The 71,471-nt window shown below is 42.6% G+C and overlaps 4 protein-coding genes across 8 annotated transcripts in view; 3 read left to right on the top strand and 1 right to left on the bottom strand.

The window, feature by feature from the left end:
• LOC119723684 (ubiquitin-like-conjugating enzyme ATG3) overlaps positions 1-911 on the bottom strand; it is a 7,813-nt gene extending 6,902 nt beyond the window's left edge. For both annotated transcript variants that reach the window (XM_038194476.1, XM_038194474.1), the window contains exon 1: positions 686-911. In XM_038194476.1, coding sequence (XP_038050404.1) covers positions 686-757 — 72 coding nt within the window. In that variant the 5' untranslated portion in view covers positions 758-911. The remainder of the gene's footprint in view (positions 1-685) is intronic.
• A 59-nt stretch (positions 912-970) lies between these two features.
• On the top strand, positions 971-8,691 carry LOC119723683 (serine/arginine-rich splicing factor 4-like). 3 transcript variants are annotated; one of them, XM_038194471.1, is made up of 10 exons: positions 971-1,057; positions 2,800-2,900; positions 3,055-3,195; positions 3,417-3,512; positions 4,318-4,474; positions 5,548-5,599; positions 5,793-5,849; positions 5,953-6,053; positions 6,859-7,017; positions 7,763-8,691. In XM_038194471.1, the coding sequence occupies exons 2-10, from the start codon at positions 2,827-2,829 to the stop codon at positions 7,898-7,900; spliced, it is 975 nt and encodes a 324-aa protein (XP_038050399.1). In that variant the 5' UTR covers positions 971-1,057; positions 2,800-2,826; the 3' UTR covers positions 7,901-8,691. The 3 variants fall into 3 exon arrangements, with proteins under 3 accessions (XP_038050399.1, XP_038050400.1, XP_038050401.1); XM_038194472.1 differs by having other exon boundaries at positions 995-1,062; XM_038194473.1 differs by lacking the exon at positions 971-1,057 and adding an exon at positions 2,037-2,055.
• Positions 8,692-13,685: 4,994 nt separating this feature from the next.
• LOC119723681 (sodium/potassium/calcium exchanger 2-like) lies at positions 13,686-32,276 on the top strand. Of its 2 annotated transcripts, none has more exons than XM_038194470.1 (12): positions 13,686-13,910; positions 19,013-19,231; positions 23,771-23,917; positions 25,816-26,057; positions 26,356-26,540; positions 26,961-27,099; positions 27,438-27,554; positions 28,557-28,664; positions 28,980-29,185; positions 29,468-29,621; positions 29,760-29,927; positions 30,829-32,276. In XM_038194470.1, the coding sequence occupies exons 2-12, from the start codon at positions 19,015-19,017 to the stop codon at positions 31,033-31,035; spliced, it is 1,890 nt and encodes a 629-aa protein (XP_038050398.1). In that variant the 5' UTR covers positions 13,686-13,910; positions 19,013-19,014; the 3' UTR covers positions 31,036-32,276. The 2 variants fall into 2 exon arrangements, with proteins under 2 accessions (XP_038050398.1, XP_038050397.1); XM_038194469.1 differs by lacking the exon at positions 13,686-13,910 and adding an exon at positions 16,910-17,107.
• A 2,370-nt stretch (positions 32,277-34,646) lies between these two features.
• On the top strand, positions 34,647-45,211 carry LOC119724002 (short stature homeobox protein 2-like). The gene is made up of 4 exons (XM_038194924.1): positions 34,647-35,046; positions 35,428-35,855; positions 36,829-36,886; positions 44,722-45,211. Exons 1-4 carry the CDS (start codon positions 34,647-34,649, stop codon positions 45,066-45,068), a joined length of 1,233 nt encoding a protein of 410 aa, XP_038050852.1. The 3' UTR covers positions 45,069-45,211.
• The last annotated feature ends 26,260 nt before the right edge of the window (positions 45,212-71,471 follow it).

The following is a 71,471-nucleotide window of genomic DNA, read 5'->3' as shown; positions in this document are numbered from 1 at the left end:
CAACTACATGTAACATGAGCTTATCTGAAGAAAAAGAGACTGCTTTACTAGCCTGCAAAAGTCACTTTGGTACTGGACAGTCATCTGCAAAAGTCAGTTTTGAACAGAACTCGTAAAAATAGAGGTGTCCTAAAGATAATGATTATCCAGTCATGACAGTGCAGTTGTCATTCCCTGAGTAGGCGTATTTCAGTAAACTATTTAACGAGCATGATCAATGATGGGTGTTTTAAATTAAAGTAAAGCGATGAAGTTTCACTTTAAGTTGAACTACACAATTTATTTGAGCAATGTTTCCCCGGAAAAAAATGTTGCATCCTGACGGAGTGACGCCACTCTTTTTTCATCATTCATATATTACTCAGAAGTTCAGAACAGATGAAGGTCAGTCTGCAGTCACTGCAAAAATGTTGGAAAAAAAAACATGATTCTGGGACTGACAAGTGACATGACTCATTGACTGAAAAGTGAAAAAAAACATGTCCAATTTTGTTTAAAAAAATACTTTGAAATGAAAATGCACTCAACTCTCCAATGATTTTGTACACAACCAAAGAAGTGGCGTCAAGATACAAAATAATTTCCCTAAAACTCCATAACTTAAGTCACTAAGTGCAAACGTACATGTGTATGCTAAAAAAACATGCATTTGTAGACGGTCATTTTTCATTTTTGTTTGGCCTACCTTCAAAACTGGCGTCAGAAACTCTGCAACATTCAGCGCAGTGCCCTTCACACTGTTCACCAAACTCTGCATCTTGAAATGAAGAATCAACTCAGCAATTCTCCTTATCAGAGGCAAAAAATCATGCTGCTATGGGGGCACAAATGTCGAGAAAACCTGATTATCGTCTGCAAAAAAAGATTGAGATTTTGAGAAGTTGGTCACACGGCCACCCGGAAGTCAAGTGTTGAAGTTCATTCGCTGGTACCCGTACCCGTAATATTATACAGTGTGCCATGCAACAAGGTTCAGTACCAGCTGCTTTGACTTGCCGAATGAGGGCGCTATTATTTACACCTCAAAATTGTGTGCACGCTTAAGCGCGCGAGAGTCGTAAGTTAAGAAAGGCCCTATAATTTCAGGAAAAAATTCCATACTCGGACGTCACTTTTTTCAATTAATTTTCTAGCGCCAAAAGTTACATCTTTTATGGTTATTCCTCCACTTTCCCTCCTCTACTCTCACCCTCTCCTTTCCTTAATTTCTATTTATTAATCAGTCAGTTACTTCATCGGGATTCGAACCTCTGACGCTTGCTTGACACACGAGACTCTTAACCGCTAGGCCGCGCACGATCGCTGTTGCAATAATCAATCTTTGGACGTATTTGAAGTATCCATTGAAATAAACTAAATATTCATGAGAAAATAAATATTCATAATGACGTATTGCACTATCATTGGCAGGCTCATGCGACGTCATGGTTGTTGATGTCACGTGTATAACGTACCGCTGTCTTTCAGCCACTACAATCAGTTTTGACCGGCTGCTTCAAGTTAGTTCTGCACGACGTATGCATCCAAAATGTGCTCTAAAAACACATTTTGAGTAAATTTTTTTCACCTTAACACAGCTTCCTGGATTTCTCTTGGTTCAAATGACAAGGTGAGGTGACAATTAATATGTTTGGCAGCAGATAAATTGGCATCCGAGTATGGAACTTTTCCCTTAGGGCTTTATTACAATGTATACTGTTCCCTGAATGATTATATGCGAACATATTGCTGACACTAGTGACAGTGTGATTGTGACATACAGTTCAGTCTGTCAGTCAGTTGTCATCTGTTTCCATCTGTATCTGTATCAGTTGCGCCAGCTAAACGGTAGAATCCGCATCCCGCTAGAGTTAACTAGTTGGGCCGGCTGTGCTGGAGCTAGTTGACTTGGGTTTTGGTTCCCTCCCCGATGACGTGGTCTACTAAGGCTTGTTTAAACTGGTTTAAGTCGGGTATGGTGATGATAGTGTTTGGCAGGTCGTTCCAGATGGGGATCGTTGACGGGTAGAAACTGGTGCTGTTGGATTTAGCGTTGGGTCGGTGGTATGAAAACTGGTGCGACTGCGAGCTCCTAAGGCTTTTTGTTTTGGGCCTAAGGTCGTGTTTGACTTCAACGAGGTTGCGAGAGATCTTGTAGTTGTACATCATGATTAGTCTAGCAATGGAGCGACGTGTTTCTAGTAGAGGCCAACCAAGCTGGTTGATTAATGTGAAATCATACGCAGTAGCTATCGTTACGGCAGCCGTAACGCGATTGTCAACTGCTATTGTTACGGAACCGTCTGGTTCCCTGATCTAATAGGATTAAACGTCAGGATCATTGGCTGTTGGAACCAGACTAGTATCAATCATTCAACCGAAGGGTTCTCAGACTTGATTGCCCTTATTATAAAAAGAAATCATCCAAAGCCACGGATTACGAAGAAGAAAATGAAATTTACTTAAATAAAAAAAAAAAAAATGATTTGATTAAAAACATGAAAGTGAAGAAAACTAATTATTTCGAACCCGCATCCCCGGCACAGTAATCTCAGGTCATGAACGTGTAACCAATCATTCAAGCTACCAAAACGTTCTGTTGGGACGGGTAGTTATAAATGAGATATAGATTCGCATAGTGATTTTGTAATTACCGTTATACATGTTATAACGAAAGCAGTTGAAAATCGCGTTACGACTGCCGTAACGATATCCACAATGTTATGTTTATGTCTATATGATGCTGGATTGTTTTTTACTGGAGGGGATTATATTTATAATGGTTCATGTAGGCTTTTGCTTTATGTTTTCCCCACACAGGTTCAGTAGCCATTTACTTCAGTACAGATGGGAAGCCACAGCAAGAAACACAAGAAAAGTCGGCACAGGTCAAGATCGCGGAGTGTAAGCAGCGAACGCAGGTATAAATATGAAACAAAGAGAACAAACACCCAAAAATGTCAAAGTTTTTGAAAAAAAAAGCCGATGACTTGCAGAGAACTACTGTACAGGAGATGAGCGTTTCAATCCAACCGTGATAACTGTGCCATTTTAACTGTTTACTTTTGGAATCAGACACCGCAAAGCTCGACGGAGGTCTCGCTCTCGATCTGTCAGCAGGAGTAGCAGCGATTCCAGCCGTAGCGACCGGAGGACAAAATCAAAGAAACAACGTCACCGATCGCGATCCAGATCACGGAGTCGCTCCAGGAGTAGGTATGTTCGAAAAAGATCAAAAACATACTTCAAAAATGTACAGATGGCAAAAGTACGATTCAATATCAAATATTTGCCAAGTTTTTACCCTTTTTGTCTGTTTCTGACCTTATATTTCTGGGTAGATAGTAAAATATTCCCCATGTGTAATAAATTCATCATTAGATATGAAATGATTATCCATGTCACATGTTTTATATGTCGCCATTTGATCGGTACAGAAGCCGGAAGTCGCGAAGCCGTTCAAGAGATCGTGATAGACACTCCAAACGCAGACGACGGTCACGATCACGCAGTGCGAGCAAGCCAAAAAGAAGGTCAATATATCAGTGTGAACAGCATCTCACTCTCTTATAAACTCGGACTGAGACCTTGAGTGCAGACAAACATGCAAAACAAGATCAGACCAACTTTACTCACTCTTTAGCCCGCAAAATTCGTCAAAATTTTCATTGGGGCAAAGACAAGGTCCTCAGTATTTCACCAGCCAAGTCTGAGATCTTAATTTCATTTTTAAAGGAGACTTTTCTTCAATATGTTGCACCTGAGAGCGAAGCCAAGTGATTTCAATTTGAAGCCTAAGACTAGACTCGTACATGTCCAACTTTTTGCAAAGATTGAACCTTAGTAGTCTGGTGGCAAGACCATGGAGAATGTGTAGGAATAGAGCTAGGTACCAGACGTTTCTTTTGAAAGGTTGATTAATGCAATACTAAGGGGTGTTGGACTGGCTGTTTCATGTGCCAGTCTATTTTCTTGTATTGCATGTTTTCAAACCTTAAGTTTTGGGACTCTCATACACAGCATTGAGAGTCCCAAATTTTCGGACCATTATGGAGTACCGAAGTGAATATGTCACGCGAACAAAATGTGTGTAAAAGACATTAGCACGTGATTCAGCCCGAGAACCAACACATTCGCGTACTCCATTTGTTTGCACTACACTTTCTGGTTCTAAATGACGTCACACTTCGGTACTCCATAAACCCATGACTCGGTTTGTTAAAGCCTTGCCTTCTCATATGCTTGAAAACTCACCAGGAGGTTTGAAGGAGCTTGCAGGATTAAGGAAGATAGATCAAATCAACTTGTTCTTTACTAATGGGATAATCTATCCCCCAGGTCTCGGACGCGCTCAAGAACACCTAGCAAAAGTCGTAGACGGAGCAGATCTCGCAGCCAATCAGTGGACAGGTCTTCCCACGGTGGCAGTCGGTCACGGCACGACTCGCGGGAAAAAACTAAGGACACCCAGGGAGACAAACACTCACTGAATGTGGTGAGTTTGAATCCATGCGTTTTGAAGTTCCGCTTGACATCAGGTGTTTCATAATGAACTAATTTAATTCTCATCTTAATCCCTATAGATTGAGGGTCAATAGAGACTTTTGTTTTTCATTTACCATTGTTTTTAGTTTACCACTATGGCCCGGGTTCGATTCCTGCCCGGACTACATTGCGATTGGGTTTTCAGTCCCTACTTTATTCCATGGGTTTTTCCTCAGAATATTCTCCTGGGGTTTTTCCTCCTAAATCGAAAACTGTAATTTCTTCTCATTGTCTTCTCTCTACAGGCTTGCAACCTATGGTGCCTAGGTCATTTTCAAATTGACCAATCAAACATTTAGTCCTGATTTGGGAATGAAATGAAGTCATGATTTTATAGTAAAGTCGACTCCGATTGGCTGAGGTGCGGGATCGCATAAATCTGCATGCTTAGATATATCAGACGTTAGACCGGAGACGGGGGTCCGTGGACAACGGGTAATACAGTGGAACACCGCTATACCGAACACCGCTTTACCGCACATTCGGCTATACCGAATATCATCCTTGGCTCCCGGTTTTAATGCACGAACCATCTGAACATCGTTGTTGAAAAAAGTCAAAAGATTAACAAAAAAACATTCTGGTTGTACATATATTAAACACTGTTTGGGCCACTTTTAAATCCCGAACATCAAACAACCCATAGTTTCATCATGTTTGAATGTTGCAGAGCGATAGATGGCTATTATTTCCCCAAGGAATAAAAGGGAAACCATCCGTTTCTGAGTTTCTTGACGACTCTTCGTGCGGCCACGGGATGTGAGAAATGCCAGTTCAGTGACTTCACTATTGGTCAAAAGAGGGTACTGGCGGTTCAAAATCGCTATACCGAACGATCGTTATTACGAACACTTTCTGTGGATCCAACGATGTTCGTAATAGTGGCGTTCCACTGTACTGTGAGACTACCTGAAGAGTAGTCTTCAAATAACATTTTAAAGAACATGCAGAGGGTTTACTGTTGAAGGTTGAGACAGAGACAGTAACGGAATTTCTACTCTCTGTATTTTTACTCTGTATTAGACACCTGCTGAGTCTGTCAAACAGAAGATGCAGAGAGCATTGGAGGCAGCAGGTATGTAGATATTCCATGGCATGTTGCAAATGAAAATGTATGATAACACCTCATGAATATTAATGAGCCAAGTGTTCTGCTCTCATTGGTCAGTGTATCCACATGTCAAGGAAGTATACGTATGTAACTGACAGGCTTGAATAATTGGGCTTTTTAAATTTCAGGAATTACTTTCTTCTTTTTTTGTCCCCAGCCTCTGCTAATGATAAACTGAAGGAAAAGGGCGTTATTGCTGCAACCGTCAAACAAGGTAAACACATTGTCTTTTATTTTTGAAAATGAATTTGGTGGAACAAAGTCAATTTGGCTAAGCAGTTGATCGCTTTATGCTTACTTGATCACTTTATACTCAGAGCCACTGAGTCTGGCGGAGGAGCGAGAAAAGCAGAAGGCGATAGCCGAGATTGAAGAGGACTCATTCAAGCCAAGCACATTCCTATCTGGGCAAAGCATGGTAAGTACAATTACATATAGAGTGCGTTAGATTACTTCCTCGCGCTTACTCCTGCAAGCGCGACAGCATTCGATTTACCTCTCACGTGACTTCTCGTGCTTACATGAGTCTGGCCCAAGTAAACAACCCGCAGAGCTGGTTTCTTGGGTAAGTATCCCACAAGGCCATGCAATAAGCATGGCTGCCAACGTGACGTCCAGCAAGCGCCTCAGGCCGTGTCCGAAACGGGCTTTGAGAGCTACGGCTACGTCTATCGTCAGCGCGTCCTCGTGTATTGATTCGAATGCAGCCTCAGTGTCAAGTTCAACTTTCCAGCTCTTGCACGAAACTTTACCCGAAACTGTTCGTATATTTAGCCCCACTGCGCATGTCTGTCATCACGCGAGGAGCCAGGTGCGAATAAGCTGGGGGAGGTAATCGAACACACTCATAATGAAAGAAAGCCCTCCTTTATATTTCTTTTGTAAGCACAACATTTTGAAGTAAGTATGCGATAGGCTTGTGTGCATCACCCAGAGCTAGCTGCGAGTCTGCTAGTACTGTGGGAACCCGTCAAGGGAACTAGGAGCAGGAGGAGACTCTCGTACATCGAACAGCTGAAGAAGGATGCAGCGCAACAAGATACCGCTGAGCTGAGGACGCTGATGCTTGACCGTGATGCGTGGAAGGCGACCATCAGAGGCTCCCAAAAAGGCATTGGCTGAAGACAACCTCTCACATCACATCGCATGCACTTAGCAACAAAATCTTTCATTCACTCAAAATGTGTACCATAGTCGGTTTTTTGTTTTGCTTCATTCTTCAGGCGCGGTCTAAAGTCAAACTGAGCAAAGAGCAGAACCACGACAATGCCATATTTGGCAGCTCGGCCGTCGCTGTGGCTGGTCTGAACCAGGCCTCCTTCAAGCGGAACCAGACCATTTTCTACAAGACTGTCAACAGGGGAGAACTGGCCAGTTCATTGGTAAGCTGAAAGGGACTCGAACCCATAACCAGCTGTTAAACACATGTAGTGCAGACAGGCTTAAAGATATAGTCCATCATTTGTAATTTGTGCATTTTGTTCGTTTGAAGCAACAAACGTGCTAAAAATCTAAAGAAGGGTACTGAACAACTAACCTGATGAAGTTTCAGCTCAGCTTCAGCTGTATATTCTGAGAAAAACAGCATTCTAGGATCTCAATTTCAAATCAAAATTTGCTGAATCATGTTTTGAATTGGGCCTGAATTCAGCGTCTGAGACACGTTCTCACTGAGCCGATTGCAGCTACACAATGTCGCGCACTGATCTGACGAATTATAGCAACCGCGTGCACCTGTGCGTCGTGCCAATGCTTGCGCGCGCTGCGCCGAATAACAAAACGAACTACTAATTTAAATTTTCCTACGGTGCGTCTTAAGACGCACCATTGGAAAGGCCTTCTTTCGTTTATTACTTCAACATGATAGCTTGCCAGAAAGATTCAATTCACAGGGAGTTTAGTCCACTTACTATCTTTCAACCAAGTATTACTTTTCGGATAGCTCCAAATGATGGACTATAGCTTTAACTACTGATTTAGTTCTCATCAACAAGAAATCACAAGTCATTCACAAGTCATTACAAGAACTCACAAATCACAAGTCAATCATATTTTATCCTTATCTGATTATCCGTTTTTGTCTGTCTGTCTCTCTCTCGGGCTGACTGTCTGTCTGTCTCCGAGTAGTTGGCCAAGACCTCCGAGGAGAAGATGGATGCATGGATCGCCAAGCTGGCGAGGATGCGAGAAGAAAAGATCCAGGCCAACCCAGAGTACTTCAAGAAACTACTGACCATCGGAACAGACGACTCTTGGGACAAATAGACTGGTCTATGGACTTCATTTGGAGATGGTACATTGCGCTGTGTGACCTACTCATCACAGCTCCAGTGTGTGGGACACAAGTATGGAGTACGCACAACCAATTTACATCTGAAAGTATCCAAATTCATGGCTGGGCGTGTACTTCGATGCAAAACATATGGCAGCAGTGTTGTCTAAAGGAAATACTATTCTTAATCCTAACTCCCTAGGCTTTTTTGCTAGGACGCAACCTTGATCCTGCAAAATCCTCCAACTGCCTCCACGTAAAACTTGCATACAGCCTCAATCCTGCAAAATCCTCCGTTATTTCTTGAATGTGGTCCTTGGAGGGGTGACCACTGCCTGAATCCTGCAAAATCCTCCAGCAATCACTAGAGAATGTTGAGGCAGAGTCAGTGACATCCTGGAGCAGTGAGAGAATTTCAAGTATAATCTAGGCCTAAATTTATGCACGGCTGAGCAGAAACAACACAAGGTCCGGCCCAAGACCTTGACACAGTGGGTCCTCCAAAATCAACCACACACATTTGCCATGTTGCATCAATCCTGCAAAATCCTTCATTTTGCAAAGAGTTTTTTGGAGGATTTGGAAAGGTTGGTGTTAAAGTATAGACATGACCTGATGGAGTGCCTGTATGTGCAGTTTCTTTGCAAACGTTGCATGTTTAGAGCTGGAAAATCAAACATCGTTTAAAGAAATAGAGATCATTCCTGTTGTACAGATTATTCTTTGTCACCGTCTTATTACAAGTGAAATAAAATAAATCTCTACATGTACTGGAGCCAATTAAGTGATGTTCAATTCAAAGTTATTTCTTGGCACTTTTACTTAAGGTGCAGTAGTTCTGTTAAGAGATCAAGGAATGATAAAGCCCCCCAAAACTCTGCCTATAAAGCGTAGGCTCCAGAATGATAAAACCTTCCCCTTCAATTTTAAGAAACCTTGGTAAATTAGTGGAATTCCTTTTTCCCCCGTAATTTGCTACCCTTCGTTCCCACTCAGACTGAGTTTTTTTCCCCTTAATGTAGCATCGACATAGCTCTCAATAGCATTGAATATTACCCATTATGTCAAAACATGTCACTTTTTCCTATGCGTGACATCCTCTCAGATGTTATATTCGTCTTGGCATGTGAAGGACAGGGTAATGTCATTTTGGTCATTAGTGGTTGGTGACCATGATGCACTCGACAGTTGAGCACACCTGCGCTGCACACCGAGTAGTTATCTTGCTTGTATCGGCTTTCATCAGCCGGCTCTCGATCGTTGAGAGGAAGTCTCTGAATGGACACCTCTTCCTAACGCGCGCGTCATATGCAAACGTAACGCACGCACGTCAGACTTTAAATTTGTCCGATCATTCATCACGGCTGTGATTGGTAAAAACATCACATGGGGTGGGTCTATTATGGTCACCGAATTTTGAGGGGGTTGGGTTGTACCTCATTTGACGCTGGGGCACCTTTTGAACCCTTTCGGTTTTTTTCAAGTAATATTTTACGAATGGAGTGAGAGAGAATGAGTGGCTGACTAGCATAGATTTTTTTTAAGTCTTCACTCCTGGGGCCAATTTCATAGAGCTGCTTAAGCACAAAATTTGCTTAAGCACAAAAACGTCTTGCTTAATAAAATCAGGTTACCGGCCAAAACTCCATGCGATTGTTATGCTTAGTAAACAACAGCTAAATACCAGTCACAAGCAATGTACATCACATGGAGTTTTGGCCGGTAACCTCATTTTACTAAGCAATGTTTTTTCGTGCTTAAGCAAATTTTCTGCTTAAGCAGCTCTATGAAATTGGGCCCTGGACACCTGTTTAATTTGTTGCAATGAGTTATTATTATTATTTATTGATTATAAAAATCAGACACTTGTTTGGAGCGGTAGGGCATGGCTCCCATTGGTCCCCCCCCCCCCACTCCCGGCGGTCCCCCCACTCCCCCCCCCCCCCAAAAAAAAACCAGACTTTGCTGACTTGGGACATTGACTGGTGAGAGGCGAAGCAAAGAGGCGAATTGAGCAGAGACTACTATAGTGCAGGCCAAGTGACCGCAAAAAAAGTGTTATTTTGTAACATACGTAATGAGCTTTTCACCGAGGCATTGCACACAAAGTGACCCACGATCACTCGCGGATGAAATCAGCGTGAGTGTTTCGTTCTTCCGTGCTTCCGACCGGCACTTCGTACATAACACATGTGAAGCATATACATTTTACATGAGTGGGTCCAAAAAAACATGACGGCAAGCGGGTCCCGAACATTTTTTTTTTATTATTCTAGATGCTCTGTGGTGCGATCTGAGGTAATTTCTGACCACTTTGACCAATTTCGGTTTTGAGGATAAGTTGGTGGCGTACGCAGTGCCTGCCTTTATTGCAACACGTCATTTAAAAAAAAGTGTTCATTTTTTGGGGGGGGGGGGGGGCGGGGGAAATGGCCCAAGTTGGCCCTCCCCCAGATCCGCCCTTGTAGGAAAATCGCTTGGAACAATTAAGCAAAATACGGATGAATAATATAAAGCAATACTGTTATTTATTGACACAGACATCCCTCATATTAAATTCCTAAGCCACGCCCCTTTTTTTCTCAAGGCCGCTGAAAAGTCGGCCACCTTTTCTTTTGCATATTAATGCTTCAGCGATAACAAAATCGTTCCGTGGCCTACCGAATAAATTACAATGTATCCACTTTTATATGCATAGACCTTTTAGACAATATCTTCTAGTTCACTAGGTATACGAACGCACAAAGGGCCCAAATCTTCAAAGTCATGGGCCTTCATTCAATAAAGCGCGTGTGAGATATACTGATGTATACATTTCCACTCGCCGGGCCGTGTATATACCACTAATTATTAAACCTGAGCCGGCCGCGCGGTGCTTTAATCAGGCGTGTTATAACACGGTATATACAGCCGCAGATTGCTAATCTGTCCATGACATCGGTATAATGTTTCCTTGCCTGGCTTCTCGGCCACAATTTGGGTCGTTTATTTACCGTTTCAACAGCGCAGCGTGAACACAGCTACAAAATGAATCGTGTGATGCACAGTGTAGATTATATTTACTACCGTACTACTAGCAATGTTATAGTTATCACGGCAGTGTGAACGTGCAGGATTATGACAGCATCACCGATGCCTTGGTAACCCTGGCCAACCCTTCATGCCAACGGGATAGCTTCATCGTCACTCACACCATCTCAAACGCAGACACGATTTGTACCATGCATAGAGCATGGAACCACGACTGCAAATATAGGCCTACACAGAATCATTTTTTTGTGCAACATTTTTTTACCAGTGAGTGTTTGACTATAGATGGATAATGCTTTTATTCTTCCATGAGTGTACGTCTACATTTCGTGAGGCTGTGAGCATCATCATCATCATTAATGATTGGTAATTGTTTGATAACACCAGTATAATTGTTGCCAGACTTTGATTCGCTGATGGAGAGAGTCCCTTCATTATTACTCCGTGGTCGAACCAACTACGCACACAGGTAAGACAATTAATACACAAGAACATGATGTCTGTTGTATCAAATCACTGGCGATTAAACTGTTAGATAAACACCGCATTCTTTCAGCTGCATGTACACAAATCAAGATTTGGCAATTTTGAAAAAAATGTCACATTCTTATTCAGCATGGTATGACAATAAAGCAACTTGTCTAAAAACCTATGGTATAACAAGCATTGTCTTGAAACATTGAAGTCGAACACAAATTGTGCCTTTGTCATGGGCGTCGCGGGGGGGAAAGAGGGGGCAATTGCCCCTCCTGGAAAAGCAAAAAAAAAAAAAAAAAAAAAAGAGGCGCGAAGACAAAGTGGTGTAAATTTAATGAGTGGGGGGGGGGGGGGATGTCCCTGCCCCCCTCTAAAACTAAATCGATAATGTGCTGAGAAATACAAGCATTTTTTGGCAAAAACAAAATTGCCCCCCTGTAGAAAAAGTCCTGGCGACGCCCATGGCATTTGTCGTGTTCTTTAAATTGTCCAATGAAGAATCGCTGTACTGACCGGACATAATTATCCTCGTCATAATTAGGAAGTTAAAGTAGAAGGCGAGAATACTGAATTATTTTAAAAGGACATGTCAGAAATAACCCGTTCCGCCCGTCAAGAGGAAATTGCCACGTCAGTTTTGTGAATATAATTGACCCTGAAGATTTTTTTTCCAGAAAATTCTAAGGCAAGGTAAAACTGGGAAAAAAAATAAAGAAAAACATTTTTTATGCACCGTATAGACAGGGATCAATCTATAAAATCCTCTCTGAAAGATAAGCGAAGTACGTCTACCTGACTGTGACAGCAGCAAGTATACGGAGAAAGTGATTGGTGTCCTTGAGCTATCCACTCTACCTCAATTACTTCCCCTCGAGGCAGATGGGATTGAATGCTGTGTGTAGCTTGGGAAACGGAACACTCTTAAATCAACACGGTACTAAAGTCTAACTGGTTTTTTTCTATAGTTCTAGAAGAACGGAATTTTAGTCGACACGGAAAGCCAACACCTATCACTCTTATAATTTGCTTAGGTCATACAATTTTGTTATACCTCTGTCTTGAATACTGTATTTTCATTGGCCTAGAACGATCACGTGTTCAGTTTATAAAAAAGGTCATGGCACACACCCTGTGAAATATCACGTAGGCCTACGTGATATCCCACAGGGAGTGTGCTATGACTATATGCGTATGGTGCGTAGTACGCATACGTACGCGTACGTACGCATTTCACACGTAAAACGCAGCGAATTTACAGACGATCCCGATCAGCTGTTTCGATTGAGCACGCGACATGCATGTGAGTTGACGTTCGATTCTCATGATTGCTGTGTTTACTGCTGTTTGTTTTCGTGATTTTTACATCAAAATCCAAAGGATCCAAGACATAGGTATAACAAAACAATTGTTGACTGGTGTGATGTGGGATATGACGTTTTGAACACCCTCGGGGCGCATAGCGCCCGGCCCTCGGGTGTTCAAAACGTCATTGTTAAATGTCATTCGCCGATTTTTTTTAGGCAACAATCATGACTGAAAATATACTGATTTGATTTTGCACCTCGCTGAATGTAGGCTGCTCAAGATGGACCGATTATTTAGCAAAATCTGCCTGACTTCAGTATTTTTGTTTAAAGAGAATTGCACTACTTATAATAATTGTATCAATTAATAAATATTGATTTATTCCGAAATATGTTGAGGTTGCAAAATACCGTCACTGTTTGTAATGTGTCGGATGGATGCATTTTATGAGGTGCATGAATAATTATGATATTCAAAATCATAGTAATTGTTGTATCAAATAATGTAGCATCGCTACTTAATTGCTTTCTATTGAAATTTGAAATTTCACAGTGAATTAGAAGGCAAGAAGAAAGAAGTCAAGTTTTCTCGGCAACAGAAAATTTTCGATTCCCATTGAAAGAACAAACCACGCGAGGTCAGTTTGCGCGCGTTATTGAATCTTGAAAACCACTTAATCTTGTCTCCACTTTTTCTATTCGTGCCAGACAATGATTTTTTTCCATTAGAAGGTTAGGTATGAAATCGAAAATGTATTTTCATCTCTGAATAAGCGACGCTGTACTGATAAAGAACTCACTCTAGAGCGTGCAACGCATGAACCGCTATGTTATTGCTTTGCCGTGCGCCTTGGGTGTGCGCGCGCATGCGCCCGGGGGCCTTGGCAACGGGCCCCATTGTACATGATTTTTCTTATCCCTGAGAACAATGTGAGCAAGAAGACAACGCTAATCACGTCTCAAAGGGAAGACAGTGTTGTGTACACGACGTGTTTGGACGGTGTTTTGTAACGCTACCGTGCGAACGGAGTAATAAGTCGGCAAACTGTAGGCCGGCCGCTACTTAATGATTGTGCGCGGATGAGGTTTGCTGCTAATGTTCAAGACGGAAAACTTGAGCTTTTAAGACGTGCGTGCTAACACAAAAACTGGATGGAGGAGAACTTGCGTTTTTCCTGCCGATAAAGAAAAGGTAGGGTTTGTTTCAATGTGTGTACACGTTCATCATCATCTTTACCGATAACAAGGCAGTCGGGACACATGTGAGATTGGTATGAGATATAGGAAAGATACATTCATTAATATCCAGTATGGAGGAAGATGTCGCAAAAAAAATGGCGGGATGATCGTAATCGCATGACTTTAAAGAAAGAAAAAGAAACAAAATGTAGGAAATGAATGTATGTTTGTGTTGTTTAAATTGACGTGAATTCTTGAGCATGTGTCATTTCTAAAAAGCAAGGAATCCCCTACATTGAGCTGGCCAAGTTGTGCGTGCTCAAACGAAACCCATGCCCAGTTTCATGATTTTGGGGGAAAAAACTATACTGCACCATGCAAAATTGATCATTCGGAAATATGATTTGCGATGAATAAATCAGTGCTCGAACATTGTAATGAAATAAGCCACCCACTGCTCACTATAGGCTATAATTGTGCAAAGGTGCGGGGTAATATATAGCAACTGCAATAAGTGATGCGTTCTGGCAATATGAGACAGAACGGGCAGAGGTCGAAATGAGGGTTTGCAAATATTAGAAAAAAGAATAAAAATCGTCTTACAATACTGTTTGATGTACTTAACAAGCGGACATTCCGTTGACAAGTTACGACTGATTAAAGTTTTCACTTATCGACATGTCAAAAAAGTAAAATACATAGAAAATTAAGGGCCATACATTTCGAGTTTTGTATTCGTGAGAATGAAAGATGCCGATTGCTTTTCCTTAACACTTTTATAGTAGACATGTCATACTATACAAATACATCTATGCCTCAATCTGAATATCGGGGTTAAATCACCCCTTTCAAATTTTTTTGAGCATTTTTCTCCACTTCGGCCTGTGCCCAGAGTTCCGTCTCATTTTACCAGAAAGCTTTACATTATTTTGTGGGAATGTCATGTTGGCTGTCATTAGATTCGTAACGGAAAATAATGAAAGGCCATTCTTTAGAGTAGGGAAAACACAATTTTATACGTGTATTTCAAAATACAAAATTGCTTCATCGACGTTTCTTTCCTAACGTTTGATGTGGGCGGAACTACGAAGCTAATCAGGCTGCTATATAGTCGAGTCTAAACTTAAAAAAATTGAAAAATGAATGTGTAATGCACTCGGTGACTTCCATGTCCTGTCGTTACATTACGAATTTAATCGAATGTGTATCAGAGACAAAAGAATTGCGGTTTTGTTCCCTGTGAATCTTATTCTTAAAAAACGCCTGAATTTTGTCCATATCTCGCAAGGTTTCTTTCTGACCCATTACTATAGGGCCTAATAGCCAGTTATCTCCGTGCATTGAAAACAAATCAAATGGAAATCGTACTGCTGTGCACTGCAAAACATGTTTACCTTTTTTATGCGGAATAAGATCGGAATGATTTCGTAAAGAACTTGCAAACTTGAAATTGTCTTTTGACACGATTCGACTGAAATGTGAAATTGAAATGTATCTTCGACTATACTCCAAGGAGTGTCGAAGTTAAATATTTACCAGATAGTACGTTATATTTATCAGGTACAGCCTATTTTTTTAAATTATACAGTCCGATAAAATCGAAGTGAATTTGTATATTCAGATTGTGATTGTATTTTCGACTCAAAAAATATTTTGACTGAAAGAGAACAAAATAAGTACAGTTTATAGCTAGGCTGAATCGTTTACAGGATTTGTTGAGTCAACCCCTGAAGTAAAAAGTTTGCGTTTAACGTGACTCCACAAAGAAACGGGAAATTTTATATTCATAATGAACTTGTCGTTGTGATATTAGATCTAATGGACCTTTCTACCCTCGAGCTTGTGGGCACTCTAAAAGACTGCCCATCATGCACTAACAGTTAAAATGGACGTGGCTGATATGACGTTGCCATTACAGTAGATCGCTTGAAACCATTAGCAAGCAACGACCCGCCGAGGAGGAATTGAAAAGAAAAAGACAATTATACAGATGACAGGAAAAGCCTTATGTAACGGCCAATGCTACTGTAGCTGTATATGCGTTCACTCTATGATCGCTCACCATAATGAATGCAAACTGATGAACAAATGGTTTTGAGGGTTTTTTTAATAGATATTTTACATTCTCATCGTGTGTATTAATTAACCAAAAGTAAAGAACGTATTAGGCCTATTTGACATTTTGAAATTAAAGAAACTCAGACATTTGCAGTTATTTACACAATTTCATTAAAATTAAGACTGATACTAAACAAGAGCTGGGAATAAACTGGAAAAATTTGAATGTTTTTAGGCAAGGTAAAATTGAAGACGATGTCTTGTTTTATAAACAAAAGGACTTTTAGTTTTACAGTAATTCCCTATATTTTTCCTTAACTTTTTTGTGCAATGAGTAATTCACATCAGGTTGTTAGGCATCAATGTGTTCTCCTTCTTCGTTTATTCAAGTAAACAACCCCGAAAATACCTCTTGCCGTTGTAATTGTCTCCAAATGACCGTACTACAAGAGTTAAAACTACAAAATTGACTCATTAAAAATTTAGGTTGAATTCAGAAGCAACGGCTTCTGTTTTATGTTCGTATTAGCACGAAGTCACGCGACCATAGAAATGTCATGGGATATGCGGCGTGTAGTCGATTTTTTTCTTGCGGCTGAACGACACGTTAATATTAATTGGCGTATTAAAGTCCGAACAAAGGTGGAATGATGAATTTAACTACAAAAAAAGGAAGAAATTTTAAACAAATAGCCTGCTGAGTGCAAAAGACTAAATAACTATTTCTGAATAATGATATTTGTGTATCTGGCCCATGATCACCGTGTACCGATAAATAATGCGTAAAGAGAGACCCGCGCGGCGCAGTGCGCGAAGTAAAACGTGCGCACTTGTGACGTCACTATGTGCCAAAGACTCACTGCGAATGGTGTAACACGGATTCGTTGACGCGCCTGCGCTCTGCGTAAGATAAGAATGAACGTTTTCAAAATACGCGTATCGCGCACGCAGTATACATTGCCGGCTTGGTAACAGAACGCAAACGGGACGCACAGGAACACTCTCTTATGCGCCGGCTGAACAAAAAAGTATCGTAGGAAAAGAATTTGAAACATTTTTCCGGGGATAGGTTGACAGAATGACGACTTAACACCACCACCACTTCGCCAGGTTGAAGTGGTGATATGTAGAGGTAACAAGCGAATGGATAAGGTAGGAATAGACGCCGATTTTCACCACTTTTGTATTTGAATCATTAGCAAAGTCAAAATTGTTGTGTCTGAAATTGTTGTTTATTTGCGCCGTTGGCGTTCCATTATTGTGAAGGCGAATTAAGTCCCGCCAAAGTCCTTCGCTAATTGGCAGATATTTCACATTGAAGAAGCCTAGCCGAACAAAGACACCATTAAGAAGTTAACATTACATGCATATTTTTTTTTGGCATATTTCAAATGGAATTGTCAAGAAAACATCTGATACGTAGGCTAATGTAATTAACAGCGCAGGTCCCTAGGCATGGGCTGATACTCTAGCCGGTAAACATGCATGCCCCGCTCGTCGCTACGCGATGCACTCCGACACTTTCGTTAGTTGAGTGAAAACAGCATTTTATCATCAACTTCAAATAAACGGATTTAAAAAAAAAAACATATATAAATTAGTGACATGTCCTCTTTTTTTTTGTGCATATGTGATTGGACATATTTTGATTGTTTTATTCACTCGTTGAATTTTGTGTCCATGGGGCCAAGATACTTCAATTGCGATATAGGGGCCTACAACCATTTCATTTATGAAACTCATCTTTGTAGATAAACGAAGGCGCACAACCATATGCCTAAAGCTACAATAAATTATTATAATAATAGTAGCAATTTTAGTCCGCGAAACCTGACCCCAATTTGACTCAACTCAAAATGCCGTCTTCTGACAGCGTAATGCATTTTTTTTTCTAAACTGTCGCCCACAATAACTGGTTTTGTAAATTGTGCCTGGATCACAGATGGATGACAATCTATTGCGGGTGCCATGATAACGAAATGGCGTGTGACGCTTAAGAGCACCGTAAATAAAAATGGGCATAACGTCAGCGCAATAAACAAATCATTGTCGGTTCGTTGTTATGGTGATGTCATACATTTTCCATACCGGTATAACGTTACATAAGGTTACAGACTAAAGTACATTGAGTGAGTAAAATACATGTAATGTTTGTCACGAACGAAAAAGTACATTGAGTGAGTAAAATACATGTAATGTTTGTCACGAACGAAAAAGGTAAAAGTGAAATGAAATACACACTAAATATGTGGTAAAATTTGTTTCGATACAAATAAGCATGCTGTCGGAGGATAAATATCAATTTAAAATTGTTAAAACTGGACGAGAAATTCGTACAGAAAAAAAGTCCCAAAGTTTATGGCAGAACATTGTAATTATTATTTAGTTTTGTAAATGATGTAAATTCATCTTGTTCATACACACGCAGTACGCAGTTTTATTGTTAAAAATTCCTAAAGTTTGCTTTTTTGTGACATTTTAATGAACTTTACCATTTTTATCGACCTGTCTAAAGTTTGCCTGTAACATGTTTAATGAAGTTAAAGCTTTTGTAGTAATGTTATTATATATTGCAAGTATTTTTTTCCGTTGTGTGTCCAACCTGCATGTGTTTTGGTTTTAAAGCCGTGTCCTGGGTTCTGTGTACATTCTCTTATTTTTAATGAAATAAAGCATGATTTATAATAAAATTGTTGTGTGTTTTTTACTCGCAGATGTACCATTTCAGAAAATGTGCAAGAGAAATGTTAAACAATAGAAGTGCGTAGGCCTATACTGCGCGTAGACGTAGTCATGAATAAGACAAATTTACATCATTTACACACGGACAAATTACAATGTTGAGGAATATACTTTGGGACTCTTTTCTGTACGAAGGCTCATCCAGTTTTTTAACCCTTTTTTTTATCCTCTTAGAGCATGCTGATTGCCTTTTCCCATGAAGATTCAACTCCGCTGCTTCTCGGAGAATTTATCGACGAAAAATACCCACAAGGAAATAATCATATTGGTTTCTTGTTTATTTCTCTCTCTCTCTCTCTCTCTCTTGGCCCACAGTAATGGAAACTAAAGGGCTATACCCGTCACTAGCATCATCGGCGCAGGCGCCCGGGGGCTGCCGCAGGGCGGGACCCATAGCCATGGGTGCCAGACGGCATCGGAGGAGGCCCAGCGCACGCTGGATGATCCGCACGGGCGTACTTCTCGGGATATTTGCGATCTCCACGCTCTACTTTGCTGCACTCGGCCGAGGAACAAGCTATGATAATGCTGCAGGTGAGATTGTTTTGACTGGGATTATGTGAAAACTACAACATGAGTAAGGCCCGCCTATATAATCCAGTGTTGTAGGACTCGAGTCCAGGACTCGGACTCGAGTCACATTTTTCTGACTCGGACTCGACTCGAATCACATTGGAAAATAACTCGGACTCGGACTCGGACTCGACCATGGTGACTCGGACTCGAGCTTGGTGACTCGTGACTCGAGACACGCATTTTCATCAAAAGAAAAAACATAAAGTAGGGATGGGAAAGGATCATTGAGGAATAATGTTTGGATGATAGAACATGGAGGGAAGGGATGGAGGAGGTTTTTTAGCGATTGGAATTTAAAGGAAAACACATTTTGGGTCTAAACATGTACACACACAAGGTAAACTTTATACATGTACACTGGGATTTACTTAAAAGACAGAATGGATATTGAAAAAATAATAAAAAAAACTTTGATAAATTTGTTGAACAACTAAGAACAAGTGATTCGTGACTCGGACTCCAGGCTTTTGACTCGAGACTCGGGGTCGGACTCGAGGCTTGTGACTCGAGACTCGGACTCGGACTCGACGTTGGTGACCCGGCTACAACGTTGGTGACTCGGCTATAACACTGATATAAGCACACTGACAAACCACTGGGTAAAGAGTGTGAAGGGGATTGGTCAAAATGGTTGTGTGGTCCTAACATGGCAAGGCAAAACACGTGTTTGTTTTCTTCAGTCTTAATGCACTAATTAATATATTGTTTTATCCATACCCCTTTGAGTACTTAGGGGGCATTAACCAAGGGCAACGTTCGGGTTGATTTATTTATTTTCGGGAAGAGTTTCGGTTGTACAGTGCAATGACACCCGTTTGGCCAAAAGTATTTCTGTATTTTTATATTTCATTTAGAGGACTGCGATTTACCGAGCCTGTCGCGAAACATAATCGGATTGTGATTTGTGCGGCTTTGTAACGCGACTGTATGTTATCGTTGCTATGGCAACATATCATTAAGAATCACAGCGGGTAATGCAGCATGATCAACTGTTCATTTTGATTTTCTTTTCTTTTAACCGGAAAAGCATAAACTGAAAAAAATTACATCTTCAATTTGAAAACGCGAGATAGTTATGAGGATGCGCGTAACCGAAGTAAAGCTGGCAATAAGTCACACGTCACTCATGTGGAACAAATTACTCATCGTACATTACAGGGTGTCCCCCCAAAAGTTGGGCTAGCAGATATCCTTTAATTTCTCAAAAACTACTTAACATAAGTATTTCATCTTGGTGGAGCTTATTGGTGGAGCTTATTAATTATACTCTTGTGTATAATCAGTGAAAATGCCATGGAAATCTGTTCATGCAAACCAGAGATCTAACAGATTGTAAAAGGCTATGTTTTTTTTTTCACCTGTTCCAATGGGATTTACACAGTTAGTGATATTACTGCATATCAGATTGTCACTGGTCTTTTCACACCGATGTAAATTAAGTTTAACTGTGAAAATCCTATCCCATTGGAATCGGGGTGAAAAATCCATTGCCTTTTATAATCTGTTGGATCTCTGGTTTGCATGAATGGATTTCCATGGCATTTTTACTGAATATACACAAGAGTATTTGCTCTATCAAGATGAAGTACTCATGTTCAGTAGTTTTTGAGAAAGTAAAAGGATATCTGCTTGCACAACTTCTTTTGTGGGACACCATTGAGAAATAATCCTACAAGATCTTCGTTTCAAACATTTCAGTTTTTTATTGGAACGATGAACTGTGAATTTCAAACGGAAAGCTGAACTCAGGATGAGTAAAATTGACTCTCTTGGGAGTTTCAAGCAAAGTCACTATAGCAACTAAGAACAACAAACACAGCCAACGTGATGATAAGTTTCCATGCTTGCTTGTTTGCCGATTGTATCTAACAGTTTTGCACGTCCCGTTTCACGGTCGGCTTAACTTATAAGACCGCTATAGTTGCGCTTCTCCCTTTTCTTCGCCCATAATCGGATCGATTCAAGCTCGTCCTCTCAATAGTCGTCCTTTTTAATCCTCCAAGACCAGATCATCTGATACACAACCCTGCAGTGTTGGCATATATCCTTAGTGTAATCTGCACCGCTGGGAGATATTATACGAGAAGCGACTTTATATTCATAAGCAATTCAGGTGTATCGATCGCCAAGGGTTTAAGGACCCAGTCTAGCTGTAAAGTCGTCAAACTATCGCGACTGTTTCCGTACGCAGTCCCGTTTGGAAAAAAAAAACACGGGAAATTGCGAAGCTACGGAGCACAACTTAATGAAGTAACACCCAATTTCACGGGCCTGCGTAACCGATTATTTCAGCCTCGTTTCCATGGGTACGATCTTGCTGCGCCATGTTGTTTCCCATCATGCCTTGCGCGAAGGAACGCGCACGCGCAAAAAGGGCCTAATTATTCACGAGTCTGCAAAAATTGAGAGGATAAGGTAAACTCCTCATTTTTGGAACTTGTGTAGAGAAATTAAAGCAATACAGTTACAAATTAATACCAGTCTGCTCTGATGAATAATTTAAAATTTGTAATTAAACATACTCTAATGTTTTAAGCCACATTTAAATAAAAAATGAAAGTGAGGCTATAGTGAATAAATACACATGTAATCTGGCACCATCCCATTCAACAGTTCACAATTTATGAAGTACATTCAGGGAACACGACAAAAACGGCCAACTTGTGCATAAGGCCCATGGAGTTGGGCTGCAGTTATTCAAACAGCGGGTCGGGCAAAGAGCTATATTTAATTAATATAGCTCTATGGGGTCGGGTCGGTCTGTGGGCTTTACCCTCGACACTTGGTGGCGCCGTAGGTAGCGAAAACTTGAATGATAATTTATACACGTTAATTTTTTTTCACACGTATACGCTTTGCGTCCCTTTGGAAGCCTTTTCCGCATTTGCCAACTATAGAACGCGACGAATGGAAGGGGAGTATTTACCTAGTACCTCCGCTCACGTGATTTTATTTCGATACAGTCATGAAACGGTCGTTGTCGATCCGAAGTCAGCTTTGTTCGAGATCATGTCGCTCACTGATCCTCTTTCTTGAGTGGATATTCCTGAGCCGAGGATGACAACGAGAAATCGATTGGGAACGGCCTTCGTCGAACACTTGAAGAAGGACTTTTTTGTCCACTCCAATATAACGGTACAGGAAGAGGATTACAAAACTACCGATAGCTTTGTTAAACAACTTCAGGTAATGAAGTGCAGCTACCTGCGGCAAGGTTATTGATACAACTTGCAAGACTTTCTTTAGGTCTTGTCAGTCGGTTGGGCCGGGAACATCAGAGTATAGGTTGGGTTTGGAAACGCGAAAATGATGTTTATTTTTCCTTCTATTATACTTCATTTCTTTTGTATTGATTGTGTCATCGGGACAAAGTTTAGATGTGGTTTATCAGAAACTGGCGTTTCCCGCGTAAACCGTCATTCAAAAAAAAAAAAATTAGGGGTTGGTTTGTGTAGAGAATTTTTGACATTTTGTTTGCCACCAGCTGAAAATTTAAAATTCAAATGGAGCATCACGGTAATTTTCGTATACAATTACAACTTTGTAGTTGTTTGGCCTTGGTTTAAATGAGACTTTTACCATACTGTTGTAATGCAACGTTTGGTATACTGTGTCCGCTGCAGTGATTATCGAAAGCTGTCATGCAATTTAATTGCAATACGCGGCTGCTGCCCACCGATGCAATGCTTTATACGCCCGTCTAGCTGTGCTGTTAGATGCTACACGACGTTCCAAGGCCAATAACGATCAATGCATCGTACAAGTACGTGCGCAGCAGCTGCTGCTCCGACTAGAAGCAGCTACTAAAAAAATAAAAGACATGACGAGTGCGATTTGTTTAAGACCTTAATGGAAAGCCAATTCCCAGTGCGTAGAGTTGCCACACAGTGAGATGGAAAAAGGATAGGATTACCACAAGCCTGAGAGCATCTTAGGCCTACATGGAAAAAAAACTCACCACAGCGCACTTAATAACACTTACAATTACATGTATTACCAGGATGAACATGTCAAAATTAAGTTTTCTGTCTTGTCTTTCTATATGTTTACTTATCTCATTATAATGTAAAGATGCACAAAAGTTACCACGGTATATAAGTGGCAGTTGTAATTTCCATCATGTGCGATTCTTGCAAATTGCAATGAGCCATTATGATTTATAAAGAACCTTTCCAAAGAAATAACAAACAAGTCGACCCAAACCCTCCTACATTTACCACGAAAACGTTTCCGATAATCACAACCCCATCTTCATGACGTACGTAAAATGACATTGGCGTGAAAATATACTTCATAGATGTGTGACCATGTAGTAACGACGCCATTGCAGCCATGTCTGACAGTGAATCGCTCTCGTGTAACAAGCGAATGTAAATCACCCGCTGAAGGTGAATCCTCGCAGAGTCCCGAGCGTTCTCGTTGTAAACTTTCTCAAATCTCGTTGTTGTTTTTCTTTTGAACAATATGTATTTATTTTACACTGTATTGAACCCGCAGGACACAGTGCATACCGGTCCAGACACCTGCTCGCATCTAACGCAACTGGGGGGCTCAGTGCCATCGAGTCATGTGACTTTGAGATGCAGCACGTGACCGGACTGTTCGTCGTCGTTTACGTCATTTTCATCCTCATTTTCTTCATCTGTAAGTATTTGAGACGATTAATGGCACGCAGCAAACACACCGGTCCTTTTCAATTGTCTACGGCATGTTTAAAGTATACTATATGTGGACCACTTTGTCAATAATTTGTGCTTTCGTTCGTTTGAAGCAGCAAAAGTGCTCAAAATCATATGCGTACATAATTCATATTACATAATTCGTTTTCTTACATAATTATATGCGTAATTAGATACTACACAGGCAAGTTTGAAGGAGTTCTTACGCCATAGCTAGTAACCTCCATATACAGGGCGGTCCCCCCAAAAAACCGAACCGGCATACTTCCACTACCTTGAGACTCAAACCACCTGTACCAATTCCTCTAATCAATCCCTCTATCAATTACAATGTAAGTAAAATTCCCGGGCGCAGTTTAGTAATTCATCGGGACAAAAATGACCCCCACCTTGCTTCACAAAATAGGCTGTAGAACAAAAACTACTGGACCGAATCGGGCGATCTTGGTTTCATTTTTCTTCTAAAAAGATTCTCCATGCATTGGTATTAGTGGTTTGAGTCTCAGGGTAGTGGAAATATACTTTTTGGTTTTTTTAGCCATCCTGTATATTTACGACGCCAAAGAGTCTTCGTTTTGCATGAATGCAGCTTAGCCTCACTTATACATGTATATGGCGTTTTGATTAAAAAAAAATCATAAAACCGTCTTGAGCTGTAAACAGCGTTAATAGAATGTATCAGTGAAAACGGCCTTGAACATGGCGGGAACATCTACTAAGATGTTAAAATACAGGCACGACAAGCGAAGTGATTCCTTTGTGAGCTAGAGAATGGAAAGACGGAAAGAGAAAAGCTTCCTTCATGGCCAAGTCGTGTTACAGCACAATGGAGTAGGCCCTACATTAAATACGTATAGGTAGCTATTAACGGTGGAAATTCATGTTCTTTTGTTGTAAGCACGACGGTTACCCACGGTCACAAACTGTCTAAGAAGAAAAGCACCACTTCCCGGGATGGCTGCCTCGCTGGAATTCCTTTATGTCTCCGAGTGGCCGTGACATTTACAGACGAATATTTTATTCATTAATTTTGTTGTGAAGTGGAAGCAACTCGCGCCATACAACCAAGAGAAAGAGAGATGGAACGGATGATTCAATAATGAACTCTGCGACATCAGCTGTCTCGGCAGTGTATTGTAATTAACGCGCTGTCGGAAATGTAACCTTTACACACGCCATCAACTTAACGACGGTGATGTGTCACCGGTATTGCTCAAGGCAATCAACGGGGGTTGTCTGCATTTTACGCTGCATTAATTACATGGTGATTTTGCATTGTTTTTGAAAACCTGAAAACTGTCGCAGAGACTGTGCATGATTAATAATAACCATCGCTTTAAAATCAGCTGGACAAGAAATAAACAGGAGTGAGGTCCTTTGGGAAAAAAAAGTGAGATCAGATCTGACTTAGAAAAACCAGCCCAATTCTACCCCTGATTGACGCTAATAGGCATGGTCGGTATATTTTCTTGTCGGGAATGTTGACTTAATGATAAAGCTACTCTTAATGGAAACTTATAGTTAAAAGCTGAAAAAAGACGGGCACGTGTGTTTCCACAACGACTGGATTTCCAGTCCTCTCGTATTGTCCAGAGAAAACCGATCAGTATTCTTACTAGATGTTGAGACGTATAATCTGTGGTTGGGAGCAAACGTCATTAACATGCATGGATATTGACCTTTTCCCATAATGCGCTACGAAAACTGGCCCCTCTTTCTACCTCTTGGTGGCGTGCCGTCAAGCGCCCGAATGAAATATAGAGCGCAAAATAATCAAACAGTCGAACCTTGTAAATAAATTATTGTAAAGTTCATTGATCCCAGTATCTAGAATAGTTTTTGCGTTAATACTGTTCTCTCCAGCGTTGGCCATTATCTGCGATGATTTCTTTGTGCCATCCTTGGAGGTCATCTCGGAGCGACTGGAGTTATCTGAGGACGTGGCGGGCGCTACATTCATGGCCGCCGGCTCCTCGGCCCCGGAGCTGTTTACCTCACTCGCTGGCGTGACCGTTGAGAGTGACGTGGGCGTGGGAACGATCGTGGGCTCGGCGCTGTTCAACATCCTCATCATCATCGCTCTGTCAGCTGCACTTGCTGGTCAGGTACGTTGACTACCTTTTTTTCCATGGATACGATCTTGATAATTATGCCATCTTGTTTATCAGCATGCCTTGTTGGTCTGGAACGCACAATACTTTTAGAGATTTACCAAATAGACATATAGGCTTTGTCTCCGGCTTCGGCTTAGAGTACCCAAGTCATGACAAGTAATGACTGTTGTTGAAACTACAATCCATCGGACTGTGAGGCAATCCTGTCGCATCATGCCTCCGGTGTTGATGAAGACAACATTTGTCCACCTTTTCACGGATGTGATGTACATTCTGTATTGTTCTTCAGGTGCTCCAGTTAGACTGGCGTCCACTCCTCCGTGACAGCATCTGCTACGGTGTGTCCATAATCTGTTTCATCATCTTCTCCTGGGACGGCATATTTGAGATCTACGAGGCCATTGTGCTATTGGCGCTGTACGTCGTCTACATAGCCATCATGAAGTTCAACAGTTCAATCATGGACTTGAATTGGTGAGCTTCCGTTAAATGCCTCATTTGAAGTGTTGAATTCGAGTCGAGTCCACCGCAAGTCCCGAACAGGTCCATCACAAGTCGTCCACCAGTGCCAATTCACAAGCAATTGGAATGGACTGTGACAATAGCAATTCCTTCTATTCATTCAAAGTTAGTTGTGACTTGACTTGTGAGTAACTTGTGTTGGACTTCACAGCAGCACGGCTATTTTGCCATTAAAGGTATTTTGTAATTCCGCTGGAACATTAGATTGTGCTAATAATACCAACGAGAACCAGTGAATTACGATATTGGTTTATGTGCGAATGGTAACTTATTATGCATGACCAACTTGCCCTCTGCTCGGTGGGAGGGGTAAAACAACACACTGCCTTTGCTCGATTGTGACACATTCCATACTTTTGTTTCATTTAACAGCAAAAGGTGCCGAAAGGGTAAAGTGGAGCCCCTCGAGTCCGAGAACAGCCAGGCAGAGCTTGGGGAAGTCGACAAGGTCGCACCGACTGATCAGGCGTTCACGCCCGCTGCGGCTACTCATCAGAAGCAGACACCTCATGTAAGTTGAGATCTCGGTTCAAGTGCCCCTTCAAGGGTGAGAAAGAAAGGGGAAGCATGTTAGTGGGCATGCCCCCCTCCACAGTGACACTGAAACAACCTATCTATATCAGCATGCACGAGTAAAGATGGTGCCCACTGGTCCGTCAACTTTGGCGTGCCTTCTCATAGTCGCCGTTGAGGGGGTACTCGAGCACATAGCTGGAGTCTTTGTATCCTAGGTTGGGTGTCTTAATTTAGCTTTCATACCAAATGTGCATAAACTATCATTCTAATCGAACTGTAAGATTTCGCAAACCTGAAAAAATACTATTTAGTTTTTCTTCTCTCTACCTACAGACGGATCGCAAGCTATCCATCATATCTACAGCGTCTGGGGGCGTTTTGCCAAGGTCTTCTTCCTCTCACAAGCACATATTCCACCATGTCAAGCACGGAGAACTCGCAGCCAACTTCGTAAGTCATCAGAATGTGGACGTTTTCATTCCACACCTCAGCCTCATCGTGAAACTACCTCAGGAGATATTTAGGCCTCGATTTGGAAAACCCTAGTTCAATATTGATCTAGTTGAGGAACATCAAATACTATCATTATGAGGCCAGTGGCTTTTTTACTTGTTTGAACCTTGAAGGCGTCTTAATGATTCTAAACCCAGAAGAGGTGTAGGTGGATACAGTGACATTGTGATTTCAAAAAGAAATTATCACTTTTTATTGAACATATTGATAAAAACGTACTGCTTTTTTTCTTTTTCAACCAATCCTCTTCCACTGTTGTTTGCTGCCTCCATGTTTTCCTTTTGTTCATTGTTATTCCTCACTTGCACTTTCATTGTTCGTATCACAACCCTTACAACGTCCTCTGACCGCACTACCCTCGCCCGATCCGTCACCCAAATCCATAATCGATCCACGCTCTGCCCGTTTCGCGATCCGCGCCCAATCCCGAATTACTCGGTCTTAAAAAAACGCGCGCAGACGTCGTCTCAGATCGACGTGAGGCGGCCGGGCGATGCCGATTCGCAATGCGGCTCGCACCAGGGCGGCCAGTTTGGCAGCAGGATCGGCAGCTTAGCCGGCAGCGTCATCATGGAGAAAGGCGACGAGGCGGCCTACGGGTCGCCCTCGCACGACACGGCTATCATCGAAAATGAGGCCGCCGCTGGCGGCGGCCGCGTGGTCGTGACCGACTCTAGTCAGGAGTTGGAACTGCCCTCCTCGCCCACCGTCCGCGAGATCCGATTCGCAGTGGGCAGCGAGGGGGAGCCAGACGCCAACAGCCTGGGCGGCCTGTCGGGCGAGTTCGGTAGCCGGTCCCGCCTCCTCGTGCCCGTCTCTGGGTTCAACGATGCCGACTCGGGCATCCATAGCGCCCAGGGTCTCACCCCTGTCATCCCTGACCCCTCTGATGACCCTCCTCCCTTTGTCCACTCTGATCCTGACCCCTCTGATCTCAAGGCCAGCAAGAGGCACTCCATCACCGTGATCCACCACGAGCATCCAGTTCTGCCCGCCGTGCCGGCAAAGGCTGACGATGACAAACCAGCCAAGCAAGAAATGATCGAGGTATTACTTGTTTTAAAAAAGAAGCTCACTCACGATAAACAAGACCACCTTGTACCAATAATTAGCCTGAACGAAGAAATTGACTGCAACAGGATTTGCACCGTTTATCGACGCCAGTATTGAGCTGCAGAGGTCACAGGTTTGATGGAAATCCTGCTGAACCTTTGAGAAGGAACTGCTACAACACCGATACGGTGTTCGAATAAAGTTGCTCCGAGCTCTTTCAAACGTCAAATTTTAACTCAAGTCTTAGGAATAATTTGTTGTTTTCTTCGTGTCACTCTTGATGATGACATTCCATTCTATTAATAACAGGAGGATGAAATCATCGATGAGGAGTTGACACTTCGGCCCATCCCGTGTCTGCCAGCTATCAGCATGTACTACCCGGACCGTGAGGTCATGCAGTCGCGGTGCGGCTGCCTGCGGTACGCCCTCAAGTGGCTCATGTTCGTCATCAGCTTTCCCTTCATGTGCGCTTTCACCTGGACTATACCAAACTGCAGCAATCCCAAATACAAGTGAGTAAACCGGAATGGACCGGTATTCTTGTACTGTTAGCCAACTGCAACCACTGACTTTGCATCAGACCAGTCATAAACCGAACCTTTAATAAACTCGACCGTGTAATTGGGACGCCATGTTTGTGTTTCCTTCTCTTCCCATAGGCTATAGTTCAATGCGGTGTTCCACACAGTTTTGCATAGTCTCACATTCAACAATGGCTCACTTTTAGTTGATTGACAAAATGTTGCCTGTTTCGCTGAAATCATCGATCTCTTGTTTGTTTGTATTTTCTTCAGGCGATTCTACGTTCTCTCCTTCACACTATCCATCGTCTGGATCGCCGTCTTGAGTTTCGCTATGGTTACCTTGGTAATCAAGGTGGGCTGCATCCTCAATATTGATCATTACGCCATGGGCATCGTGTTCGTGGCGATTGGTACCAGCGTTCCGGTAGGTGGCGCCCTCTTCCTAACTTAGTTGCATTCCTAATAAGTCAATGTAGCAATATCAAGTCATTTTTTTACATCATGAACTTGAAGAGTATCATTTTATCGGTGATGATGATGCCTTTTATGTTCTATTTTCTAGGATGCACTGAGCTCCGTATTGGTTGCCCGAGACGGCTTCGGTGATATGGCGGTGTCTAACGCCATAGGATCCAACGTGTTTGACATCAACCTAGGCCTTGGTCTACCCTTCCTCATTAGCATCCTCATCTACAAAAGACCACTCAGTCTTCTCACTGATTATGAATTCGTAAGTATTATCCTCCTTACCTACTTGGACTGATTGGGTTGTACGATCCGTATTGCTAGATTCAAACTCAAAGCTGTTTTACCTAGATAAAAGGTTCGTCATGCACAAACTACATACTTGCCAGGAGTATCGTTTGACTGTGTACAATCGCAAGTTTTGTATGAAATAATAGTGCAAAAGTCATGTCCCAAGATGCGGTGCGCTGAATACCTTTCAATTTACTAAAAATATAAGCTATAAACGCAGATTTTAAGTCAAGTCCAGACACAAGTACAATGTAAAGTACGGTCAACTGACAAAGTAAAATACATGTACACGTTATTACTGTGAACCCTTTAAAGGGGCTGTGACAATTCTACTCCTTTGTCATCGTTCCTCCCTTGCCATGTGACTTGTGGCCTTACTTAATTAAGAGGGGAAATCTGGGATGTTGTTGTTATTTGTTTGTTGTTGTTATTATTATTATTATTTAATTTTGGTAATGAAACCAATGATTCCTCAAAAGTGCCCTAGGCATTGTCGCAAACCTTAAGAAACCTGTACAGAGAAGACAATGAGAAGCAATAATTGTAGAGGTGGGAGGAAAACCCCAGAAGAATATTCTGGAGAAAACCCACGGAATCAGGCAGGGACTGAAAACCCAATCAACGTGTTGGACCAGGCGGGATTCGAACCCGGGTCACAGCGGTGGAAGGCGAGGAAAGTACCGCTAAACAACCTGACTCCTCATTTACTTGTGGCCTTTAGGGAATCTAGTGATTGACTTGTGATTTCAGTTGTGATGGACTGGACTATGACTCTGGCAGGATGCACCAGAGAACGATATTCTTATATGAAGGTCGCACTGATATAATAATTATTACAATCTTGCTCTCTCTATCTCTCTCTCTCTCTCTCTCAGGGGCTGCTTGCCAGCGGCGAGCTGCTGATGACGCCACATGCAAAGTTTGGCTTCATCCTCCTGGGCATCCTTCTCTTAACTCTGTTCGTCTTCACGCTGGTCCGCTTCAAACTCAACAAGGTGGTCGGCGTCACCTTTGTCTGCATCTACGTTCTCTTCTTGATCTACGCGTTCTTGCAGGAGGTTGTCTGCAAGTATGTCTGCTAACCCTGCCTCTATTCACTATAGGCCTCTTGGAGTTTAAGTGTCCGACTCCCCGCGGATTATTGGGTGTTTTCAAAACGGCGGCTTCGTCTCCGGCCTCGGCGTCATCGTTGGTTTCAGAATCATTAAAGAAAGAAACCAAAAATGGAAATACTCCTAACCTTGACTTCCTGTTGCAGGATCGAGTGTTCAGGAATGCACACCGAACCAATATCAAGCCGGTGTTCTGCAACTTATGGATCTAGACCTAAAACCTTCTGACGCCAAAGCTGGAGACGAAGACGAGATTTCGAAAACCCCTTTTAAAACGATGAAGTTGCAGCAAACGTGGACACTTGGTGGCAACAGAGAACCCCATTTTCCAAATCAGGGCTCCGGCTCACACCTCGGCTACTACGCTATATTTATTTGGGAAGCCTAGACGTTTGAAATGAGTTGAACATAAAGCCTTCGATTCTGGAGCGTAATATAATGGTGTTAAAAAGACAAAATCGGCGGCTGTTTTTAGTTCAACATATCACGACGCTGAATGTCTGCAGCTGAAGCGATGTTTGGCAAATGGCGTTACCAATGTGGATTTTCATAATACATTTCCAAAATTCAGACAGAAAAAAGTAAGGTTTTGAAGCACTGCTTAAACATTTTGTCAACAGTGTTAAATCAAGAGGCTTTAAGGACCGTTCAGTTGTTTTTCATAAATTTCAAAAGATTAGTTTGAGGTCGATTCACCATGCGTTGTATTTCCAACACTCATTTGAATAATTACGATCAGTTTGAAAAAAAAAATAATAAAGTTGTGAGAATGTAAATAGCAATACATGTACAGAGATAGCGTAATTTATGATTGTACAGCTGTTGTTGTATAAAACAAATCTCGGAGATATTTTGTGCGGGGTTGAAACTGTTTCTGACGAAAGAATTGTCAATGAACAAAGCAATATATAAAACGGGCAATTCTAGAACACACAGAACAAAGAGAGCCGAAGATCAAACAGTTATATATTTTCTTTGGATTAGACTTAAAAGTTTTTTCCTTTTTAAGCCAACACTGGCACGTGTCAAATCGTTGTAAAGAACAGTCAAAGATATTTTCCAACAGTTAGCTTTTCAAAGCAAGGTTTTGTAAGGTATACATGTTCTTGTAAATAGATATAATTATTTTGCACTTCCCAGACATCTATCTATTTTTCACGTGTACAGACAATAAAAGTTTCTCGGCGTTGAAAAAAAAATAGGCTCGTTTATTTGTGACTCCTGTGTCTTGATTTTTTTTATAAATTTGTCCGTGTTTTGAAAATTGACGACGAGACACCTGCAAGGGTATTTGCATTGGAGGGAAAGAATTCTATACCTGGCCATCACTAATTTTCCCCTGCAATGGCCTATCAGCCATCAGAAAGCGATAGCATGTCCTATAAAAAGTCAAAATTAGCAGGGGAAATATTGAAGCATTTACTGAGAAAACACTTGGATTTTTTTCAGGTGATGCCAAGGTATGGATTTCTTTCCCATTGGAGTGCAACCTCGTTCCCTGATATACATGAATACATCTTGCTGCGCCATGTTTATTTCTCACGATGCCTTGCGCGAAATCACTCGTATCAAAACCGATTTAATACATGTAGACACTTTTTAAAGTAAAAAAATCTAGTTCTAGTTTTTTCCTGGTCGTGTTCTGGTTTAACGCGCAGAGCTGAAAGGGCCCATGCAATGTATTTTTTTAATGCAATCCTTGAAAATACACCTTTGTGTCCCATAAAACCTCATTTTCAATTTCCGTTTTGCCATTTGCAAGGGTGTTTTAATGCCTTTTTGGTTTTTATGCTAATCATGCATGAGCAAATATTCATGAGCAAAAGTGTGATGTCATTCCAGGCAGAAACCTCACTGTTATAGGCCTACAGCTATAGTTCAGCACCAAAACTTGCCAGAATTTTTGGATAGTTTGCCGTTGTACAATTTCTCTTCTTTGATGATTCGTTGTTGTGTCACTACATGGCAATATAAGCCAATGAGCGACCCTTTCTCACAAATGTTTTCACTGAGCAAATTTGTGGGTTCACAGTTTGAACAGAAATCCTCTAAACTAAACAGTGTCTTCCTGAAGTGACATAACAGCAACAGCGCCCTCAGGTGCAATTTTCAATAAAATTGACCCAAACGGGATGTCCAATAGTTTTCGTACATTTTAAGAGGACTGGAAAGTTGCACAAAATGTGTTCCTCAGAAGAATTCTTTCATGGACCCTTGTGTGTTGACATCAACACGCTAACCAGCACGTGAACCAGAACGAAGGCAGATAACGACACACTTCGCTACTCTATTTCCACGAGATGTGTGTTTATTTCGAGTAGGTTTATGGTGTAAATCGAGGACACACACGTGCAACATTATCGATGTATTGAGGACAGGAACCAAATCGAAGACGACCTCTATTAGAAAATGTGTATAAAACTAATGATGTTCTAAAAAGTTAAGAGTATAAACAAAGGAAAGGGAAGAGAAACAATAGAAAAACCTCGATTTACACCGTAAACAAACGTGTGTGTTTGTGTTTGTGTGTATTTTTCCTTAATTGCAGCACACCTCTTCTCAATTCGAAGCCTCTTTTTTTGCACACAACAGTACTGACAGTGCACAATAATCAATGCAGTGGAATCGGCAGTACCCGGGGCACGGTTCGCAGGGATAAAAAACCAGCCTCGCTAAACACTGTCCATAATGGAGCAGTTAATCGAGTTAAGGCCCAATTTTCTTTTCATCACTTTGGCGGATAACGTTGCCATTAAAAGTCAATCGCCCCCGTGACGTATACCACTGGGATGAAATTAGCCGCACGGGGCATAATCCAATATCAGCTCACGGGAGAGAAGGCCACGGTGCGACTCGTCCGAGTTTATGGGTACCTCCCCCGTCACACATCGCCATCGGAGAGTTGCAGGTGTATGTAGGCTATCTGAGGGGGCATCACCACACCCCCTTTTTGTGTAATGATAAATTGATAACCGACTGATCCTTCAGGAGGCGAATGAAAAGAGCACGGCTTTATAGAGAGTTGTGGCATTGGTTAATCCCTTTTCTGGTCGTAAGACGGACTGTCTGTCAGTGTCCAGCACCAAACTGTGTTCGTCATTTTGTGTCCGGTCGTTCCGAGGTTTTCATTGGCTAGTATTTCCCGGGTCCGCTCCGGTAGGGATTAAGTTTCTCACCGCTAGTCGTGGGTCGATGTTGTTCGTTTTCAGGGGGATGTGATCGTCTTGATTCGATTAGCGGAAGTCAAGACTGTTAATGAGCAGAGAGTTTTTCTTTTTGGTCTGTCTCTCTCGGAGCGGGCAATGTGATCAGCGCTGATTTAGGAACCAATTGACGAGCGGACGAAGCGACGAGCGGTAGTTGGTGAAACCAACCAAGCTACATCGCTTGCATGATACTTTCAATATTTGAACCATTTGACGAACAAATTACTACCCGTGTTGAGCCGTCTGTTGTTCACATCCTTTGCAAATCATTGCTTATCATTAGGTAAGAAAACTCCCAATTGTGAGCAGAACTTTCAACACTGTCATCTTTGACTCACATTTAAGATTTTGACAGTGCTTTACGGTGGCATCATCATGGAAGAACTCCAAGCTTTCGTCACTAAATCCTTCGAATCTTCGGAGAGTCCGAAACTCGGTGCGAACGTCCTCACCGTCAAGCGCAACCTGCCGAAGTTCGACACGGCGGCCTGGCTCAACGCGATCGGGGAATCCACGCCGACACACCGGCGGCCAGCCAAGTCATCTGCGGGGAAAGCACGGCCCACGGGCGGGGCCAGCGATCCGTCTGACCCCCTAACAGCCTCGGCAGCGGTGCAGGCAGTACCTGTAGCGGCCAAACTACCCTCTTTTCCCACCTCACTCTTTGGCACCGCCGATACTGATTTGGCGAGAGAGCGACTGGCGCTTTTCAAAAGAGGAACGCCACAGCAGTTGAGCAAATCAACGTCTGCGAAACGACCGAAAGGAACTACAGGTTTGTTGTTTCCAATTCAGTAAGGGAATTTCAGGACCAACAATATTGAACTTTGATTTGATTCAGTTAAAGTCTCTTAGTGTTGTAGCAAACAACAATTCAATTACAGTTTCACGCAGGCAAATTTAAACATTTCAAAAGGAATCTTCGTGTAAAATAAATTAGTCATAGTTGATCCACCTTTCTAACTTCAGTTATCCAAAAATAAATAGGACAAAACATTTTAAACTTTGACCTCTTAATTGTTAGACTTCAATTAGTGGTTTGAATTATCGTAGTTAACAAAGAAATGGCACTTGGGGCATTGCGTACTCTGGTCTCTTCGTTTATTAAAGCGATTTGTTTATTTCAATTATTTATTTATTGCAATTAATTATTCAGAGAAGAGAAAACTTGATCGCAAGTCTCCTTGGGAAGATGTCGGTCAAGTCTCTGAGCCTCAGCAAATCACAGATGTCGACCTTTCTCCTGTCGATCACGACGATGATGTCGACATCGACACCGACCCCGATGATGACATCCCCTTGCACGAGGACACCGACCTCTCATCGGCCGACCGGGGCGATCACGCGCGGCTTCCGGCGCGCCAGCCCCACGACCCGAAGCAGACGGCATCCGGTAGTCCCTCCCCGGTCCCAGGCGTCACGGCAACCCATCCAAGCAAGCTGAAGCAGCGCCGGAGCCGGACCAACTTCACGGTGGAGCAGTTGGGCGAGCTGGAGAAACTCTTCGATGAAACGCACTATCCGGACGCGTTCATGAGGGAAGAGCTCAGCCGTAAGCTTGGCCTCTCTGAAGCTAGGGTACAGGTACGATACACTTTTGATGCACTATCCGTCGTACAGTGATAGTCTAATTTCAAAAGAAATACGATTATCAAGTGTCCAAGCATATTACCTCAGAAAGATAATAGAATCCAGGAGCCGCTATTCTTAAAAATCTCCTTTCCACACCGCCTCTATAAAACAAAAATCAAAATGCCGACTGGTTTCTCCTTCCTTGACAACTAAGTGGGTGTCAGATTGCGATGGGAACACACTATTCGCTTAATCTGTCCACATTATTTCAAGCTCTTTCCGGCCAACAACGTTGATTTTAGAAATAGATTATATGTACACTTCTTTTGGTGAGCCTGAAATGTCTAACGTCGAATTCGATCACAGGCAGGTTTTCTGGGTTTTTTTCATATCAAATATTATGCTTTGTTTTCATTTCATTTCATTCATCTCCCCACAAGAAGAATTCTTATGTTAGATAACATTCGACTTCGATAGAACAAACGCATTTGTCGGAGTACAATTTTTTTATACCACACGTTATGTATTTTCATGTACACGGTGTAGGCCCATAACGTAAGGGTTTAAATCGATTTTGATATAAAAATTTCCGCACGTAGCAGAATTTTCAGACCAAAAAATGCAGTGTATGTTATAATACAATCATATTCCACGTCGTTACCAATTAAAACAGTATCAATGATAAAATAAACTATGTTTTATATCCGCTAATTACATACTCTGCGTCAGAGTTCAAATATTACGACTTATTTGTTTTGCATTAAAGAAAGAAAGGTCATCCGTTAATTATAGGATAAATCCTGTGTGATAACATGTCAGCCATCAATTGAATTTAAATCTTTTAATTAAAATATAGGCCTACCACTAATAAAAAAAAAACCCGACCAATTTCTCACAGTCATAAGCATGCAATATTTTCAGATTTTTTTTTTTGCATATTTGTTTATCAGTAAAGATCACCCTTTAATTGCTCCATTTTTTGTAGGTCTGGTTCCAGAATCGAAGAGCCAAATGTCGTAAGCAAGAACATCTTGGAGGTAAAGGTGAGATCACATTAATTTTCTTTCCTTACTCATGGTATATTTTCCAGGGGGGGGGGGCAATGCAAATTTTTCCCCAAAATTCCTTAACTTTTTCATTATTTTCTCAATTTATCATGTTTCCGAGCGTGAGCAGGGGAGCATTTTGCCTTTTCCCCCCTCTTTTTAGTTTTTTTTTTTTCGTTTTCCAGAGGGGGGCGCCCCCCCCCCCCCTTGCCCCCTCTTCGCGACGCCCATAATATTGTAATTACTAGTGAGCCTGTTAAAGCAAAACAGCAATCGGGGGCGGAAATTACGGCAATCTGTGCTGTGTGAATATCATGGGGCCGAATTTGCAACTGGGCCATAATTTGCAACTGGGCCATAATTTGTGATCAGTCATAATTTACAGTTCAATTCCTTTTTTTGTCACACGAGTTCGTGGATAAATTTTCTTTCTACAAAAGCAGAATTTATAACGGTATATTGGCAAGATTAAAAACAAATTATGAAGTATGACCTAAATATGAATGACGAAAAATTGAGTAAACTAACAAAATATGAATTCTTTCGTGCCAAAAATAACAATAACATGTTTGATTGCGAGACCAGCTAGCATAGGGCTTTTTTTCGTACCAGTGGGGCAGATACGGGAATTATTTGGGAGAATTGTGCCTTTGATGATACAGGCGTGGAATTTGGCACATAGTCAGAGTATGCCATGAGAAAGATATTTGGCTATCGCAGATTTGTCCTTTGAATAAATATAGGTAGAATAACAAGCAATTTTCAAAATGTTCAAAATGGCTGCCGTTGCTTGTTATTCTACCTATATTTTTTTTGCAAAGGACAATCTGCGATGGCCCTATGGCCAAATATTTGTCTCATGACATACTCTGACTGTGTGCCAAATTACATGCTTGTATCGTCAAAAGTACAATCCCATGCCGTACTATACGCGAGACTGACCGATTTAATGCTCCGTTAATTGTTTGACGAAACCAGCAAAGTTCAATACAGTAAACTAAATCTCCCACTAAATAAAGAAGTAATTTGATGTAATTTTGTTTAATAATTAATGTGGAATATCCACGAACCCGATGTTAAACCTGATGCGCATTGAAGTTGCAATCATAACAGTGTTGTTAAAGTGTAATGTTTATGTTTGTCGGTGGCGTTGTTGAATACAATTAATTAGAGGAGATAAACTCATACGAAATTAACGATGTAGCTCTTAATTGCGGACCCTAGTTTGCTTTTAATTATTTTTCACAATGGCATTGACTTTGCTCCAGCTGACATGCTATTGCACTTTTCCGCACGACCTTGCTGTTTTTTTGCCAAGATTTATATTTTAAAAAATGACCCTTACCCGCCCTCCGTACTTAACCAAACCCCCAATTGATGCGATTACTACCACAAAGGAGGGGTGTGGTAATTGCATCAACCCCCCTCAAAAAAAAATCCCATTTTCGAAAAAGTGGTCACGGATTATCCCCCGAGCTTTTTGGACCGATCTTAAAAGGAGTCACAAAATGAGTGTTCATGATATTTAATCTCGTTGCGAGGAGCGCGTAAGAATAGGTCATAATCCAATAGAGATATTTTCACACGCGTGATTGGGAATTGTATTCTGTGCGGTGTGGATGGCTGAAGCGTAGGCCTATAAGTGTGTCGTAAAAACATCATCCAAAACCGGGTTAGGCTGTCGTGCAATTAATAACAAATTTGACCAAGTCGGTAGGTTTACACGAACTTAAACCCGGACAAAAAGACCCACTGATTCAAATCACAGTTTAAATGTGCCATGTTACATTCTCATACTCGGTGACATTATTTTTCTATATACCAATTACAATTTAAAAACTGATAGCAATTCAACACATCCTGAATTGCTATCATTTTGTAAACATGTTCAGGCGCGGATCCAGAGGGGAGGGGGAGGGTCAACCCCCCCCCCCCCGTTTTTTTATTTTACGGAGGCCAAGTGTCCGAAGAAAAAATCTGTTTATATTTTCAGATTTTTTGCTGATGAACCCCCCCCCGCGAAAATTCCTGGATCCGCCCCTGATGTTTATAAGCTAAACATTACGTGTCATATTAATAAAACTGCTAAGCACTATCCATCAATACTCTTAACGTGTTTGCTATTGAAACATGTTTACAAACTGATAACAAGAAAGTGTTTAGAAAAGTGTTTAATTGCTTAACACATTTTTTGCAGTGTGGAGTCCTTACCTAAAATGGCTATTTTTTTACCAGAAAAGTAATTCACGCGACTAACGAACAAGCAGTTATACACACACGTTTCTGAATGCTGTCAAAAGTATGAATTTTGTGGGAACGTGACTTAAAATTTAACCAAAAAATGCAATTATTAAAAGGCAAAACATAATATTTATCATTTGTTAAATCGTACAGGTAAAACTTTTTAAAATGTTTTATAGTTCTTCAATTGAAGTCCAATAGAAGAGGGAGGAATAACGTAACTTCTCTTTTCTAATAGAGATTTTCTTTTAGAGAGTCTTGATAAACTCATTTACAGTAATATTCGTATAGAACATGTTACCTTGAGAATGCATACATGTCCATCAGGGGCGGATCTATAGCTTTCAGGGATTGAGTCTCCGGCGTGCCGAAGCAAAGCCCTGCTTAGGGGTCGGGGTTCCATGCCCCCGGACAATTTTGAAATCTGCGATAATTTCTCCTGCATTCTAAGGCAAATCAAGAATACATTTACAGGAACTTTAGCATTCCACTTTTTTTTTATTTTGGCCCATTTTGCTAGTTTCATCTCATTAGTCAGCGCTGGGTTTGCACACCCCCCCCCCTTCTCGCTCCGCTACTGACATGCTTTCTTTTTAAAAACTAAATGCCATTTTGGGTGGCAATTTGCTCTCTCCCTTAACAAGAGGACATGCAGTCATTATGGTATGTCTGGATTGTTACTGGCTGGCAGTAGTGCTAAATAAAAAATGCTAAACACTAAAGCCTTTATAACAAAGTACAACGCCTTTTAGTTTGAAAAAAAAGTACAGCAAATGATCAAGAAGCCATAATTTTCACGGGTGATTTAATTACTGGAGTGGAGTTTTCAATGAGCTTGGTGCTTGCTTTATTGATTGGTCAAAGTCCTCCGCCAACAGTCCAAAGACGAACGCATCCTAATCCTCCTCATGAAGATCGTTTAATTTTTATTTTCTTCAAGTCCTGTTTTTCCTTAGCACCCTTTTCTTCACTGCATCAGTGTCCCGGCAATTGGATTAGGGCCTTCGCTAATAGCAATATAACGACCCCTTAATTGACACAAAATTCACTTAGGCATCCTTTTCGGGGGAGCCCGGTAAATTAATAGCACATCTCTCGTGGATTTGGGGCTCGCGGATCGAATCCAATTTAAGGGGCCCTCAAAAAGATTCCTTTTTTTTTGTCCGGGGCAGACGACGGGAAAACCCTTAAAAACGAAGCTCTACCACGAAACTAAAACTTGGTTTTGGGGATTATTGATTATCTGTAGTGCAAAGGGATATTTGAAATGAAAAACGGGCAAGGGATTGACTTTTTTTAAATGACACTGTTTTGTTCTTTTGGTAAATCTTTAAAGAGCAGACTGACGGTAATACTATCCAGATATTCTCTGCTGTTTAAATCCTATGATAATAATCCAATAATATCAAGGCATCGTTCCGGCAGGCCTGAGGCGTTTTATAAGCCCACGCGTCGCATTATCGTATAGTTGCATTACACACTTAACACGGTGTTAATGATATTTTGATAAAAGTCGCTCTTCGCGCGCGCACGGAGCATTTACAAGTTAATACGCGGTTTACGAGCTTGCCACCGCGGCCAGTCTGCCCCCGTGAGCTAATGGGATTACGAGCGCATACGCAAATACTGGCTTCCCGCGTTTTGCTCGGGTTTGGCCCGGACAGTGTATACTGATTGAATTTCGCGAAGGGCTATTTAAATCAATAAGTATAATTTCGCGCTTGTGCAGTTTCTCCTAAACGCTTACTTTTTTTTATATCCTGGCGATTTCCTAAGGAGTAACTCTCCTCAAGTCCATATCTCAGCTGCATGGATGTGTTTATATTTTCCTATTAAGAATTATCTGAAACAGTGAATTAAAATAAGAACAAGTTGTTGAAGAATTGACAGGTTTGCTTGTTTAATGTAGGTAAAAATTTTACTTACTCTCAAAACTCCAAAGAGTGAAATTAGGGACTAGACGTTTTAGAGTGAAACTCACTCTCATTTTCGATTGAAATGGTCTGAAAAGAACCACTTCAGTCGAAGCTCGAGTGAAAACTCGATCATTACAATTGAAGGAATTTCACTCTAAAACGTCTAGTCCCTAGTTTCCGACTGTGGGAGTGAATCTTCACTTTAATGGAGTGAATTTTCACTCTTTGGAATTTAGAGAGTAAAAAAAATCAAAGTCCGTCTATAATGAACCGTTTTATTTGTCGTTTTGATTAAAAAAAGTCCTTCCTTGAGAGAGACCAGACGATTTGGAAAGAAAATCACTTTGTTAAATCGAAATATTGGTTTGGAAAAAAAAAGGAATCACTGTTGTGAAAACGCAATCTACACTGTACTCGCCTGAATAAATGTCACTGCATGTAAATGTCTTTTTCCAAGCTTCCATCGGAAAGAGTGAATTTTCCCCTCTATGAAATAAGAGAATTATTCCTCTTTGGGTTGCCTACTGGTGGACAAAGTTTCTCGCAATCTACCGAGCAAGAGACTATTATTGTCGAGGCACCGTGTTTGTCACCCACAGGTGCGCCGGAGAAAACTCCCCATTGACCCCGTCCAATCTCCGCTGATTGTTGTCTTTGGCGCACTTTGGTGCCCGCGGTGCCGGCAGGCAAACCTTCGGACGTAAACATCGCGAGGTGGGCGGGATTCGAAGTTGAGGTTCGAGGGAGGGGCAAATTCTGATTGTCACTCTTTTAGACGAGTAAGAATGGCCAACTGAAGTTCAATCAAAACATTTCAAATCGAAGTCTTACCCTCCCGCAGAGATTTAGTGAATAAAGCGTGCCTAACATTTCCGAGTTATGATAATGTCGCGGAGTATAAACTGGCTCCCCGCGAGCAGCCCCGGCTAAATTATCACCTAATGAAAATTAATCTTCATTATTTTCACTTGTCTGGGTAGCTACAAACCCACACATCCATGGGGCAGTTTGCTTGCGCCCGACTGCCATCATCCAACACTCATCATTCGATTATCTCCCTCGCCAAAGGAAAGTCTTTCTCCCCTCTTTTGCCTACCCAATGGTCTACGACCGATACACTCCCTTGCTTGCCTTATAATTGAATCAAAATATTTCATCCAATTCACTCTCGGGGCGAACAGAGGGAAAGAGAGAGGGGGGTTATATGCAATCTTGAGCGCCAGAGAGCCAGGGAGGGCATAACGAATTCCCGTCATCAAGCCCGCTGAGGGAGCGCACCGACAGCGCTCACTTGACGGGGAGAAAGGTGGCTCATCGCCCCGCGGCCTCCAGCGAGAGGAACCCGGTCAATAGACTCTTGCCTCGGTGGAGAAGAAGTCGCGCATTATTGAATTATCCTGAGCGGATTGGATGCCGGATCCTGGTCCTGTATCAGTAATCAAATCTATTTGATTAGTAGACGCATCGATTTAATTCATTAATGGGCCCTCTCTTCCACTTTTTTCCCCTTTCCTATTACACTGAGACAATAACGGCAGATAACCGAGTCAACCTCCCACGAATTATCGAAGTTCAAAAGCCATTTCGGCTCTGACCAAATAGAGGCAAATCGCATAACACAAACTTCGTTTGCAAAGCTGATTTGGTTACAAGGGGCTCAGTGACGCATGTTTTGATGATTCAAAGATCAAGTGTGGGCCTACTCTTCACTGTTGATGCACTCCTGCATATGTTTACATCCAGCTTTTCTGTTCCTATGCACAGTCTCATAAATGAAAATCATTTTCCAAATCGTCTCTGTAGAGGAGACTCATTTGTGAAGGGCAGGCCCGGATTAAGTGTTTCGTAGGCCCTAGGCACCAGTGTTGCGATGAATGGAGAAGGAAGAACAAAGTGGAGAATGCAAATAATAAACACCGCTGCTCAAAACTCCGCGAAGCTAAAATCCGGTTCTGAAACCCTTGTCAAAAGATTGTACATTTTGTCATGTCAGCACAAGCTGCTGCGCGAATTGAGCTGATTCTTATTAGTGAGGACTCAAAATAACGAGGGTATATTTCGATAGAGGGTCAAGCTACAATTTTGATATTTGCGCCACAGAGCTTCTGCAGTCCAAAAACTTCCCAGGGCTCTTAAGCACCTCCGGACCCCACGCCTTCAGGGTTTCGCGATCGCATATAAAAAAAATCCACTATAGGATTTAAAGACCCCCCTGCTGTCTAGATCAGGAACAGGCCTGAACAAGGTATGCGCAAAGGTACTGAGCATGTACATGCAGTTTTGCGACAATGAAATAATAAAAAAATTATAGCTGGATTGAATTTTGTATTTTCGAGCAATTTTAAAGTTAATTTCGAACAATTACAGTACAAGCTCTCAACATAACAAATTAATCATTCTTGCAATTGTCATCCGATAGAAAAGAAAGAAAATAAAACAAAAAGTTATGTGGCGATGGCCAAGTCTTCAGGAGTCGGACTTATGACCCTAACTCAATGAGCCCCTTACCGACTTCCATATAGAACTCTTCCGGGACTCGGCCCACCACACCTCCTTCCCTGTCCATCCATGTAACTCGAAAGTCAGGCACCATAAAGGGAGGAAACGAGGTGGCACCCTAAGCCTTGCTGCCGAGTCAGCAAAAGAACCCCGTACCTATACGCAGACGCCAACCTGGACTTCGCAGACAGTCCCAACTTGTGAGTCAGCTTACCGACCGACCGAGCTAACTGCTGTTGGTAAATGACGACGGGAAATTAATACCCTTAAATGACAGAACTGCGGGCATCGAAAACCAAAACATGACACCAAGCGGGTTCGAACCCCTAACCCTGGATCCGCCGTCAGACAGCTTAACAACAATTCCTAACGCTTTCCTAACGGCGCGTTAGGAATTGGTTAGGAATTGTGTTCGGAATGTTCGGAATCGGTGTCGAGCGTTAGGAAAACTGGGTAGTCCGTCCGGCCGCGGGTGGGGCCAGGGCCAGGGCCATTTCAGTAGGTGCTTTTCTCTTTGCGTTTAAAACATAATCCTTATTTCCGCAGTGGGAGAGTTACTTTGTGTTTCATAGCTGCACAAAAGATGCATCGGCATCGTGCTGTACACACGAATGCTGTTACGTAACTCTTTTCTACAATCATTCTTATGGAGCTGACCATTCAGAGTCACTACGAGCAATTAACCTCACCAAGCTCGTCCTTATTCTGTCTCATCATTTATTGTTTCGCGTCGCGCGTCTTTCGGCCGGCACTGACATGTCGCTATTATGATTGAGGGAAATTCTAGCAAGTTTCCCCTACATTATATTTATATCAAACTACTGACCCGTTTACAAATTTTTACGAGGGAATTTTGTTTGTCTGATTCTAATTCAGCTCCCTTAGCTAGCTTGGGGAAATTAATCTTTTCTTGTACTTACGCTAAGTCAAAGGCGAAGAAGACCCTATAGCTTTAACTATGGCCAGCATTCCGATAAGTTTTCCAACAAATCTTCCGATCTGTGTGTGTGTGTGTTTTGCAAATGAAATGAGCTTTCAAAATCAGTTAAGTTTTTTCAATAGATTTTGGGGGGAAAAAAGGACAACTGGTTTTCAAAAATAAGGTGTTGGAAATCGAAAAATATTTCAGCTATTTTCATCAGTATATGTATTCTTTTGTCTATTTGATCACTGCAGGTACACCTATTGGCGCCAATTCGAATGTCGACACTTGCCGTGTGGCGCCCTATCTCAGCATGGGGTCACTGCGCATGCCCTTTGACCGGGTGCAGGAGCAGCTGCAGTTGAACCTGACCTCCAACGTCACGGCCGCCCCTCCTGTACCGCGCCCTCTGCCGTCCATCTTCACCCACGCACCCTCGCTTATGATGTTCCCGCCTCCCGCCTACGCGTTTCCCCTGGCAACGCTGATGAGTAGCATGATGAGACCTGGGGGATCCAAGACCTCCAGCATCGCTGATTTGAGGATGAAAGCGCGCCAACATGCGGCAGCACTCGGCCTGCATAGTTTCTTATCTCAGTAATGACAGACAATGAGTTTGGAAAACCCCGGCTTCGTTTCCACTGTGTCTCTGGCTTCGGTTCACCTCAGTCTGGTGTCCGAGTCATACAGAAGCCTGTAATTATTACACGACACAAAACCCAATGGAAATACTATACAATTTGGTAACAATAAGCTCATATTGCACAATATTAATCCATATTGGCCGACGGGCCAGCCAGGGCCTAATATCTCTTGAAGCCGAGTAGCAAACGAAGCCGTGGTTTCGAAAACCTTTTAATAAGTGGTGGTAATATAATTATTCTAGCCTATAATTGGATAGTTTTTGCTGATTTCAATCATTATTTATCAATTGTCTGTTATACTTTGTAAAATCAAAAATAGAAATACACTCGTTATTTATTTATTTCATTTTGCGAACTTAAGACTTGTGATGAGGAATATATTTTAACTTGCAATAATTTGGGGGTAAAAGTGTTGCTCATAAATTTTTTGAATCAGATATGACTTGACAAGGATTTATACCAAGTACAGTGTCATGTTGTTTATTAAGCAGACGTGACATTCATCCTGACAAAATGCCAATGTTTTCAAAGAACTTTAACTCTTTGTGTATGTCTTACAACAATGCATGAACCTCATCAAATGAGATCCAACTAAAAGATTGTATGCTCCTTTTCACTAAGTAAATCGCTTAATGTTTTTGTGAAACATTATTCCATAATTGTGTAGGAATAGTTCGAATGAATAATATTAAACTTTGTTTCTTTCTCATTCTTGTTTTGTTAAAGATGACATTATTGTACATAACATTTAACTTAGCTGCCATGATAACAACAATTAAGAACACAAGACAAAATACACTGTAATAATCAGTTGCTATAAATATATGAGTGTTTAATGAATTACAACAGTTTCAGATGTATAGTTTCTTGTTGAAATACAACTCATCTCTTTACCCGAGTGTGGATTTCGATCTGTTAGTCAAAGTCTTCATGTCGGTCTGATTGGCTGATAATTAGTCCACATTTATTTTCTGTCTGTGGAAATTTGCCTGAGAAGTTCTTCGGCAAGCCTTAAATTTTTAATGTCTTTTTAGTCTATCATCTGTTCAAGGGAAATGAGTCGAAGAGCACATAACAGTGGCGGATCAACGGGGTGGGGAATAGGGGGGCACCCGGGGCCTCGGAAAAAAAACAATAGGAAAATGATGCAGAAAAATAGTTGCACAAGCCTGCTATCCCCCCCCCCCCCCAAGCAAAGGACCGCATTACGCTCGATAGTGTCTGAGAACGATTTAAAAAAAAAAATGGGGGTCTTTTTTTAGAAAAAAAGTACCCATATTTCCCCCTCTCCCGGACCCAGACCCTTGATACGCACCTTTCAATGCACGTGATCAGTCTACACTCACAAGGCCCCCCTCAATGGAGATTGTGCATGCTATTGTACAAAGCAACTGCCCCATGACGGATTTTCTGAACAATAGCTAGCACATATCATTTCGCCATTGAAGGGGCCCCCGTCATTAAAGATGTAACGTGTCCGGGTATGGATATTATGGGCTTTTCATTTGGGCTTTTCGAAACCTTGTTTCAGACTTCGATTCAGTATCAGAAGTTGTTAGGCCTTCAACCATGGGAGTTGCTCGGATTTTTTCGGGGGGGGGGGGGCAAAGCACTCACCAGAAGCAAAGGGAGAAATTGCCGGCCGTGGAAAATCGAGATGGGGTGCTAGATATCACTCAATGCTTTGTTAAAAACGGTCCATTTTGTTCAATATACATTAAATTAAGAGTGATGTGATTCATCCCTCGTCTTCTTTTTTCATTTCTTTTTCTTTTGTCTACGTTTGCTTTTCCAGGGGACCCCCTTGCCCCCCCCCCCCTCGCGACGCCCATGCCTTCAATTTGGGGGACGCCCCCATAAAAAGTTCGTGCCCCTCCCAGTCGCCCCCCCCCCCCCCCCTCCCCCACTTGAAACTTGGCATCCGGAGAAAAGCACAGCCGTATGAGTTACCATGATTAGCTGGAAGAACATAATGTCCCTTTTTCCTCGGTTTTGTGCGTATTGCCCACCTAAACCCTTTCTTTTCGCGAGTGGCTGTTGTTTAACGTCCGTGGAAAGCAAATAACCGTAGTTATTGTCTAACATTAACCATGATATAGGTTTTGAACAGCGCCCCCATGGGAAGATGGTGTCCAGCCCCCATCATCAAATCCTATCATCATCAAAATACTATAATTACGAGGCAACATTTATTATAACAATAACATTCGATTTCGTCTGGACATTGAAGGCTTCTGAATGATTCCAGTGATCGATTAAGCCAGCGATCGATGAAGCCGAAGCCGGAAACGAAACCGTGGTTTGGAAAATTCCATGTAAACACGTACGGTCCCAACCGGCCAATCAGAATTGTTGTTGTTCCACTTCCAACTAATAGCAGTTTGTTTGCTGGCGAGAGAAAATCCGGCGGCGTATGAACACATTTTGAAGTCTCGACATTTTCGTTTAAAATACACATGAAGCCTATTGTCGGCTGATTTTAGTGATTAAGCGCGAGCGAGCTGTATTGTGTAGTCCTCGTGTAATTCGGAATGTCTGACACTCGCTTTTTGTCCACAACAAACAAACAACATATTCCAGCGGATTTTATGATTGTACAAAAGTACAACGCAACGGACTCGACGGGAACAATATCGGTAATACTGGGTCATTGATTCGTGGTCTTCTGTGAGACATTTGTTTGGAAGAGTCGCGTTTCGAAACGTGTCTCCGAGAGAGGCAGGTTTGCAGACGGGTCACTGATGCTGCCGGCGGACGGGCCAAACCCCGGATCTCGGCCCCAGCTCGGGACGGGTTTCCATGCTGCTGCTGCCGTCTGGAATTTGCCGCCCTCCACTTCACTTCGAGTTCTACAACTCTGTTCTCCGACTGTTGTCCATGGAATTGTAGTAAGTGAATTTTTATCTGGAACAGAAACTTTAACCGAACTTTTGTGGAACATTTTTTTGGAAAATGAACCACGGCTGCATGGGTTTCAACGCTGCTTCTTTCCCTTGGGAATTTACATCACTCCACGCTCCAAGTTTTATGCCTTCCCACCCAGTTCTCAGACTTCTGTTCGTGGAATTGCTGTGAGTGACACTTTATAGTGGAACACAAAACTTCAACTGAACTTTCGGCGAGCTTTATTAAAAATGAACCAAACTGTCATATACTTTAAACTTTGCATTTGTTTTGCCTGCCGCAAACTCACATGAACTCAAAAGCTACGAAACTTGAATAACTGAACTATTTTAATTTCCGAGAAACTTTTATGAACACTTGAACTGAACTGAAGTCTCGACATTTTCGTTTAAAATACACACGAAGCCTATTGTCGGCTGCTTTTAGTGATTAAGCGCGAGCGAGCTGTATTGTGTAGTCCTCGTGTAATTCGGAATGTCCGACACTCGCTTTTTGTCCACAACAAACAAATAACATATTCCAGCGGATTTTATGATTGTACAAAAGTACAACGCAACTGACTCGACGGGAACAATGTCGGTAATACTTGGTTAATAACTCGTGGTCTTCTGTGAGACATTTGTTTGGAAGAGTCGCGTTTCGAAACGTGTCTCCGAGAGAGGCAGGTTTGCAGACGGGTCACTGATGCTGCCGGCGGACGGGCCAAACCCCGGATCTCGGCCCCAGCTCGGGACGGGTTTCCATGCTGCTGCTGCCTTCTGGAATTTGCCGCTCTCCACTTCACTTTGAGTTCTTTATCTGTTCTCCGACTGTTGTCCATGGAATTGTAGTGAGTGAAACTTTATCTGGAACAGAAACTTTAACCGAACTTTTGTGGAACATTTTTTTGGAAAATGAACCACGGCTGCATGGGTTTTCAACGCTGCTTCTTTCCCTTGGGAATTTACATCACTCCAAGCTCCAAGTTTTATGCCTTCCCACCCAGGACTTCTGTTCGTGGAATTGCTGTGAGTGACACTTTATAGTGGAACACAAAACTTCAACTGAACTTTCGGCGAGCTTTATTAAAAATGAACCAAACTGATACTATACTTTAAACTTTGCATTTGTTTTGCCTGCCACAAACTCACATGAACTCAAAAGCTACGAAACTTGAAGAACTTAACTATTTTAATTTCCGAGAAACTTTTATGAACACTTGAACTGAACTATGAACTGATGTTCTGAAAAACTTGATTCAAGATTCTTGGATTTATTTTTGTGAAATATATGAGGAATTGTTCTGTGGAATTGTTCTGTGGAATTTTGTCGAATGATCTGAGCGATGATAAAGGTTTGTGCTTCAAGGAAAAGGTAGACTCAACACTGGTAAGTCAAAAACAATATTTTGAGGTAAGGCCAAAAAAAAAAAATAGTTCTGCTTCCGGTTTCCCTACCTACCCTATTCTGACAGCCCCTAACCTAATTTTTTTTTGAAAAATGAGAAAAAACACCCAAAACCATCAATTTCTACCTTTACCCTTGACTACCCGCAGACGCCTCCATAATTATGATCATACACACAAAAAAATTGGCAAAAAGACATTTTCCTACCTACCTACCCTACTTTCAAATGCCATGTATTCGGAAGCAGAACTATTTTTTTTTGGCCTAAGTACAAAACTTGACAACAGTATCAAAAATTTGCAGGTTATTATTGAGTTTGCTCTTTATTCCCTCTCTTAATTTTTTGGAATATGTTCCATACATTTTCAGTGTATCTATCTGTATCAAAATAATGGGTTATAGGCCTCAACAGTGTCACAAATGTGCAGGAAATTATTGTGTATCTTCTTTCCTTCTCTACCATTTGTAATTTGTTGGTTGTGCATTTATTATATGTCATGTCCACATTTCAGTATCTAGCTGTACATTTTTGAACTGCCAAAATAATGGGTGTTAAACAGTATCCCAAATTTGCAGGAATTTATTGTGTACCATCTTCATAACTTCACTGGCATTTGTATTTTTCTTTTTTGGAATATGTTCTACATTTTCAGTATCTAGCTGTATCAAAATAATGGGTTTTAAACAGTATCAGAAATTTGCTGGGAATTACCACCTTCATACCTTCGCTTTCATTTGTATTGTTCTTTTTTGGTATATGTTCTATACATTTTCAATATCTAGCTGTATCAAAATAATGGGTTTTAAACAGTGTCACAAATTTGCAGGAAGTTATTGTGTATCATCTTCTTACTTTCTCTTCCATTTGCAAGTTGTTGGTTCTTTATTTACAAGATGTTATGTTCACATTTCAGTATCTAGCTGTACATATTTGAACTGCCAAAATAATGGGTTAACCAGCATCAGACATTTTCAGGAAATTATTGTGTATCATTCATATACCTCTCTTCCAATCGTATATTTTAAGCTCATTTACAGGATTTTATGTCCAGATTTTTAGTATCTAGCCGTACCTTTTAAGGGCAAAATAATGTTGGTTTTACACTGAAGAACCCCTAGTCTAACTCTTTTTTTGCAAGTTGAAATTAATATTACTCTCAACTTCAAAAACCCCAATTTCTTTGGCCAAGTGTATGCTCAAGTCGAATTGACTCGAAGTATTGATTTTTTTCTCCCTGGGTATTGTGTGTAGTAAGTTGAAGCCATATATTTGGACATGAAAGAGATTAACACCTGTGAATTCCTCGTAAGAATGTCGGAGAGCAGAACAATGTAGACCAGGGGATCTGGGCCGTCGTAAAGTTGGTTGACCCTGTTGACCTCTTGTTGGCGCGTGGCCACAGAGATGAGCTGCGTTGACCCTTTTTTATGTGAGTAAATTAAGTTATGTGGCAGGCACGCGCCTATTAATTGTCTGCATTAAGATGGTCCTCCGCTTTGAATGCGTTCTTCTTGATGATTGACAGATGACCCACGTGTGTGTCAAAGCAAAACGTACCAGTCTACCTGAAGTTTTATTTTATTGTCGTCCAAGAAACTGCAGATTGTAAAAAGAAAAATCGAGGTACATCTCAACTAATTAAGTCAAGTTTGCAACTGATAGCATGGTAATGGAAAATTTCACGTCCATTGTCTTAAAAAAGAAAACAGCAATTATCTAGTTATGCGATATTTCAGAAGTAAATTGTGCGTCTCTTTCAAGACAATGCATCCATCACATGTACTATAAGCCTTGTTGCAAGAACTGGACCATCTAATCTTTAAATTTGATGGATTTCTTCTTCAATTTCTTCTTCAGCAACATCTTGTAAATTCGTGGCCTCAAAATCTTCCTCATGAACAAATCAAGAATAAAAGTGGACTAAACAAGAACTTGATAAACTCTCTTCGTCGAGCATAGAAACTTTCAGAACTTTAACATTAGGCCAAAAAAAAGGCTCCGGTTTCTGGTATGCGCGCGCGTCGCCGTAGCCATGCGCGTCGGCAAAATAAAAAAGATTTTTTTTTTTCAATAAAATGATGTCTCAAAACCGTCAAACTCACTTGTTTGACTGGAATCCTGCTGCTGCACAGTTTTAACGTGTTTTTAGACGGGGTTATGATCGAGAATAAGCTTTATGTGACCTCTCTGGACTCCAATATATTTGCACTAAGTTTAGTCGGGCACCATTTGCAGTCATCAGCCGACATTTGAAGCAAAAAAAAAAACAGGTAAAAAAAAAAAAAGCAACGTCGCCGCACCACTTTTTGGGCAAGCTCCATACCAGAAACCGGAGACTTTTTTTGGCCTTATAGAATAGAACCAAGAAATGTAATGTTAAGAAGCCAAACTTGGAGCTCCTTCAAATTTCCATGATGTTTTCATGAGCTTTAATAATGACTGTCTAACAACGCCAGGAGCAGCCTACACGACAATTTGTCTGAAAGATTGGTATCCACATCGACTATTTAAAGGAGTCCGAGAGAGGTTTTTGTCATGATGGAGGGGTGGGGAGGGTTATGATGCTCATTTAAAAAAAAATAGAGTGTAAAATAAACTAAGTATAAACAACCGAGTTATAAACAAATAAGTTATTTCTAATACTTAATTCTAATCCCTAAATTTAACACTGCATCTTGAACAAATGCATCAATTATAATATAATTCTTTACTAATCTGGGAAATAATCATTTTCATTCAATAAGTCACAAATAAATGTAAACATAGAGAGGGGAATAGGGTAAATTGTGGGGAAAGAATTCACAAGCAGCAGTATCGCGGAATGCCACGCGTCAAAGTTGAGGCACTGAGCAAGCGTTTGCACAAGTGAGTTTGTGAGTAGCTGAGTAATAAGACACACGCGCCTCTCGTGAGTTTTTGTCTTGTGAGTTTTTTTGTGAATGACACAGATTCGGAAACGAGTATTCGGACTCGGAAACGCGGGTTTTCAGAATCGGTATACGTCTCTTACTAGGCCTACTCGGTATTCGGTTTCAGTAAACCGTAGCAGTATCGATTTGATCACTCGATTCGATACTGACGTCCCATAACGCCCAAAAAAGTCTCCGGTTTCTGGTATGCGCGCGCGTCGAAGTAGCCATGCGCGTCGGCAAAATGAAAACGTTTTGTTTTTCAATAAAAGATGATGTCTCAAAACTGCCAAACTCACTGGTTTGACTGGAATCCTGATGCTGCACAATTTTAACGTGTTTTTAGATGGGGTTATGATTGAGAATAAGCTTTATGTGACCTCTCTGAGCTCCCATATTTGCACTAAGTTTAGTCAGGCACTATTTGCAGTCATCAGCCGACATTTGAAACAAACAAACAAAAAAAAGGTAAAAAATACACCACTTTTTGGGCAAGCTCCATACCAGAAACCGGAGACTTTTGTTGGCCTTATGGGGCCTTGATTACCAGGGGGAAGTAACCTTAAACAAAAATTAAACCTACGATGACTAAACTAGTAATGGACAAGGTCTTCTTGATTGAACCGAACTAATTTCACCTTAACTTGATATAAATGACATAGTTTTTAAGAATCTCTATGAACAATTTCAATAAGTGATAGTGATAATTATAACAAACAACTCAACAAATAAGTTAAATTGAAGGAAATATACTTTTCGTTTTTGGTTTTTTTTGCTATTTACTTTTTAGGTGTTGTGAGTGGGTGGGGATAAGTTCCGATGTACTTGTCTTACAGTATTCATAATTTCATGGCAAATCGAGAAAGTCGACTAGTCTTCACAGCTTCTTCAAGGCATTTGCACCTAAAATTTCAGCAAGAAAACGTCTTCGTGGATTCAAAAACAATTCAAGATATGCAAGAAAATGCGCTTCTCCATCTTCACCATTATGAGGAAAAAGTGGACTAAGGAAATTCATCAAGAATACTAATCCAGGAGTTTGAACGTCAATGTGTCATCATTTATAAGAACACTTCGAAAACTTCAGCAAAGACGCCAATTCCACGAATAGTAAAACTACACTTTGGAGGATACGCAAAGAAAGCTTTGAGTATTGTTGAAAATAAAAACGAACAAGAACGTACTTTTCACACAATCCACGTAATTTGTTACAACGTCACTTCAGTCTCGCAGAGACGCAATATTGAAAATGTTCGTCGTGTCCTGCCTCCATCACCGCCCCACAGCGGCGTCGGAACGGGTTAAAAACTGGAGGCGGGGGGGGGGGGCATCACCAGAAAGGGGCCTTGCTAAGCATTTTTTTTTTGCACATCTGTCGGCACGTATTTTTCACCAGACACTTGGCATCCTTAATTTAATCAAATAGTGTGTGTGGGTGTGACTACAAATTTGTATCCTTGTGGAGACACACACACAATAGGGAACAAAACATTGTAAAGGTCTCCACAGGGCAATTTCTATAGATGAATAGGTCTCCACAAGGTTTTCACGAAATAGATATATGGGTTTTACTCAAAAACTAGGAATTTCCAAGGTGTGTTGATCTGTCGCAAATGGAAGAGTTTTAGAAAAGGGATATTAAGTCCAAATTTCAGCCAAGGAAACTAATTCTGGTTAAAATAAGAGCATTTTGAAACTTCACTTTCAAAATTGAAGACTTTACTACACGAGAACAAAGGAATGTCTCCACAAGGATACAAATTTGAGAGTGTGTGTGTGTGTGGGGGGGGGGTGAGCTTGTCTTACATACGCAGTGTGGACTTCCGAACAAAAGACGTCCACATAATGTAGGTAGCACCGACGAAGTGTGGACTTGCCCACGTCCACACAGTGATTCCCCATTTCTGGAAAACAGGTTTAGAGGCATTTTTGGGATAGGTTTATCTGTAGCAGAATGAAGAGAAACACCAAAGGGAATCATTGCAAAAAAATTGGGTTGTAAGAGTTTTCAAAGTTTGAGAAAAATGAGTTTTTCCACTGGTGTTCCTTAACTACACGAAAAGAAAGGAAAGTCCACACTAGGTATGTGAAACAAGTGTTTGTGGGTGTGTGTGTGTGTGTGGGGGGGGGGGGGGGAGTTACCATCTTCCAACATGGGGGCGCTCTTCAAAACCGAGCATTATATGGTAACTACGCATTATGTGCCCATTTTCAGGGTGCATTGTATGCGTTTCGGGGCTTGGTTTTCCTCTTATATATCTAAACTTTCTATACCATTTTGCGAAATGCCTACTTACAATTTAAAGTCGGATACTTTTCGGGCCATTTTCTTCTCGAGCGGACACTTTTTATGCTCAAGGGGCACATTTATGGCCGCAAAAGGGGCACTTGGAAAAATCTGGGGGGCAACTCCCCCCCCCCCCGGTTCCGCCGCCCCTTCCGCTCCAATGAAACGAAAAGGGAAATCAGCAAGTAAAACAGCAGACTCATATTTTGAATTTCATCTCGAAGAATATCATCGCACGTCATTTGAGCCTCCATTTTTACATGGGATAGTTCTGTTGCATTTCTTCATGAAACACCTGTAATGATACAACAAGAAAAGACAGGATACAAGACCATTTTTTAGACGGCGTCACTTGGGAATATATCTCCAAGAAGAGAGAAGAATCTCAGCCAATTTGTGATATAAAATAAGTTTAATAGCTAAAACTACATAAGACGGTCTTTCAGGCTGCAAATCTCAGGGAATATTTATAATTATGGTTGGATTAGCTGTTTGTTTTTTGGGTCTTTTGGCTTTCTCAGTTGCCCATGTGGCCCTCTTTTTCTCGTACATAGAATATGTCACTTTAATTTGAGAATGTTTGTTGAACCATCAAGTATGAGAAATATACACTAGTGACAAAATCTATGTATGTGTTGATTCAATAATGTTTCAGTGGTTGATCATGTATGGTGGAGCAACGAGCAAAGTGGTAGGATCCCGAGGGTTTACAGATAGGATCATAATCGGGCAACAGATCTTGGATGTGAAATGGTTGACCATCGTTCGAAAGTCTGGCATAGTTGAGCAACGAATTAAATGGTTCGAGGGTTTTTACTTTTTATTAACAATTATCGAGAAATAGATCCCTGATAATAAATAGTACAGTGCACATGTTTGTACACACAGTCTTTAACATGCGTGTAATGAAATACGCATGCTGTATGTAATTTCTAACGTTGTATATTTTTATTGGTATATGGTGTGGTTAGGACGGCTGTAACGGGAGATGGGAGGCCGTTTTTATTCATTCATTTTATTTAAGATTAAAGGGTATTGATTTTTATATTCGGATTTGTACATTAAATGGTTGACGATGGAGATAGTCAAAGGTTTTACAATTGTCAGGCAATGAAAATGTTTGAGAAAATATGTGAAAATGTATTATTGTCGTTCAAAAATATCGTATGGTTGAGCAACGAATCAGATAGTACGAGGGTTTTACAGTAGTTGATCATGTCGATTTTAAGGGATAAATCCCTGATACCAAATGTTTCAGTGTCGTTCGAAGCTACCGCTTCGTGTGTAAAATTCCCATATGTTTGTGTACAATTCCCGTATGTTTATGTAAAATTCCCATATGTTTGTGTAAAATTCGCATTTGTTTGTGTAACATTCCCATAAGTTTGTGTAAAATTTCCATATGTTTGTGTAAAATTCCCATATGTTTGTGTAAAATCCCCAAATGTTGGTGTAAAATTGGTATATGGTGTGGTTAGGACGGCTGTAAGGGGAGATGGGAGGCCGTTTTTATTTATTCATTGTTATTTTCGATAAAATGGTTTTGATACCTTATATGTTGTTGATCGGCATTGGGTTTTATTTCAATGTCGTTCAAAATGATCGAATGCTTGAGCAACGAGCGAGATAATGTAAAGCTTTCACAGTTTAACGATATCGATTTGTGAAAAAACATCCCGAATATCAAATATTTCAGTGTCGTTCTAAAGCATCTAATGGTTGGGCGACGATCGAGATAATGTACAGTTTGTCATGGCTTTCATGAATCGTGGTCTAAAGGTACCTTAACATGGGTGGATTTTGACAAACTATAGCTTGTTGGAAAGCAGATGAATAGGCCAACAAGCTGACGAATCGGCGAGGCTTCAGACTTGAAACTTTTGAAGTAAGCGTCAGATGTAGGTACATGATGCCGTTAGTTTCCTTTTTTTGTGTGCAGTAAATCCCATAGCAAGGCCTGTCAGCGCCAGCCGACATGGCTCCCATGTATTGCGGTCTAAAGATAGCTTAACATGGATTGATTTGTACAAACTATAGCTTGTTGGAAAGCCAATGAATAGGCCAAATAGCTCGCAAATCGGGAAGGTTTCTGACTTGAAACTTTTGCAGTGAGCGTCAGATCTCGGTACATGATGCGGCTATTTTCGTTTTTGTGCAGTAAATCCCATAGTAAGGTCTGTCAGCGCCAGCAGACATGGCTCTTATGTATCGCGGTCTAAAGGTACCTTAACATAGATGGATTTGGACACACTATAGGTTGTTGGAAAGCAGATGGATAGCCCAACAAGCTGGCAAATCTGCAAGGTTTCAGACTTGAAACTTTGGGAGTGAGCGTCAGATGTTGGTACATTATGCCCCCAGTTTCGTTTTTGTGCAGTAAGTCCCATAGCAAGGGCTGTCAGCGCCAGCCGACATGGCGCTCATGTGTCGCGGTCTAAAGGTACCTTAACATGGATGGATTTTTACAAACTATACCTTGTTGGATAGCGGATGAATAGGCCAACAAGCTGACAAATCGGCAAGGCTTCAGACTTGAAACTTTTGGAGTGAGCCCCAGACGTAGGTACATGATGCCCCCAGTTTCGTTTTTGTGCAGTAGGTCCCATAGCAAGGGCTGTCAGCGCCAGCTGACATGGCTCTCATGAGTCGCTGTCGAAAGGTACCTTAACATAAATGGATTTTGACAAACTATAGCTTGTTGAATAGCGAATGAATAGGCCAACAAGCTGACAAATCGGCAAGGATTCAGACTTGAAACTTTTGGAGTGAGCCCCAGACGTAGGTACATGATGCCCCCACTTTCGATGTTGTGCAGTAAGTCCCATGGCAAGGGCTGTCAGCGCCAGCCTACATGGCTCTCATGTGTCGCGGTCTAAAGGTACCTTAACATAAATGGATTTTGACAAACTATAGCTTGTTGGAAAGCAGACGAATAGGCCAACAAGCTGACGAATCGGCGAGGTTTCAGACTTGAAACTTTTGAAGTAAGCGTCAGATGTAGGTACATGATGCCGTTAGTTTCCTTTTTTTGTGTGCAGTAAATCCCATAGCAAGGCCTGTCAGCGCCAGCCGACATGGCGCTCATGTGTCGCGGTCTAAAGGTACCTTAACATGGATGGATTTTTACAAACTATACCTTGTTGGATAGCGGATGAATAGGCCAACAAGCTGACAAATCGGCAAGGCTGCAGACTTGAAACTTTTGGAGTGAGCCTCAGACGTAGGTACATGATGACCCCAGTTTCGTTTTTGTGCAGTAAGTCCCATAGCAAGGGCTATCAGCGCCAGCCGACATGGCTCTCATGTGTCGCGGTCTAAAGGTACCTTAACATAAATGAATTTGGACAAACTATACCTTGTTGGATAGCGGATGAATAGGCCAACACTCTAACAAATCGGTAAGGCTTCAGACTTGAAACGTTTGGAGTGAGCTCCAGACGTAGGTACATGATGCCCCCACTTTCGATGTTGTGCAGTAAGTCCCATGGCAAGGGCTGTCAGCGCCAGTCTACATGGCTCTCATGTGTCGCGGTCTAAAGGTGCCTTAACATAAATGGATTTTGACAAAATATACCTTGTTGGATAGCGGATGAATAGGCAAACAAGCTGAGAAATCGGCAAGGCTTCAGACTTGAAACTTTTGGAGTGAGCCCCAGACGTAGGTACATGATGCCCCCAGTTTCGTTTTCGTGCAGTAAGTCCCATAGCAAGGGCTGTCAGCGCCAGCCGACATGGCTCTCATGTGTCGCGGTCTAAAGGTACCTTAATATAAATGGATTTTGACAAACTATAGCTTGTTGAATGCAGATGAATAGGCCAACAAGCTGACAAATCGGCAAGGCTTCAGATTTGAAACTTTTGGAGTGAGCCCCAGACGTAGGTACATGATGCCCCCAGTTTCGTTGTTGTGCAGTAAGTCCCATAGCAAGGGCTGTCAGCGCCAGCCGACATGGCTCTCATGTGTCGCCGTCTAAAGGTACCTTAACATAAATGGATTTTAACAAACTATACCTTGTTGGAAAGCGGATGAATAGGCCAACAAACTGACAAATCGGCAAGGCTTCTGACTTGAAACTTCTGGAGTGAGCCCCAGACGTAGATACATGATGCCCCCAGTTTCGTTTTTGTGCAGTAAGTCCCATAGCAAGGGCTGTCAGCGCCAGCCGACATGGCTCTCATGTGTCGCGGTCTAAAGGTACCTTAACATGGATGGATTTTGACAAACTATACCTTGTTGGATAGCGGATGAATAGGTTAAAAAGCTCACAAAACGGCAAAGCTTCAGCCTATAAACTTTTGGAGTGAGCCCCAGACGTAGGTACATGATGCCCCCAGTTTCGTTGTTGTGCAGTAAGTCCCATAACAAGGGCTGTCAGCGCCAGCCGACATGGCTCTCATGTGTCGCGGTCTAAAGGTACCTTAACATAAATCGATTTTGACAAACTATACCTTGTTGGATAGCGGATGAATAGGCCAACAAGCTGACAAATCGGCAAGGCTTTTGACATGAAACTCTTGGAGTGAGCCTCAGACGTAGATACATGATGCCCCCAGTTTCGTTTTTGTGCAGTAAGTCCCATAGCAAGGGCTGTCAGCGCCAGCCGACATGGCTCTCATGTGTCGCGGTCTAAAGGTACCTTAACATAGATGGATTTTGACAAACTATACCTTGTTGGATAGCGGATGAATAGGCCAAAAAGCTGACAAAACGGCAAAGCTTCAGACTATAAACTTTTGGAGTGAGCCCCAGACGTAGGTACATGATGCCCCCAGTTTCGTTGTTGTGCAGTAAGTCCCATAGCAAGGGCTGTCAGCGCCTGCAGACATGGCTCTCATGTGTCGCGGTCTAAAGGTACCTTAACATAAATGAATTTTGAAAAACTATACCTTGTTGGATAGCGGATGAATAGGCCAACAAGCTGACAAATCGGCAAGGCTTCAGATTTGAAACTTTTGGAGTGAGCTCCAGACGTAGGTACATGATGCCCCCAGTTTCGTTTTTGTGCAGTAAGTACCATAGCAAGGGCTGTTAGCGCCAGCCGACATGGCTCTCATGTGTCGCGGTCTAAAGGTACCTTAATATGGATGGATTTTGAAAAACTATAGCTTGTTGGATAGCGGATGAATAGGCCAACAAGCTGACAAATCGGCAAGGCTTCAGACGTGAAACTTTCGGAGTGAGCCCCAGACGTAGGTACATGATGCCCCCAGTTTCGATGTTGTGCAGTAAGTCCCATGGCAAGGGCTGTCAGCGCCAGCCGACATGGCTCTCATGTGTCGCGGTCTAAAGGTACCTTAACATAAATGGATTTTGACAAACTATAGCTTGTTGGAAAGCGGACGAATAGGCCAACAAGCTGACGAATCGGCGAGGTTTCAGACTTGAAACTTTTGAAGTAAGCGTCAGATGTAGGTACATGATGCCGTTAGTTTCTTTTTTTGTGTGCAGTAAATCCCATAGCAAGGCCTGTCAGCGCCAGCCGACATGGCTCTCATGTGTCGCGGTCTAAAGGTACCTTAACATGGATGGATTTTTACAAACTATACCTTGTTGGATAGCGGATGAATAGGCCAACAAGCTGACAAATCGGCAAGGCTGCAGACTTGAAACTTTTGGAGTGAGCCTCAGACGTAGGTACATGATGACCCCAGTTTCGTTTTTGTGCAGTAAGTCCCATAGCAAGGGCTGTCAGCGCCAGCCGACATGGCTCTCATGTGTCGCGGTCTAAAGGTACCTTAACATAAATGAATTTGGACAAACTATACCTTGTTGGATAGCGGATGAATAGGCCAACACTCTAACAAATCGGTAAGGCTTCAGACTTGAAACGTTTGGAGTGAGCTCCAGACGTAGGTACATGATGCCCCCACTTTCGATGTTGTGCAGTAAGTCCCATAGGCAAGGGCTGTCAGCGCCAGCCTACATGGCTCTCATGTGTCGCGGTCTAAAGGTACCTTAACATAAATGGATTTTGACAAAATATACCTTGTTGGATAGCGGATGAATAGGCAAACAAGCTGACAAATCGGCAAGGCTTCAGATTTGAAACTTTTGGAGTGAGCTCCAGACGTAGGTACATGATGCCCCCAGTTTCGTTTTTGTGCAGTAAGTACCATAGCAAGGGCTGTTAGCGCCAGCCGACATGGCTCTCATGTGTCGCGGTCTAAAGGTACCTTAATATGGATGGATTTTGAAAAACTATAGCTTGTTGGATAGCGGATGAATAGGCCAACAAGCTGACAAATCGGCAAGGCTTCAGACGTGAAACTTTTGGAGTGAGCCCCAGACGTAGGTACATGATGCCCCCACTTTCGATGTTGTGCAGTAAGTCCCATGGCAAGGGCTGTCAGCGCCAGCCTACATGGCTCTCATGTGTCGCGGTCTAAAGGTACCTTAACATAAATGGATTTTGACAAACTATAGCTTGTTGGAAAGCAGGATGAATAGGCCAACAAGCTGACGAATCGGCGAGGTTTCAGACTTGAAACTTTTGAAGTAAGCGTCAGATGTAGGTACATGATGCCGTTAGTTTCGTTTTTTGTGTGCAGTAAATCCCATAGCAAGGCCTGTCAGCGCCAGCCGACATGGCGCTCATGTGTCGCGGTCTAAAGGTACCTTAACATGGATGGATTTTTACAAACTATACCTTGTTGGATAGCGGATGAATAGGCCAACAAGCTGACAAATCGGCAAGGCTGCAGACTTGAAACTTTTGGAGTGAGCCTCAGACGTAGGTACATGATGACCCCAGTTTCGTTTTTGTGCAGTAAGTCCCATAGCAAGGGCTGTCAGCGCCAGCCGACATGGCTCTCATGTGTCGCGGTCTAAAGGTACCTTAACATAAATGAATTTGGACAAACTATACCTTGTTGGATAGCGGATGAATAGGCCAACACTCTAACAAATCGGTAAGGCTTCAGACTTGAAACGTTTGGAGTGAGCTCCAGACGTAGGTACATGATGCCCCCACTTTCGATGTTGTGCAGTAAGTCCCATGGCAAGGGCTGTCAGCGCCAGCCGACATGGCTCTCATGTGTCGCGGTCTAAAGGTACCTTAACATAAATGGATTTTGACAAAATATACCTTGTTGGATAGCGGATGAATAGGCAAACAAGCTGAGAAATCGGCAAGGCTTCAGATTTGAAACTTTTGGAGTGAGCTCCAGACGTAGGTACATGATGCCCCCAGTTTCGTTTTTGTGCAGTAAGTACCATAGCAAGGGCTGTCAGCGCCAGCCGACATGGCTCTCATGTGTCGCGGTCTAAAGGTACCTTAATATGGATGGATTTTGAAAAACTATACCTTGTTGGATAGCGGATGAATAGGCCAACAAGCTGACAAATCGGCAAGGCTTCAGACGTGAAACTTTTGGAGTGAGCCCCAGACGTAGGTACATGATGCCCCCACTTTCGTTGTTGTGCAGTAAGTCCCATAGCAAGGGCTGTCAGCGCCAGCCGACATGGCTCTCATGTGTCGCGGTCTAAAGGTACCTTAACATAAATGGATTTTGACAAAATATACCTTGTTGGATAGCGGATGAATAGGCAAACAAGCTGAGAAATCGGCAAGGCTTCAGACTTGAAACTTTTGGAGTGAGCCCCAGACGTAGGTACATGATGCCCCCAGTTTCGTTTTCGTGCAGTAAGTCCCATAGCAAGGGCTGTCAGCGCCAGCCGACATGGCTCTCATGTGTCGCGGTCTAAAGGTACCTTAATATAAATGGATTTTGACAAACTATAGCTTGTTGAATGCAGATGAATAGGCCAACAAGCTGACAAATCGGCAAGGCTTCAGATTTGAAACTTTTGGAGTGAGCCCCAGACGTAGGTACATGATGCCCCCAGTTTCGTTGTTGTGCAGTAAGTCCCTTAGCAAGGGCTGTCAGCGTTAGCCGACATGGCTCTCATGTGTCGCCGTCTAAAGGTACCTTAACATAAATGGATTTTAACAAACTATACCTTGTTGGATAGCGGATGAATAGGCCAACAAACTGACAAATCGGCAAGGCTTCTGACTTGAAACTTCTGGAGTGAGCCCCAGACGTAGATACATGATGCCCCCAGTTTCGTTTTTGTGCAGTAAGTCCCATAGCAAGGGCTGTCAGCGCCAGCCGACATGGCTCTCATGTGTCGCGGTCTAAAGTACCTTAACATGGATGGATTTTGACAAACTATACCTTGTTGGATAGCAGATGAATAGGTTAAAAAGCTCACAAAACGGCAAAGCTTCAGACTATACACTTTTGGAGTGAGCCCCAGACGTAGGTACATGATGCCCCAGTTTCGTTGTTGTGCAGTAAGTCCCATAACAAGGGCTGTCAGCGCCAGCCGACATGGCTCTCATGTGTCGCGGTCTAAAGGTACCTTAATATAAATGGATTTTGACAAACTATAGCTTGTTGAATGCAGATGAATAGGCCAACAAGCTGACAAATCGGCAAGGCTTCAGATTTGAAACTTTTGGAGTGAGCCCCAGACGTAGGTACATGATGCCCCCAGTTTCGTTGTTGTGCAGTAAGTCCCATAGCAAGGGCTGTCAGCGCCAGCCGACATGGCTCTCATGTGTCGCCGTCTAAAGGTACCTTAACATAAATGGATTTTAACAAACTATACCTTGTTGGATAGCGGATGAATAGGCCAACAAACTGACAAATCGGCAAGGCTTCTGACTTGAAACTTTGGAGTGAGCCCCAGACGTAGATACATGATGCCCCCAGTTTCGTTTTTGTGCAGTAAGTCCCATAGCAAGGGCTGTCAGCGCCAGCCGACATGGCTCTCATGTGTCGCGGTCTAAAGGTACCTTAACATGGATGGATTTTGACAAACTATACCTTGTTGGATAGCGGATGAATAGGCCAAAAGCTCACAAAACGGCAAAGCTTCAGCCTATAAACTTTTGGAGTGAGCCCCAGACGTAGGTACATGATGCCCCCAGTTTCGTTTTTGTGCAGTAAGTCCCATAACAAGGGCTGTCAGCGCCAGCCGACATGGCTCTCATGTGTCGCGGTCTAAAGGTACCTTAACATAAATCGATTTTGACAAACTATACCTTGTTGGATAGCGGATGAATAGGCCAACAAGCTGACAAATCGGCAAGGCTTTGACATGAAACTCTTGGAGTGAGCCTCAGACGTAGATACATGATGCCCCCAGTTTCGTTTTTGTGCAGTAAGTCCCATAGCAAGGGCTGTCAGCGCCAGCCGACATGGCTCTCATGTGTCGCGGTCTAAAGGTACCTTAACATAGATGGATTTTGACAAACTATACCTTGTTGGATAGCGGATGAATAGGTTAAAAAGCTGACAAAACGGCAAAGCTTCAGACTATAAACTTTTGGAGTGAGCCCCAGACGTAGGTACATGATGCCCCCAGTTTCGTTGTTGTGCAGTAAGTCCCATAGCAAGGGCTGTCAGCGCCAGCCGACATGGCTCTCATGTGTCGCGGTCTAAAGGTACCTTAACATAAATGAATTTTGAAAAACTATACCTTGTTGGATAGCGGATGAATAGGCCAACAAGCTGACAAATCGGCAAGGCTTCAGATTTGAAACTTTTGGAGTGAGCTCCAGACGTAGGTACATGATGCCCCCAGTTTCGTTTTTGTGCAGTAAGTCCATAGCAAGGGCTGTTAGCGCCAGCCGACATGGCTCTCATGTGTCGCGGTCTAAAGGTACCTTAACATGGATGGATTTTGAAAAACTATAGCTTGTTGGATAGCGGATGAATAGGCCAACAAGCTGACAAATCGGCAAGGCTTCAGACTGAAACTTTGGAGTGAGCCCAGACGTAGGTACATGATGCCCCCAGTTTCGTTTTTGTGCAGTAAGTCCCATAGCAAGGGCTGTCAGCGCCAGCCGACATGGCTCTCATGTGTCGCGGTCTAAAGGTACCTTAACATAAATGGATTTTGACAAACTATAGCTTGTTGGATAGCAGATGAATAGGCCAACAAGCTGACAAATCGGCAAGGCTTCAGACTTGAAACTTTTGAAGTGAGCGTCAGATGTAGGTACATGATGCCGTTAGTTTCGTTTTTTTGTGCAGTAAGTCCCATAGCAAGGCCTGTCAGCGCCAGCCGACATGGCTCTCATGTGTCGCGGTCTAAAGGTACCTTAACATGGATGGATTTTGACAAACTATACCTTGTTGGATAGCGGATGAATAGGCCAACAAGCTGACAAATCGGCAAGGCTTCAGACTTGAAACTTTTGGAGTGAGCCTCAGACGTAGGTACATGATGCCCCAGTTTCGTTTTTGTGCAGTAAGTCCCATAGCAAGGGCTGTCAGCGCCAGCCGACATGGCTCTCATGTGTCGCGGTCTAAAGGTACCTTAACATAAATGAATTTGGACAAACTATACCTTGTTGGATAGCGGATGAATAGGCCAACACTCTGACAAATCGGCAAGGCTTCAGACTTGAAACTTTGGAGTGAGCTCCAGACGTAGGTACATGATGCCCCCAGTTTCGTTGTTGTGCAGTAAGTCCCATAGCAAGGGCTGTCAGCGCCAGCCGACATGGCTCTCATGTGTCGCGGTCTAAAGGTACCTTAACATAAATGGATTTTGACAAAATATACCTTGTTGGATAGCGGATGAATAGGCAAACAAGCTGACAAATCGGCAAGGCTTCAGATTTGAAACTTTTGGAGTGAGCTCCAGACGTAGGTACATGATGCCCCCAGTTTCGTTTTTGTGCAGTAAGTCCCATAGCAAGGGCTGTCAGCGCCAGCCGACATGGCTCTCATGTGTCGCGGTCTAAAGGTACCTTAACATGGATGGATTTTGAAAAACTATAGCTTGTTGGATAGCGGATGAATAGGCCAACAAGCTGACAAATCGGCAAGGCTTCAGACGTGAAACTTTTGGAGTGAGCCCCAGACGTAGGTACATGATGCCCCCACTTTCGTTTTGTGCAGTAAGTCCCATAGCAAGGGCTGTCAGCGCCAGCCGACATGGCTCTCATGTGTCGCGGTCTAAAGGTACCTTAACATAAATGGATTTTGACAAACTATAGCTTGTTGGATAGCAGATGAATAGGCCAACAAGCTGACAAATCGGCGAGGTTTCAGACTTGAAACTTTTGAAGTGAGCGTCAGACGTAGGTACATGATGCCCCCAGTTTCGTTTTTTGTGTGCAGTAAGTCCCATAGCAAGGCCTGTCAGCGCCAGCCGACATGGCTCTCATGTGTCGCGGTCTAAAGGTACCTTAACATGGATGGATTTTGACAAACTATACCTTGTTGGATAGCGGATGAATAGGCCAACAAGCTGACAAATCGGCAAGGCTTCAGACTTGAAACTTTTGGAGTGAGCCTCAGACGTAGGTACATGATGACCCCAGTTTCGTTTTTGTGCAGTAAGTCCCATAGCAAGGGCTGTCAGCGCCAGCCGACATGGCTCTCATGTGTCGCGGTCTAAAGGTACCTTAACATAAATGGATTTGGACAAACTATACCTTGTTGGATAGCGGATGAATAGGCCAACAAGCTAACAAATCGGCAAGGCTTCAGACTTGAAACTTTTGGAGTGAGCTCCAGACGTAGGTACATGATGCCCCCACTTTCGTTGTTGTGCAGTAAGTCCCATAGCAAGGGCTGTCAGCGCCAGCCGACATGGCTCTCATGTGTCGCGGTCTAAAGGTACCTTAACATAAATGGATTTTGACAAAATATACCTTGTTGGATAGCGGATGAATAGGCAAACAAGCTGACAAATCGGCAAGGCTTCAGATTTGAAACTTTTGGAGTGAGCCCAGACGTAGGTACATGATGCCCCCAGTTTCGTTTTTGTGCAGTAAGTCCCATAGCAAGGGCTGTCAGCGCCAGCCGACATGGCTCTCATGTGTCGCGGTCTAAAGGTACCTTAACATGGATGGATTTTGAAAACTATACCTTGTTGGATAGCGGATGAATAGGCCAACAAGCTGACAAATCGGCAAGGCTTCAGACTTGAAACTTTTGGAGTGAGCCCCAGACGTAGGTACATGATGCCCCCAGTTTCGTTGTTGTGCAGTAAGTCCCATAGCAAGGGCTGTCAGCGCCAGCCGACATGGCTCTCATGTGTCGCGGTCTAAAGGTACCTTAACATAAATGGATTTTGACAAAATATACCTTGTTGGATAGCGGATGAATAGGCAAACAAGCTGACAAATCGGCAAGGCTTCAGACTTGAAACTTTTGGAGTGAGCCCCAGACGTAGGTACATGATGCCCCCAGTTTCGTTTTTGTGCAGTAAGTCCCATAGCAAGGGCTGTCAGCGCCAGCCGACATGGCTCTCATGTGTCGCGGTCTAAAGGTACCTTAACATAAATGGATTTTGACAAACTATAGCTTGTTGAATGCGGATGAATAGGCCAACAAGCTGACAAATCGGCAAGGCTTCAGATTTGAAACTTTTGGAGTGAGCCCCAGACGTAGGTACATGATGCCCCCAGTTTCGTTGTTGTGCAGTAAGTCCCATAGCAAGGGCTGTCAGCGCCAGCCGACATGGCTCTCATGTGTCGCGGTCTAAAGGTACCTTAACATAAATGGATTTTAACAAACTATACCTTGTTGGATAGCGGATGAATAGGCCAACAAGCTGACAAATCGGCAAGGCTTCTGACTTGAAACTTCTGGAGTGAGCCCCAGACGTAGATACATGATGCCCCCAGTTTCGTTTCGAGGTTTCAGACTTGAAACTTTTGAAGTAAGCGTCAGATGTAGGTACATGATGCCGTTAGTTTCCTTTTTTTGTGTGCAGTAAATCCCATAGCAAGGCCTGTCAGCGCCAGCCGACATGGCTCTCATGTGTCGCGGTCTAAAGGTACCTTAACATGGATGGATTTTTACAAACTATACCTTGTTGGATAGCGGATGAATAGGCCAACAAGCTGACAAATCGGCAAGGCTTCAGACTTGAAACTTTTGGAGTGAGCCTCAGACGTAGGTACATGATGACCCCAGTTTCGTTTTTGTGCAGTAAGTCCCATAGCAAGGGCTGTCAGCGCCAGCCGACATGGCTCTCATGTGTCGCGGTCTAAAGGTACCTTAACATAAATGATTTGGACAAACTATACCTTGTTGGATAGCGGATGAATAGGCCAACAAGCTGACAAATCGGCAAGGCTTCAGACTTGAAACGTTTGGAGTGAGCTCCAGACGTAGGTACATGATGCCCCAGTTTCGTTGTTGTGCAGTAAGTCCCATAGCAAGGGCTGTCAGCGCCAGCCGACATGGCTCTCATGTGTCGCGGTCTAAAGGTACCTTAACATAAATGGATTTTGACAAAATATACCTTGTTGGATAGCGGATGAATAGGCAAACAAGCTGAGAAATCGGCAAGGCTTCAGATTTGAAACTTTTGGAGTGAGCTCCAGACGTAGGTACATGATGCCCCCAGTTTCGTTTTTGTGCAGTAAGTCCCATAGCAAGGGCTGTTAGCGCCAGCCGACATGGCTCTCATGTGTCGCGGTCTAAAGGTACCTTAATATGGATGGATTTTGACAAACTATAGCTTGTTGGATAGCGGATGAATAGGCCAACAAGCTGACAAATCGGCAAGGCTTCAGACTTGAAACTTTTGGAGTGAGCCCCAGACGTAGGTACATGATGCCCCAGTTTCGTTGTTGTGCAGTAAGTCCCATAGCAAGGGCTGTCAGCGCCAGCCGACATGGCTCTCATGTGTCGCGGTCTAAAGGTACCTTAACATAAATGGATTTTGACAAACTATAGCTTGTTGGATAGCAGATGAATAGGCCAACAAGCTGACAAATCGGCAAGGCTTCAGACTTGAAACTTTTGAAGTGAGCGTCAGACGTAGGTACATGATGCCCCCAGTTTCGTTTTTTGTGTGCAGTAAGTCCCATAGCAAGGGCTGTCAGCGCCAGCCGACATGGCTCTCATGTGTCGCGGTCTAAAGGTACCTTAACATGGATGGATTTTTACAAACTATACCTTGTTGGATAGCGGATGAATAGGCCAACAAGCTGACAAATCGGCAAGGCTTCAGACTTGAAACTTTTGGAGTGAGCCTCAGACGTAGGTACATGATGCCCCCAGTTTCGTTTTTGTGCAGTAAGTCCCATAGCAAGGGCTGTCAGCGCCAGCCGACATGGCTCTCATGTGTCGCGGTCTAAAGGTACCTTAACATAAATGGATTTGGACAAACTATACCTTGTTGGATAGCGGATGAATAGGCCAACACTGACAAATCGGCAAGGCTTCAGACTTGAAACTTTTGGAGTGAGCTCCAGACGTAGGTACATGATGCCCCCACTTTCGTTGTTGTGCAGTAAGTCCCATAGCAAGGGCTGTCAGCGCCAGCCGACATGGCTCTCATGTGTCGCGGTCTAAAGGTACCTTAACATAAATGGATTTTGACAAAATATACCTTGTTGGATAGCGGATGAATAGGCAAACAAGCTGACAAATCGGCAAGGCTTCAGATTTGAAACTTTTGGAGTGAGCTCCAGACGTAGGTACATGATGCCCCCAGTTTCGTTTTTGTGCAGTAAGTCCCATAGCAAGGGCTGTTAGCGCCAGCCGACATGGCTCTCATGTGTCGCGGTCTAAAGGTACCTTAATATGGATGGATTTTGAAAAACTATACCTTGTTGGATAGCGGATGAATAGGCCAACAAGCTGACAAATCGGCAAGGCTTCAGACGTGAAACTTTTGGAGTGAGCCCCAGACGTAGGTACATGATGCCCCCACTTTCGTTGTTGTGCAGTAAGTCCCATAGCAAGGGCTGTCAGCGCCAGCCGACATGGCTCTCATGTGTCGCGGTCTAAAGGTACCTTAACATAAATGGATTTTGACAAACTATACCTTGTTGGATAGCGGATGAATAGGCAAACAAGCTGACAAATCGGCAAGGCTTCAGACTTGAAACTTTTGGAGTGAGCCCCAGACGTAGGTACATGATGCCCCCAGTTTCGTTTTTGTGCAGTAAGTCCCATAGCAAGGGCTGTCAGCGCCAGCCGACATGGCTCTCATGTGTCGCGGTCTAAAGGTACCTTAACATAAATGGATTTTGACAAACTATAGCTTGTTGAATGCGGATGAATAGGCCAACAAGCTGACAAATCGGCAAGGCTTCAGATTTGAAACTTTTGGAGTGAGCCCCAGACGTAGGTACATGATGCCCCAGTTTCGTTGTTGTGCAGTAAGTCCCATAGCAAGGGCTGTCAGCGCCAGCCGACATGGCTCTCATGTGTCGCGGTCTAAAGGTACCTTAACATAAATGGATTTTGAACACTATACCTTGTTGGATAGCGGATGAATAGGCCAACAAGCTGACAAATCGGCAAGGCTTCTGACTTGAAACTTCTGGAGTGAGCCCCAGACGTAGATACATGATGCCCCCAGTTTCGTTTTTGTGCAGTAAGTCCCATAGCAAGGGCTGTCAGCGCCAGCCGACATGGCTCTCATGTGTCGCGGTCTAAAAGTACCTTAACATGGATGGATTTTGACAAACTATACCTTGTTGGATAGCGGATGAATAGGTTAAAAAGCTGACAAAACGGCAAGCTTCAGACTATACACTTTTGGAGTGAGCCCCAGACGTAGGTACATGATGCCCCCAGTTTCGTTGTTGTGCAGTAAGTCCCATAGCAAGGGCTGTCAGCGCCAGCCGACATGGCTCTCATGTGTCGCGGTCTAAAGGTACCTTAACATAAATGGATTTTGACAAACTATACCTTGTTGAATAGCGGATGAATAGGCCAACAAGCTGACAAATCGGCAAGGCTTCAGATTTGAAACTTTTGGAGTGAGCCCCAGACGTAGGTACATGATGCCCCCAGTTTCGTTTTTGTGCAGTAAGTCCCATAGCAAGGGCTGTCAGCGCCAGCCGACATGGCTCTCATGTGTCGCGGTCTAAAGGTACCTTAACATAAATGGATTTTGACAAACTATACCTTGTTGGATAGCGGATGAATAGGCCAACAAGCTGACAAATCGGCAAGGCTTCTGACTTGAAACTTTTGGAGTGAGCCCCAGACGTAGATACATGATGCCCCAGTTTCGTTTTTGTGCAGTAAGTCCCATAGCAAGGGCTGTCAGCGCCAGCCGACATGGCTCTCATGTGTCGCGGTCTAAAGGTACCTTAACATGGATGGATTTTGACAAACTATACCTTGTTGGATAGCGGATGAATAGGTTAAAAAGCTGACAAAACGGCAAGGCTTCAGCCTATAAACTTTTGGAGTGAGCCCAGACGTAGGTACATGATGCCCCCAGTTTCGTTTTTGTGCAGTAAGTCCCATAGCAAGGGCTGTCAGCGCCAGCCGACATGGCTCTCATGTGTCGCGGTCTAAAGGTACCTTAACATAAATGGATTTTGACAAACTATACCTTGTTGGATAGCGGATGAATAGGCCAACAAGCTGACAAATCGGCAAGGCTTCTGACATGAAACTTTGGAGTGAGCCTCAGACGTAGATACATGATGCCCCCAGTTTCGTTTTTGTGCAGTAAGTCCCATAGCAAGGGCTGTCAGCGCCAGCCGACATGGCTCTCATGTGTCGCGGTCTAAAGGTACCTTAACATAGATGGATTTTGACAAACTATACCTTGTTGGATAGCGGATGAATAGGCCAAAAAGCTGACAAATCGGCAAGGCTTCAGACTATAAACTTTTGGAGTGAGCCCCAGACGTAGGTACATGATGCCCCCAGTTTCGTTGTTGTGCAGTAAGTCCCATAGCAAGGGCTGTCAGCGCCAGCAGACATGGCTCTCATGTGTCGCGGTCTAAAGGTACCTTAACATAAATGGATTTTGAAAAACTATACCTTGTTGGATAGCGGATGAATAGGCCAACAAGCTGACAAATCGGCAAGGCTTCAGATTTGAAACTTTTGGAGTGAGCTCCAGACGTAGGTACATGATGCC

Source organism: Patiria miniata, unplaced genomic scaffold (assembly GCF_015706575.1).
Source record: "Patiria miniata isolate m_02_andy unplaced genomic scaffold, ASM1570657v1 HiC_scaffold_17, whole genome shotgun sequence".
Classification (NCBI taxonomy): domain Eukaryota; kingdom Metazoa; phylum Echinodermata; class Asteroidea; order Valvatida; family Asterinidae; genus Patiria; species Patiria miniata.
Note: the sequence above shows the minus strand (reverse complement) of the source record. Positions and strands in the feature narration are given on the sequence as shown.

Coding starts and splice junctions, on each gene's coding strand:
- LOC119723683 (XM_038194471.1), top strand. CDS start 2,827: ATGGGAAGCCACAGCAAGAAACACAAGAAAAGTCGGCACAGGTCAAGA. Junction 2,901..3,054: donor AGTGTAAGCAGCGAACGCAG/GTATAAATATGA, acceptor TTTTGGAATCAG/ACACCGCAAAGCTCGACGGA. Junction 6,054..6,858: donor TCCTATCTGGGCAAAGCATG/GTAAGTACAATT, acceptor TTCATTCTTCAG/GCGCGGTCTAAAGTCAAACT.
- LOC119723681 (XM_038194470.1), top strand. CDS start 19,015: ATGGAAACTAAAGGGCTATACCCGTCACTAGCATCATCGGCGCAGGCG. Junction 26,058..26,355: donor CAGCTGCACTTGCTGGTCAG/GTACGTTGACTA, acceptor ATTGTTCTTCAG/GTGCTCCAGTTAGACTGGCG. Junction 27,100..27,437: donor ATCAGAAGCAGACACCTCAT/GTAAGTTGAGAT, acceptor CTCTACCTACAG/ACGGATCGCAAGCTATCCAT.
- LOC119724002 (XM_038194924.1), top strand. CDS start 34,647: ATGGAAGAACTCCAAGCTTTCGTCACTAAATCCTTCGAATCTTCGGAG. Junction 35,047..35,427: donor ACGACCGAAAGGAACTACAG/GTTTGTTGTTTC, acceptor TTAATTATTCAG/AGAAGAGAAAACTTGATCGC. Junction 36,887..44,721: donor AGAACATCTTGGAGGTAAAG/GTGAGATCACAT, acceptor TGATCACTGCAG/GTACACCTATTGGCGCCAAT.